Here is a 59,491-nt window from a genome sequence, read left to right as displayed (position 1 = left end):
ATACAAAAGTACCTGCTCAGCTCGCTTGGAATCTCGACGGAGGTGCTACTAAAAAAGTACCAGGTACCAGGTACTTTTTTTGGCAATGGAAACGCAAAAAAAGGCGGGCCAAGTCAAGGCAAGTCAAGGCGAGTCGAGGCGAGGTGAGCCTGTACTGTCGGTGGAAAAGGGGCCCAAGTACTCATTACATTTCCGTGCACAATTTTTCATACCTGGTATGCAGTTTTTGAATGTGACCCTGCACTCTCTAAACCTATCCAGAGTGTACATTTGGTAAAAGTCTGCCCTGTATTCTGCTGAGAACGTGGTCCAGTTTGCAACATCTGTTGGAGACAATTTTGAGAAAAAGACGATTTCTCAAATTGATTTAACATGGAAAACATGCATTATATAACCATAACTGTATAGCTACAGCCATTTTTGCAATCTTACTGTCAAGCCACAGAAAATGCAATTTACTCCTGAAGTATTCCATTTCGACCACTGCTTTGAAGCAGGAACACACCAGGGACAGGGTCATTAAAGCTCTGTCTCCATCATGAAGAACCACCCCAGCAAATATGATCTCCAACAGGCAAGATGGCAACTGAAATAAATAAGATTATTCTATTGAAAGACATAATCTCCAGTTAGTATTAAGCCAAACAGCATTAATAGAAATACTGAATGAGCACTGAATGTATTCAATAAATATTGTATTCCCAAAAATAGAAACACATGCAAACAAACAAAATCAAACAAAACCAAAATAAATTATTAATAAATCAAATACCTGCTCAATAGATGTTACCAACTCCTGCTCCTGCTGTGTTATGGGCTCTATCCGTCTTTCCTATTCTTACGAAGAAATGTCATAGGGCTAACGTTTAGGCTTCAGGACCTGTAACATATACCGTAATAAACCTACAGTTTAGCTTCATAACAACAACAACAATTATCGGCAATAACACTTATTTCACTCCTCAGTACATGTGAATGAGGCTTTGACATTCAACACTCACCGTCGGTGAGTGTCTACAGGATTATTATCTACGGGAATGGCTATGGGATTACAGGGTTATTCTTACACGGCTACTTGCCAAAACGAAAAAATAACTTCACACGGTATGTCTTTTTACAACAGCAGATAAATAGTCCGCCATAGACGTTGACGTTGCTTAGCAACCAAATACGCTGGGGTTGATAAATTACCGGACTACTTGCGGAGTGATACGAGAGAAGTGAATCACAGCCACTTTCCTTGACAGCGGTCATTATATGCAACGGTCAATTATCGAAAAATAATTCACCGCTGGAAGTCGGGAAGGACCATGCAAGTCAACAGCGCATTCCATAGCATTGAGAAGAGCCGTGTAATAATCCATAATAATTAAACTCAAGTTTTTTGTCTTTTTAAGTGGTGGGTACAAAATGAATCTTGACAAAAACTGGTGGGTACTCGTCCCCAGCGTAACTGACGCCTATGGCTGCCAGCCTGGCTTGGACAATGAATGAGGTATTAATAACAATACTCTTTGGCTGGGATGCAATGATGAGGCATCAGACAATCAAGTCATTTTAGCCTGAATACATAGGTAAAAAGCACCAGAGCAGGTTGGTAGTACCATGGACATACAGAGTGATAACCTGTTGAACTAAATGGATGTGGTAGGCTGCACATAAATAAAGGTAAGATGCGATATTTATTGCTTAAGATTTGCTGGTGCTGTGGTGAGGTGTTTTGTGTTTTTTTGCACTCAAGTGGTCGGCTGTTTCAACTCTTGCAATTGATGTTAGCCATAGCCACCAAGTAGCCTAACTTATCCACGGTTTGCGTTCGTACAGCGTTGGGTAGCCTATAGTGGAGAAGACGATAGTGGAGTAATTAGTGGAATAATCGTGGTGGGGAGTGCATGAGTTTTGGTCAGAATGCCTGATGTAGATTGGATGGATGCGTGTTTTTTGAGAACAGCCAGCTCATGATGTGATACAGTGTTCAGCTGTGCAACAAATATTTTTTGCTTTTTCAATCTGTTTCGACATTTGTAGTGCTGTGTGTAGTGTAGCCACACGTTTGCCCCTTCACAACTTAAACACATAGTTAATTTGCTTTCCTAGCTCCTCTTTGTTTGTGTTGGTAGCTAAGTCATGTCATGTCACGTTGTCAACATTGGGTACATGGAGCACAACATAGTGGGTCATCCCTATGTTCCCGGAGAGCGAATGTCTTTTTCGTAGGTGGAATCCGGAAGAATCATGAAGGTTAGGGTTATGGTTAGGGTGAGGGTTATGGTTAGAGTTAGGTTTGGGTTAGGAGTCAGTGTGTGAGTTTGCCTGACAGGCTGCCTGTCCAATCCTAGCGTTTGCCTACGTTTGCCTCCGCCTACGAAAAACACAGTCGCGACCGGGGAACATAGGTACGCTCGTGGTCATAGCCTATGTCCAATGCTTTTTTTTGCTTTTTGGAAACGCATTCTTCATAAAACGTGTCAGACATCAGTTTTTTGTATACCTGTTATTCATTAGTAAGCTACATGGGTATGCCGTCTTTCAGAACCTTTCATTACCTGCACTAAAGAGAGAAAAAAAGATTGCATCCTCATTGTACTCAGCACTTCTGAAAATGCACTTTCGAATGTGTCTCTGTCCCCAGCACATTTCAAACCAAACTGACGCCCATGCTCACCGACATGATGGACTTTCAGTCTTCCTTCTTCTGGAACAGGTATGCTAAAATAGTATTGTGGGCGGGGCTGGACCTTTCTAGGCAGGGCTGGTCATCCAGCCACGCCTTCCCGCCGGCCGCTCTCGCCCCCCCCCCCCGTGACTATTAATGACGTAGTTTCCGTTTCCGCTCTCTTTTTACCTTGCGGTACAGAACTCCATACGGCGTTGTCTCGTGGTGAGCTCCAAATTGATGAAATTCGATCTTAAAATGGTTGTCCGCACTCTCTAAATGCACATTTAGATAGATAATATGTATATCGATACATTGATAATATTCTAGTCCATTTCACGTCTTTCATCGATTGTAGGCTTTAAAGAGAGTCACTCGGATATGGAGGCACACATCGTGTGCTTGGCAATGCGGCGTAATATCCTAATCATGGTGATCGGGCTAATACAGCCTCTCGGTTGACAATTTTAACTTATTGTCAGGAATAGCTTCCTTTTTTACAAACAAATTATAACTGATATACTATTGGTAATCTCTGCTAGAATTGAAGGGTAACCGCACACAATAAAGTCTGACACTGCTTCATCAGTTTTTGGGTGTCGGAAGTATGCCACAGAAACCAGGCAGGGTTTCGCTGACAACCACGAGGGCTGAATGGTCGTTTGATAGTGACCCGAGCCACACCACAACCATCCCATCTAATAACTCATCTTGGTGCAAAGTATACTTTGTAATCCCGAATCATTGGGATGGCGATCGCAAGATTTCGGTTTTGTCATTTTTCTGTTCATTGCTTCCTTTTTTACCAACAAATTACAGCAGATACCAATCAAGAAATGTTTTTGATCAGCTTTTTGTCTTTCCTCTTTGTCCATGTAGTTTTCCCGTTAACCTCGTAACACAGGGAAAGCGGTCACGATGTCCGGAGGTCTGGATGTCCTTCAAATGAAGGAGGAAGATGTGCTTAAGTTCCTGGCTGCAGGAACACATCTGGGAGGAACCAACATGGACTTCCAGATGGAGCACTATGTGTACAAGAGAAAAAGTGATGGTAAATAGGCTTCGCTTAATGTGTATATTTTTGCATGTGACTTATGTCGCTGGGCACGAATGATTAATCAGGTTTCACGGATAAATTGACACGTTTACCTCTTGATCAGTACCAAACTAAGAATATTGGACTTGATATTTTTTATTTTATTTTGACACCCAGGTGTGTACATCATCAACCTGAGGCGTACCTGGGAGAAACTTCTGTTGGCCGCTCGGGCCATCGTGGCCATTGAGAACCCAGCTGACATCTGTGTCATCTCCTCCAGGAACACGGGGCAGGTGGGCTTACTGAGACCACAGCCGGAGACCTGTTGATGGAAGAACCTCTCACAAGCCCTGTAGGTGTAGGTTCATTGCACGATTGGGCTTATCAGATGTTCTGTTAAGGGGCTCCAGCCAAGCCATCCACTGTTCATGGCCGACTTAAAACAAAACCTTAATTTGATCCTGCTTGTCTCCTATTTTTCCATATTATTTATAACCGCACACAATTAAAGCCTGGCACTGATCAATCAGTGTTTTGGTGTCGGAAGTGTGCCACAGAAACCAGGCTGGGTTTCGCTGACAACCATGAGGGATGCGTCCCGCTGAATGGTCGTTTGATAGTGACCCGAGCCACACGTCTTCCGTTGCCTAAAGGGGAAATTCCTAGGATGCGCTTCTATATCAGAATAGTGTAGTGTGTTTATTGCCCTGGTCTTATATTCTCCCCACCTTTTCGCTATAGAGAGCTGTGCTGAAGTTTGCTTCGGCCACTGGTGCAACGACGTTCCACGGCCGCTTCACCCCCGGTACATTCACCAATCAGATCCAGGCTGCCTTCAGGGAGCCCCGCCTCCTGATCGTGACGGATCCCCGGGCCGACCACCAGCCTCTCACTGAGGCCTCCTATGTCAACATCCCGACCATTGCCCTGTGCAACACTGACTCTCCACTTCGCTACGTGGACATCGCTATTCCCTGCAATAACAAGGTGGAGTTTGGGCTCCAGTGACGATTCAGAATCTGTATGAAAATGAATGAGAAAATGTTTGAGTGACTGTTTCAGTTATCTGGACCATTGGTAATCTCTGCTGTTAAGATTGAAGGGCAACCGCACACAATTAAAGCCTGACACTGCTTCATCAGTGATTGGGTGTCGGAAGTGTGCCATAGAAACCAGGCTGGGTTTCGCTGACTACCACGAGGGCTGAATCCCGCTGAATGGTCGTTTGATAGTGACCCGAGCCACACCTCAACCGTCTAATAATGACGCATCTTGGCTAGCACAGTCTCGAATGTATTGGGATTTGAGTGCCCAGTGTTTCATACTATAGAGTTGCTGTACTCCGGGTGATAATGGCTGTGGTTACAGGGTCATCACTCGGTGGGTCTGATGTGGTGGATGCTGACCCGGGAGGTGCTCCGGATGAGGGGAACCATCTCCAGGGAGCACCCTTGGGACGTCATGCCTGACCTCTACTTCTACAGAGACCCAGAGGAGGTGAGGCTTGCTAGGGTCACGCACCGCTACAGTTTCGTCCAGATATCTGGTGCTTAAACAAACTAAGCAGGGTAGGCCCTTGGTAATGCATTTTCTAAGCTGTTCCGTTGTCGTCCATAGATTGAGAAGGAGGAGCAGGCCGCTGCGGAGAAGGCCGTTGGGAAGGAGGAGTTCCAGGGCGAGTGGAGCGCCCCTGCAGTGGACCAGGTCCAGCCTGAGGCGGCGGACTGGTCCGAGGGGGTCCAGGTGCCATCTGTGCCCATCCAGCAGTTCCCCGGGGCTGCAGAAGGTGAGCATCACTGACGGTGCATGTCATTTGAACCAGGTTTGCTGAACCTCAATTTCATTGCTGATATTTCCAGAGCATTGACTACACATTCTATTTTATTCATCCCCTAGCTGCCCCTGCAAAGCTTGCTGCAGAAGGTTTTACCGGTGAGTGTCATTAACGTAGAAGTGGAGCTTTGACTCCATTTTGCATTCAGAACATCCGCTTCTTTCTTATGTCATGACCTAATTCTCCACTCGTCTCTCCAACAGAGGACTGGAGCAACCAGGCTCCCACTGAGGACTGGTCCGCTGCGCCCACTGCCCAGGCATCCGACTGGGGCGGCGCCACCTCGGAGTGGTCTTAACTCCTGTCAATCAAGGCTTGCTCGTGCTTACACTGTAAAGGAATCTGTGCAATAAACATTTTAGACTCTGGCACTTCTCGTCTCACTAGTGTTGATCAGTGTGCTGACCCTCAGCTTTAATAATACAAAGCTTTTGTGTAGTATTCCAATGCTGGGGAAGACTCTGTAAAGGCCCCTTCAGTTCTGTAACTTCTATTACAGTAAGACTAGTAGATTTGTTGCTTAATCATCAGGGGAGAGGTAAGATCAGGATGCATGTGTTTCAAAAGTGAGTCATCAAATGTTTGCATGTGATTTGGGTTTATTTAATACCTGTATTTTGCTTAATATTTCGATTTTATATTTTAAACCAGAGGATTAATGGTAGGGATAATTTCACTATAGAGTCGAGTTTGATATTTAAGTGTGGTTCTAGTCTAGCACATCATCAAAGTATCTAGAGCTTAAAACTCATCACCCCAGATGGGACTCGAACCCACAATCCCTGGCTTAGGAGGCCAGTGCCTTATCCATTAGGCCACTGGGGCAATATAAGACAGTGTCCTTGAACTAAATTTTGCTTTACGTGCCTCTATATGAGCATTGTAATTTCCTAGTTATTTAAATATATAAAAGAGATGAAAGGTCTATGTTCATGCCTTACATAAAGTTTATAGGCATCTTAACAGTGTTGCTAAGCAACTGATGGTGCATCCGCCAAAGATGCCCTGTAAAGCTGATCATATAAGCTTTTTCCCGCCCGGTCAGTTGTAAACTCTTTACAAAATAAACTCTTAAGAGGTCAGATTTTTGGATCCACTTGATTAAGTTAACATTCATTTATCAGCAGTTGCGCACTTTTCTGAGCAGTTCTACATAGAAAACAAACAAATTGGTTACATTTATGAAGGATTCAAAGCAAGTCAACGATTACCTTATTTTATTGTGAAAGATGTGACCGGAAGCGGTATTATGTATTGTGGGTACTTGGAAAGATTGCCTGGAAGACCTGCATATCGTCGCAATACTTTGATCATATTATCATTTTTAGAAACGTGAACCAGTCATGGTTGATATTGTTTGGGGTAGTTTACGTGGATTAAATACTTGCGTAGTGGAAAAAAAGGCAAAAGTTGACTTAGTTGAATACGTAAACGTGAAGCTCGCCTAAACAGAAGCATCCGAACGTGCATCGGTAGAATCAGGCTCGGTGTCCACAGCGTTACCTTGGTTAGAGATCAACAAGCCGCCCCTTATCGCGGGAGCATACACACTCCGTGATGGTGAGTTCAATGAAAGAAAACAGCTTCGATCGGGAAGTGTATACCACTATGCTCATGTTATAAACATACGTGTGAAAGAAAACAATTTTCCGTTGCAAAGGCCGCTTGTCCTCATAACGTTTACTTGTGCCTTTACAATGTGACAGATACTGTCTCGTACCAAACCAGCTGTGGGGGGAGATGCACCCATCGGTTTGAATGAGAAGAAGAACAAAAGTAGGACGAAGAAGATCCCCGACCTTGAAGAATATCTACAGCAGAGAGACTACCTTGGGGCCTTGACACTTTTAGAGGTAGACACACCTGTACAGAATCATACACCAGTGGGTTGCCGCATATTGGACCACTGCCAGTCAAGAAGCTAGGCAACCTGAGTGATGGCATCAAGTGATGCTGATGCAGAATTATTGCTGTGTTGTCCCCCTCCAGTTCCAAAGAGATGTGGGGGAGAGAGAGGAGCATGCAGACCTTTGGATGGGCTACTGTGCGTTTCACCTGGGGGATCACAAGAGAGCAATGGAGGTGTGTGTGTGTGTGTGTGTGTGTGTGTTTATAGAAAATGACAAACCAAATGGTACGTAGTCTAAAATGACTACAATTTTCTTTTTCATTAGTTGTGTAAGATGCTTAAATTTTCTTAAACAAGTTACGTTTTCCTGGTCTATCAGACCGGCCGGGTTAGCTAGTTGGTTGTGGGTCAATCTCTGAGTGTGTCTCTGTCCTGTTTTGACAGGTTTACAAGACTCTGAGCGAGAAAGCAGAGTGTCCAGTGGAGGTGTGGGTCTATCTGGCCTGCACCATGTTTCTGCTGGGCCTTTACAAGGAAGCTGAGGAGGCTGCATCCAAGTGTGAGAACCACACATGGAGACCGGCAAGGACCCGTTAAGGGCTCAGATTATAGCGATACCCTCTGCGACCAAGGGCAACTGACCGTGTTTTGTATTCTCTCACACAGCTCCCACATCCCCACTACAGAATCGACTCCTCTTCCACCTGGCTCACAAGGTTCAAACTTGCATCATCATTTCCTTATATTATATTATTAAAGTATTGTCATCCAATCTACTGTCATCCAAATTCCTGCATGACCTGTTCTTTAAGGCCAAGCCAGTGGGCCATACCTTCTGATTTGTTCCTCTGGTTGTGTGGGCGTTAGTTCAACGATGAGAAGAAACTGATGGGCTTCCACCAGAACCTGGAGGACGTGACGGAGGACCAGCTGAGTCTGGCTTCCATTCACTACATGCGCTCCCACTATCAGGAAGCCATCGACATCTACAAACGCATCCTACTGCAAAACAGGTCTGCTACGCTCGCACACACACACACACACACACACACACACACACACACACACACACACACACACACACACACACACACACACACACACACACACACACGTGACTCTGAAGGTGTATGTGGCCCTGTGTTACTACAAGCTGGACTTCTATACTGGTGGCTTCCTGTTTCTCTGTAGAGACTTCCTGGCCCTGAAGGTGTATGTGGCCCTGTGTTACTACAAGCTGGACTACTACGATGTGTCACAGGAAGTGCTGGCGGTCTATCTGCAGAGCATCCCTGACTCCACCATCGCCCTCAACCTGAAGGCCTGCAACCACTTCAGGCTGTATAACGGCAAAGCAGCCGAGGTGAAACAGAGCCACTAATGCTAGTAGCTAATGGATCCAATTATTACTCCATAATAACAAACGTCTATAACCATAGAAACAACCGCAGCCACAGCTGTAACTATTTAAATAAGCTATTTAACACTCTGTGGCCATTGTAAAGAACTAAATCAATATTGACCCTTTTTCTGTTTTAAGCATTCCATGCTTAATTGTCCCAATTACCTTTTTGGGGTATAGTGATGCGGTTCTGTGGGTAATATTTGCTCTCTCTCCCCCCTAGGCTGAGCTGAAGAACTTAATGGACATCTCTTCATGCTCCTTTGAGTTTGCTAAAGAGCTTATTCGACACAACCTGGTAAGCTCCTTACAGAGATGTGAGGCTTTGCACACGAGTGAGTGCTTGGTTGCATGTCCTATTATCCCTTTACCTTTGTGTGTCGCAGTTCCTACTTTGTTGTATGTGTGTGTCCTATGAATTTAAACTAACATTACCAAGTTTTTATTTAACCACTTAATTGACCTAATTCCTGACCGTGGTGTCATTGGAAATGTGACATCTTCTTGTTTATGTGGATGGTCTACTAAATCAACATGCTTGCACATTTTCAATTCTAAACAAAAATGTAACTCTGTACACGGGATGGTGGTATTTATTTAAGCGTGGAAAAATTTACTTCACACAATAAACAAATGAATAGTGGCTGAAATGGTGAGTTTGACCATGCCGTCTCTCACTGTCGTCTCTCACAACGGTAAAGGTCAAACTTAGGAAATAGTGGGAGAGATTGTGTGCTGATTGTATCGCCAAAGTAACTTTTCTTTAAACACAAAATTGATGGGGCTACTCAACCAATCTTACTACTTAGTAGGAGTTGCATCATCATTTCTGGTCATGTCGTTGAGCCTTAGTTCACATTTTAAGGTATGTGATTGTATTGTTTTTATATTTAGGTGTCACAAACCCGGCTCATCAATTGGACAACAAAGGGGGATTACCACAAAATATTTAAATTAAATTGACATTAAACGTCCCAGAAAGACAGCATCAGATGTGAGAGCCTGTAGTATCAGTGGTGTGTGGAGTGCATTGTTCCATGTAAAATGAGTGTGGGTAGATGTACAATGTACAACCGACCTAAATACTAGCAAACCAAAAAACAACCCAACAACCTATGTTGTCTATCTTTTGAGCAAGCAAGGTAGTGAAAACGAAAACTAGCAAGCATAATTACACAGCAATGGTGAGTCTTATTGGCCTATATAGGTCAAGAAGAAGAATAGCACTGCCTATACAATTTCTTTAGCAACACAGAGAGTATACAATAGGAGTGACTGAAAGGCATTTTCTATTTTCTGTTTGTATGTATATAAGAGGCAGAGGCAGCATTTTGACCGTTGCATCACTAAGATGGAGTGTGTGTGTGTGTGTGTGTGTGTGTGCGTGTGTGTGTGCGCGTGCATGCTCTGCAGGTTGTGTTCCGTGCCGGAGAAGGGGCCTTACAGGTGCTTCCTCCTCTGATCGATGTGATTCCAGAGGCGCGCCTCAACCTGGTCATCTACTACCTCAGACAAGGTGCTGCCGCCTCCCCTCCCATAACAAACCCTCCCGAGCATATAAGCATAGGAGGCAGTTTCACTCAATAGAGTTGGAGAGTAGCTATCTGATAGACATGATCTCATCGCCTAGGTAGATGATCAACCCGGTAACCGTTGAAGGGTCAGCGCCCCGTCATGTCTTATGTTCTTGGTAACGGGACCTCAGAAATATTAGGGTAGCTATTGGCTGGCTATTGGCTGAGGCTGAGGGCTGGAAAACAGCGGCCTCTAGAAAACGGAATCTACGATTTAAGTCTTGCACTAATTTCTAGGTACCCTTCCGATATTCCTTACTACACCAATGTCAACAAATCCAAAACAAAGTCATGGTCATGGCATGCCAAAAGCGACACCTTTGGGTTCCTACCAGCCAGGCGATTTCATGTTCCATTTTAAAAGTTGCTAACTTACCGGCCTTTTATCTGTGCTCTCCAGATGACATCCAAGAGGCGTATAACCTCATCAAGGACCTGGTGCCCACCACTCCACAGGTAATCATGCAGCCCCACAGCTATACTTTGCTCTAACAACCACAAAGAGGGCAATCTGATAAACATTGATAATGATGGTCTCCCAAAGTTTAGCTGGAGACACTCGGTGTAGAATGAGTAATGCAATGGAGCCTGCAAAGGATGAAGTTTGTGGACGGATTTGTCATGTTATGGGTTTCAATTGAATGTGTAGATCTGGGGTGTCAAACGTACGGCCCACGGGCCTAATCCGGGCCGCAGTGTAATTTAATCCGGCCCGCCAGATAATATCTAATGTCTATCAGAACTGGCCCGCTGGCATATCGCATTTCAGCGCCAACGCGTTGACGCGCGTCCCGGCGCGGTAACCCTGGCGCGGTAACCCTGGCGCATCAACTCCGGCAGCCCATAATCCTGTACCCCCCCGGTCAAGAATTCCGCCTGCGGACCCTGTTATAATGTAATGTCTCCAATTAATGGCCCGCAGGTTTATCGCATTCCAGCATTAACGCGTCTCGCCACGTCTCGCCGCGGTAACACTCCCCCCCCCCCCCCCCCCCCACTCAATTCAATTTTGGCCCGCTGTACACTTTGAGTTTGACACCCCTGGTGTAGATGAAGGCCTTTAAAGCTAGGGTAGGCTATTTGGAGAAGCCTGCCAACATTAGCTTGATTTTCGAAAAAATCCCTCCTCTCTAAGGCGTCCCTCCAAAGCGACTCCCCCAAAGAATGTGAAAGAGAAATTAGTGCAAGACTTCAGCAAATGACCTGATTGGACGGTCTTATTACGAGCCTGTGATATGTGGGACCAGAACCTCAGTGGTCCTGGGTTTAGGGAACCAAACCCTGGTTTAGAGACTCAATGTGAGACCAAGCCTGACTAACGCACCTTCATCTTCTCCTGTCGAGGAGTATATCCTGAAAGGAGTGGTCAACGCTGCCCTGGGACAGGAAATTGGTTCGGTAAGTCTGAGAATATATGATTTTAATTTCGAAATCATTAAATGAACCTTGAGAAACTACATCTGGAGAGTGCTGGAGACATTGGCTGGTGTTATGCTGTGTGTGTGTGTGTGTGTGTGTGTGTGTGTGTGTGTGTGTGTGTGTGTGTGTGTGTGTGTGTGTGTGTGTGTGTTTCAGAGGGACCACCTGAAGATTGCTCAACAATTCTTCCAATTGGTTGGGGGGTCGGCTAGTGAATGTGGTATGTTTTTAACTTTTTTTTTTTTTAATCAAATATCCGGAATGGTGTGTTTTGTGTACCTGTGCATTTGTATATGGGTGCTAAAGACCTCTCTGCTGATTCTCAGACACCATCCCCGGCAGGCAGTGCATGGCCTCCTGTTTCTTCCTCCTCAGACAGTTTGAGGACGTCCTCATTTATCTCAACTCTGTCAAGGTTAGGCCCACTGCAGAAAGAAAAGTGCTCCCACATTGTGTTGCATAAGCCAGGCGAGAAATGCGCTTCCATTGTGTTGACTTAAGGGAGACAGGGAGAAATAAAAGAGCATTCACACACCTGTTTAAAATAACCACTTCAGATCAGGTGTGTGTGTGTGTGTGTGTGTGTGTGTGTGTGTGTGTGTGTGTGTGTGTGTGTGTGTGTGTGTGTGTGTGTGTGTGTGTGTGTGTGTCTGTGTGTGTGTGTGTGTGTGTGTGTGTGTGTGTGTTCATTCCGCGTGATTCATGGCTCTCTTTTCTAAACGTTAAAGCTGACGCTTCTGTCTCCACGCTCTCCCCGTGCAGAGTTACTTCTACAACGATGACACCTTCAACTTTAACTACGCCCAGGCCAAAGCAGCCCTGGGAAACTACAGGGACGCAGAGGAGGTACGCTGCTCTTGAAGAACGTTTCAGAAATGTCTTCAAGCATTTGTAATCTCTTGACACGCAGCCAGGGGTGGATGACATGCCAGTGGTTTCTGACCTTGTTTTCCAGGTGTTTCTGCTCATTCAGAGTGAGAAGATCAAGAACGACTATGTGTACCTGAGCTGGCTGGCGCGCTCCTGTACGTTCTTCCAATCCCCCCTTTTCACACATGCTTCCTTACCTCAAGACCAAGGTGTTGAGATTACAATGGGACAATACCAGGAATGCTGAGTTGGCAAAAAGAATAATGAATAATAATAGTACTTAAAAAGTAAAAAATATATATATAGTGTGTGTGTATATATATATATATATATACACACATATATATATATATATATATATATATATTTAGTGTCCTGTGAAAGGTTCTGTGCTTTAAAAAAAAAGAAAAGAAAAACGCTCTAGGGTCTATATTTAGTTGATACTGTTGGATTTTTTCACATTGTGCTTACGTTTGTGCTTCTTGTCTCCCCCCCCCCCCAGACATCATGAACCAGAAGGGCCGGTTGGCCTGGGAGCTGTACCTCAACATGGGCACCTCATCGGACGCCTTCGCTCTGCTGCAGCTCATCGCAAACGACTGCTACAAGGTGATGTCATCCCCCTTGGCTTCTGCCGAGTCACCCATCAGATCACTCCCACACTTACCAACCTCCCACCCCCACCCCCCTTACCCCATCTCTCCCCCCCCCCCCCCCCCCCCACCCCACACACACACACACACACACTCTGAAACACGCCGTACTAGGCAGAATGTTCTCAATGCTGCAAATCACTGCTGCGGTCCAGTGTCAGCTCTGGCTTATTCAATACAGCCCCCCCCCCCCCCCCCATCACTAGAGCGGTCTCCAATGGCTTCCCAGGCGGGTTGGATCTGACAGACCTGGGGAGCCCTATGCACTCCAACAGCCCGGGTATACAAGCAGAGGAGAAACGCTCATTCAAGAATGCCCTTTAATGGCCGCTCTCCATCTGTCCCACTTAATCGTTAAAGTACCCTCAGGCTGTCCACCACTTAGTGAGAAGACAAGTAATGCATAGCTTTGGAACGAGGCCTATAGGTCTTTCTGATGCTTATGATATATTAAGTATTATTGTTCTTTTTGGTCACTCAGAGGCTAGTTTGTTGACTTAACATAATCCTATTTGGGAGGGCTTAAATACTGAATACATTTATTATATGCCATGGTTATTCCACACACAAATATAAGCATTAGCTGAGGATAAAACCAGCAACCCTCCCGACATTTTCCTTACAACCTGTTCTACCTCCTGAGCTGCTCTTGCTTTGCCCTCCCCCCCCCGCCCCCTTAGGGATTTGTCCCTCATTGCTAAGAGAACCGGGAGAGATGGGGGCAAAATTCATGAATATAAAATGAAATTGGCACTGCACAAAGTTTACTCAATACAGAAATGCAAAGATGGTCCTCGGGAAGAGCTTTTCAGATAATCACTTCCTCGAACCAGAATCGGTTGCTTTTCCTTGGGTTTAAATATTCTGAAATCAGGTTCTGTGAATGTTGGCGACACCTGAAGGGGTCTTGAGGCTGCTTGAGCTCATCGCTCCGCTCTCTTGGTGTTTCAGATGGGCCAGTTCTTCTACGCAGCCAAGGCCTTTGACGCTTTGGAGAAACTGGACCCCGACTCCAATTACTGGGAGGGCAAGAGGGGAGCGTGCGTGGGCATCTTCCAGCTCATCCTGGCTGGGAGAGAGTCCAGGTAGGCTGGAAAGAGCACTGGCTCACATGAAGCCGCTTCATGAAGGAATCAGTTTGTTTTTCTATGAGAATCAAATTATTCAAGTGAAGATGCATTGCTTTTCAGGTTTTAAATAAGGGTTGAATAGGGGATTACGATCAAGTGGTATTCTGCATAGTGTGGGTTGTCATTACTTTGGACACCACGTTTTGTTCACCATTTGTGATTAGCATTATTAGGATAGGGTTATTAAGCTAGCCGACTGTTGCCACAACAGTAAGCAAAGCAGGAGGGCTGCTGTACAAAAAACTTCTCACAACATACAATTTCCATGCAGAATAAAGTTATATGTGTGAATGGTCAAACAAAAGGTTAGACTATTTATTCTTCATTGTGCTTAGATTAGAACACCTGTGAAATGCAATGACTTCCTACTCCTGCTCCTTCCTATTCCTACTGCTACCCTACTCTTCAAAATAAAAGTTGAGCATCTTCAGTGTGAGCTCCACATGATGTCACCATCCCTTTTTACCGTCTGTTTCACTGTCCATCCCACAGGGAGATGCTGAAAGACGTGCTGCCCCTGCTACGCAGCTCAGGAAACCCCCAGGTGGAATACATCATCCGAACCCTGAGGAAGTGGGCCAAGGAAAACCGAGTGGCTCTCTCATAACACTTACACAATACAATACTAGGGTCTGGCGTCATTAAAGCACAGCTACATTATGCAACCTTCTGCAGTTACCAATGATTTACCGGGTTATATTTTTCTTGTATATGCTTTTGTTATTATTGTGCTCTTGTGTATAATATGTAATGATGCCATATCCTTTTATGCAGCAGGAATAAAGGAACATGGAGCTATTTATCTGTTATCGGTTATACAGTTTTACAAGTGTCAATTTTATATTGCAATTAAACTATATTTGTACTGAAAATGTGAATCTCAAGACTAAATAAACATTTTCATTTTGTATTACTTTTTGACACGTTGTAGATTTATTGTGCTTTGACTTTGATTATATTTGGATTATAAGCCATTCTTAAACCAAAACACAACCAACAGGTGGTCTTGGTGTTGGTTTAATTATAGTCTGCAGGCTTTGGGTGGGGAGCCGAAAGAGCCAATCATGGCTATCTGCTTCCGCTTGGGATTTGATTCTGCTATTGTGGCAAAACCCACAATTCAGCATTTTTCCTGAATAGAAAGTGGGAGAATGGCATTTCATAAAAGCGTAGCTTCTTTTTTTGCCACCGAAAGGGAATTGTTGTTATGTTCCTAAGTGAACGTCCTGTAGACGCTGCACTTCATAATTGTCCTTCCTCCAGCCATTTCTTTAATAAAGGTCATAATAATAGTACCATCTTATGATTGTCTTATTAACGCCTGTTGTGACAGAGGCGGGTTTAGGAATGGGGCAGACTGTGATTGGACATGCTGACCCCACTTTCTCACGCTGCTTCCGCTCGGGCCGTACGCGCAGGCCCAGTGACCTCCCTCTGATATTTTATTTACTCCCGAAATCCAAGATGGCTCCTGTGAATGCCTCGGTCCCATAGCAATTTGAGGATGCAAGTAGCTACTAAAAAACAACTTTTCCCAGGCCATCACACCTCCTTTAACTCAAATTGCATGGTGTGGGTGAGCTCCTTACGCCTGTACAGACTCTAAGCAGCTGCTGCAGCGTCGTGAAACATTCTTCAAGTCATCAATTTGGAGTAGTTTCGCGAAAAGCTCGCGCTGTCTGTCCGGAGCAAGGTTTAGGCAGGCAGCTCATCCAAATGGCCGAACCGAGAAAAGTACAATTTGTCACCCTCTCGACCTTCGCAGCTGGATTAGCAACGGATTCTAGGAAACGCCGCTTGGAGGATGCGGCCGACATCAACTTTGATGGAGACGGGGAGGTCGACGCGACAGCCACCGGGGCAGATGGTGGCAGTGGTCGTTTCGGCAAAACTGGCAACAGGGACGCGACAGAAGAGAAAAAGATTACAGTGCGATTGGATCTTTCTCTGTCGGAGCCCAATGACCAGTCGTCCGTAGAGTTTAATTACGGGGAACTCGTTAAAAATCTCCAGGTAAGGCTACTGGGGTATAAGACGGGGCGAAATGTGTGTGCGAGTTTATTTTATTGCCCTGTTAACTGCGAAGGACTTGTCATCGCTTACTAAGGGGAAGTCCACCTTGTCCTTCCATGAACTAGCGTGGTGCAAATGACCATTCATGGCATTTTACACAAAAGACCCACGGTTCAGTCATTCGTACGGTCCTACACTCTGCACACTGTTAAGTATCGTAACTTCAGCCCAAAGATTGTTCGCTCGTTAGTTGGGGACCAGCGCTCTCCCAAACGACAAGATAAAGATTATCTTGTGCTGGTACCTGTGTCTTATTCACCGACTTGCCCAGCAACAGCCTAGTCACACAGCCATTACAGCACTTGAAAATGCCACATGCAGTTTGGCCCTCTGGCTGCGGGTGATAGACTGGCGAGCTGGATGGAAATACCAGGATGTAACATGGGAATGAGGCAAATGTCATATCCATAGTATTGCATGATGTCAGATTATGGACTTGTTTTGATGTATATAATATACACATATTATACATAATATACACATATTATATATAATAAGTGTTTATTTACATTTAAGGTCAAGTTTAGAAACACAGAATATCTGCTAAAGTTTTTATTTATTTTTAAGCAGAATGTTTGAAATGTTAAAATAGGCTACTTTTAACATGATTTTAAGTTTTCTGTATTTTATTTGATTGGGGGGTGTGGATTTTTATGAGGCACATTTTTCTGGTGGCATTTGTCCACCCAATAATTGTATTTAAAATAATGTTTCCTAGGTTAAGAGCAAGACCCCCATCAAGGCCCCCACCCCTGTGATCGACCCCAATGACCCCTTCAACGATGACGAGACAGACCGGCTGAAGATGGAGGCAATGGCCCAAAAGTTTGAAAACAAATATGTAGGTATTATTTTTGTAAATGCCCTTTTAACGTTATTGTTTCATAACTTCAAGTGCTCCCCGTTGTTGTGTTTTAATTAACTTGGGCAAACTCATGGTTGGTGATGGTAAATTATTAAATCAACCCATTGTTATTGTTTCATTTGGGTTCTGCAGAAAAGTATGTTTGACAGTTGCAGTTCAGACAAATGTCTGAAATGCAAAAAATGAAGGCGTAAATAAAGAAATTTCCAGTGGCCCAGGTGGAAGGGCAAATAGTGTGGCAAGTAGTGTGGAAGGCCCTGATTATGTGACGCCCTCATCCAAAGGCTGTGTGTTCAGTGCTCATGTGAACCTCTCCTGGCTGATCTCCAGGGCAACACTGGGAAGAAGAGGAAGGATCGGATGCAGGACCTGATCGACATCGGCTTTGGCTACGACGAGACTGACCCCTTCATAGACAACTCGGAGGCTGTGAGTGTAGCTTAGGGCCTCCTTGGCAACATAAGGGTGTATACCCTGGGCACGCACCTACTATACACACATACAAGTGTGTTTATGTGTCTATAACGTGTAATTAAGGCTATTATCTTTGTTTCCCGTGGTATCATCAGCAGTGCATGGTTATGTTTATCCACACTTCCTACTATAGGTCCATATGCTGTTGTTGTTAGGGTTTGTTTTTATTGTTATTCTTATTCTTATGTCCGAGGGTACATGTGTCCGACAGTGTCTTTGGTTCACAGAAGGCTACACATTGTGGTCACCGTAACATGTCTTTTACGCTTGCATGGAACTGGGGGCCCGCTCTCAAAGTACTGACACACGTGGTCAGAGTCTCTCTGACCGTGTAAACATGTCCTACTGCGAGAACCAAAGGTTGGAATGTATCAAGTGAATGCTTGGGGCTGACGTGTTTCTGGAAAGCGTTCAACTGTCCAATGTCTTTCTCCTGTTTAATGTTGGCGTTTTATTTGCGTTCAAAGAATAACTGTAGTGAGCGACCCGCGTTGAGCCTTGTTGTGGTTGTGTGTTCCATGGTTCCAGTATGACGAGCTGGTGCCGGCTTCCCTGACCACCAAGCTGGGCGGGTTCTACATCAACACGGGAACCCTGCAGTTCAGAGCCGCCTCAGAGTCCGAAGGGGAGGAGGGGAACAAGGTGAGGGCCTCGAACACAACAGGGAGGCAGGGCTGGGCCCACAACAGGCTGATGGGCCCCGGGGGGGCCAAAGATGCGGGGGGAGTCGGAGGGATAAACAGGCTTAACCTGATCCCAATGCAAATCCCACTGTTAATGTTAGGTTTATGCTTGAGATGGTTGTCTACAGTGATTACCAACACCAGACAGAGCAAGGCTATAATTAACAATTATTCTCTGAAGTGGTGAATAATTGTTTTAGTATATACAACACATGAACACTCCAAAAATAAACAAGATAACCCTTTTGGCCGGGATTGATTTGTTTTTATCAGCAGTTTATTTGTTTTTATTAGCGTGACGAGGCAACCATCACGCGCAATGAAAACAATATCCCGAGTTTGAGATCTCAATCATGGGATATCGATACCGAGATAGCGAACCAATCAAATTGCGCCATCTTAGGAGGTTCACGTGTAGCATATACTAACAAGTGTTATTAAATGTATTGTGGCCAAGTAAGAAAAAGGTACATCTCAAGCATTAACCTCACATTAACAGTAGGATTAACATAACACAGTGAGCGAGTCACATGTTTTGGGGGAGTGGCTTTGGAGGGCAGCCTGGAGGGAGGGGGTGTGGTTTATATATTTTTTTAAAGAATGTATGCAAGGGCTGGCCAGCCTCCAGTGGCTGCCATGATACCAACACTGCATGGTTCTATATTGGCCCAGTAGTATTAGCCTGGGACCTGTCCTGTTCCACAAAGCAGGTTAGGAGGAGGATCCCAAAGTATACCTCAACCTCAGCTGTAGTTCAAGAAAAGGCGATTATCGCCTTTTGGATATTTTTGTGCTTTTATGTTATCTCAATCACGTGTGGCACTCGACACATACAGGCAGGTATCCAACAAAGGAATTCACGCACACACAATCGCCATGATTGTGTGTGTGTGTGTGTGTGTGTGTGTGTGTCTGCCTGCGTTGCACACCTGTTCTGTAACGTTAGCCGGTCTCTTAAGGCTGCCCCACACTACACGATTTTTTTTATCTTATGCGATTTTTGAGTCGGAGTACACCCCACACTTAACGAGAATCGCAGCCGATTTTTGCTCTCCGATCCGACATAAGATTAGAACACAAGACGGAACACCCCACACTACAGGATAATCTTATCCGATTCTCGGCCGTGTAGGCTACGTCATCCAGCACGAGACAAGAGATCGAGAGACAAGAGATGGTAGATCTAGAGCAGCGGTTCCCAAACTTTTTTTCCTGCGCACCCCCTTTACGTCCCAACCGGGTTGGCGCACCCCCGATCCCCACTTCAAAAAGAAGGAAAAAAAACGCAACAAAGCTTTGTTTTATCGCCATATAAAGACTCATGTTTAATCATGCGCAAATAACCAGAACACGCATGACAATAACAACATCAACAAATATACAACAAATAGGACAGCCAAGGGACACGACTGACGTTGTGTGCAAGATCTGCTCATGTGTGATACGCGCAATAGACGGGCAGACGACCGATCTACATGACCACTTTATGCGCCTCGCAGAAATTAATAGAAATGATGATAAACAAAATATCACAGAGCATAGAGCAGGATTGTGAACGTTTACAATGTATCATGTCAATTTACAATCTGCAAAATGTGTCTGTGTTAGGATATTGATGCTGCGCGCCTCCTATTTGCAACGGAATTTGTTTAAGATATAAAAACATTTAATTTAACACACACGCACTAAAACAGATATTTTCGTTTTTAAATAAATATTTGGAAACGAAAATTGAAAAGTGAGAATTGAATGCGCTTTGGCATTATGGAGCACCTTCGGGTCAGCGTGTGTGTGTGTTTTGCGTGTGTGTTTGTGTGTGCGTGCGTCGCTATTATGTTGACTACACACTCAACATGCCGAAAATATCTAACATGTTGGATAACCCCGATTTTGAGATCGGGAGGTCTTAAGTTTATGAGATTCTATCTTAGAACACTACGGCAGACAGGATAATCTTGGCCGATTTTCGTCCCGATTCGGCTGCCATGGGAACGCCACCCAGATTCTCGTAAGGGGCAAATCGGCCCCGATATCGGGACATTTATCTTGTAGTGTGGGGTCAGCTTTAGCAGACACGCAGGCACGGTGGCGTTTCTTGACGTTACAGCTGGTTTTGCTTCAGAAGGTGAACGATGGCACCGAGCAGGAGATCCAGCGGAGGAAGAAGAAGGCGGGAGACGTGGACGAGGAGAGTAAACCAAGGAAGAACAGGGTGCCCAAACAGGGGTGAGGAAGAGGCCTACTTACTATTTGCCTACGGCCCACAGTGTGTTATTGTTGTGAGCACAGACTGGGATTGCGGGTGGGATGAGCCTTGTTCTGTCGAAGGCACCACTGCGCCAACACTCTCTGCTTTGTTTAACGTTAAGAAAAGGGTGTGTGTGTGTGTGTGTGTGTGTGTGTGTGTGTGTGTGTGTGTGTGTGTGTGTGTGTGTGTGTGTGTGTGTGTGTGTGTGTGTGTGTGTGTGTGTGTGTGTGTGTGTGTGTGTGTGTGTGTGTGTGTGTGTAAACTTGAGCCGAGCTAAGGGTTCTTATAAAGGTTAAATGACATGGAGCTTGATAATGAACAGGATATTTTTATAATCCTCTCCATTCAGATAAGACTATAAGGAAACCCTTTTTCCATGGGGGTTCTGGTTGATACATTGCCTTTTCCCCCAGATAATGTGAAAAGGCATATCTGGCATCTATAATTTGCTCTGAGTTTAACCGGAGATTAGGGTGGGACAAAGCGTAGGAGGCATCTGCTTTGATCATTCATAATTTGATTGGCGGCAGTCGGAGGGAACACACCGTCTGCTGTATCAAAGCATGTGCCAAAGGTGGCTGCTGCCATTGGTTTGAATACCCAGCTCTCCTATTCTGCCCGGTTGACACAGAAAAAAACAACACTTTGAGGGCCTGCATGATCTCATGTGAAAGGTGTCCTCTCTGTATTATAGAGAGGCGCCTGCGTCGATGTGTTGTCACACTATGAGAGCCGACACTGTGTATGAGACAAGGACCCCCTTGGTTCTCTCGTTAGCGTCGGGACTGATGCACCACCTGGTGGTCCCTGGTAGGTCTGGGCCTGGTGGCAGAGGGCTCATATATCTGTCATCCAGGGCAGTCATAAAGACTCCATTAGCCGCGCTCCGATTGGCTGATCGCCCGCTTAATGCCGGTGTACATGCAGAGTTCCTAAAAGAAATGCCCTAAAATAGCATCGGCCCTCATCGTGTGTGTGTGTGTGTGTGTGTGTGTGTGTGTGTGTGTGTGTGTGTGTGTGTGTGTGTGTGTGTGTGTGTGTGTGTGTGTGTGTGTGTGTGTGTGTGTGTGTGTGTGTGTGTGTGTGTGTGTGTGTGTGTGTGTGATGTCAGTCTACTTCCATCAGAGGGGGCTGTCTATGTGTGCATCTTAACATGTCATATGTTAGTGAATGACATCTGTCAGTTGGATCTGCGCCATTTGTCCAGAAACACGGGAGGGCTTTTATTTTGAAGCTCAGGGTTCTCCGGTCACGGCCACGTGTTAAACTGACCTGAGCGTGGTTCTGGTTCTGTGTTGCGCAGGGTGATGACTCTGGGCCTCCACCGGCCCGAAAAGAAGAAGAGGAAGAAGCTGATGAAGGACTCCCTGTGCCTGGCGGCCATGATCCGCCGCTTCAACCGCGAGAAGGACGAGATGAGGAAGAGAAACCCCGCCGCGCACCACACCCCGTCCGCCGCCCACGCCCACCCGCACCTCGCCGCCAAGCCCAACCACTCGCTGGCCTCGGCCGCCGCCGCCGCCGCCTCGGTGAACGCAGCCCATCTCCACGGCAACACAGCCCCCGGCGACCTCTCGCTGGCTGACCTCACCGCCGACCCGGCTGTGATGTCCCTGCTGGGCTCGGCCAACGAGAAGGAGCTGCAGGACCTCCTGGGTGACCTGGACTTCGGCCTCCTGGACGCCGCGCCGCAGCACGCCGGGGCCAGGGAGAACGGCCTCCTGGGAGTGGGAGGCTCCAAGGCGCTGGCGGCGGCGGGGGGAGGGGGGCTGGGAGCAGGCCTGGGCCTGGGGCGGGGGCTGAGTGGCGGGGGGGGCATGTTCTCGCCGCCCCCGCTACCTGAAGGACTTCCGGCTCCGCTCATCAAACGCATTGAGGACCTAAGAGGGGTGAGTGGGCTGTGAGTGAATTGTGTAGGTGAGAATAGAGTGGATGTGAGAGAAGGGAGACAGCGTGTGTGTGTGTGTGTGTGTGTGTGTGTGTGTGTGTGTGTGTGTGTGTGTGTGTGTGTGTGTGTGTGTGTGTGTGTGTGTGTGTGTGTGTGTGTGTGTGTGTGTGTGTGTGTGTGTGTGTGTGTGTGTGTGAAGCATGCTGACTGTGTGTGCTCCGACTGCAGGCTTCTCGTCAGTTCGACCAGGAGGGCAGGAAGAAGTTCTTCACGCTGGACATGAACAACATCCTGCTGGAGTGAGTCAACACCTCAACCAGCTCCTCTTCTCTCCTCCTACTACCTCTGCTCTCCTACCTCCTCCGTCTCTTCGTCTCTCACACTCTCTCTGGCATTAGCTCTGCTGGCTGGCTAGCATTGGCTCCATCGTCTTTCCACAAATGACTTTCTATAGTTTAAATGGTTATTGTCTGTCTGTAGGTGAGTTTTAAGGGATATAATGTGAGTGTAATTTAGTTTGAATTAATGGCGTTGTCACCCGTCCGCTATGAGTGAATGAAAATGTCTGTTGTGGTTGACGGCGCCTGCCTCTGTATGAGACCCTTTAGATTCTAGCCCGCCCCTGGCACCTCTCTGACCCATCTCTTTCCCTGATGGTTCCAGGGAACCCATCCGGCCTGTCAATCATGTGCTCACACAGGGTTCTCATAGCTCAGCAACATTCCTCAGTGGCGGAGAAACTTAGTGAGGGAGCAGAAAAGGAAGGGTTATTGTCTCAAAACCCCTGCACCGTTTTCATTTTCCCCGTCTTCCACCTGATTGATAAGTAATACTTCCCCCCTCCCCTCCCTCTCTGCTCCTCCAGTATTGAGCTCCAGGTGCAGGAGCAGCCTCCAGAGGTGCGCTCCGCTATCTACTCCCACATGGAGGCCTTTGTGCCCTGCAACAAGGAGGCCCTGCTGAAGCGTCTGAAGAAGCTCACACTCAACATCCAGGTGGGTCCGCACACCTGGGGCACACAGGGCGCGGCAGCCTCTGCACGCTGGGAATAGGTTAGAGCAGGCGGTGTCGTGGTATACCCGGGGAGTCTGGAAACCCTGAAGGTCTGCTTCGATACCATGAAACACACAGATGCTCCTCTTTCTACTGAAGGACATCTTATGTATCTAGTTTTTATTATGTTGTGTATAATGTTTTTTTTTGCGAGTTTTGAAACAGGATATAATCCTGAATCCAGAATAGTATGAATTAAAGTATTTTCTGTTGCATTAAATTTGAGACTGAAATAGGTTTGTTCACCCATGTGTAATGGCTGGCAGGTAGGCGGAGTTAACCAGCATTAATCTTTTACAATTAACCAGGAATGCCCAGACGTAAAATGTACAGCAGCACAGCGCTACCCTGGGGCTACATTAAACTCATCCCACATCTCAACAGCAGTTAATGAAGTGTTTTCAAGTTGGAAAGATATGGGATATTGAACAGATTATCACGCTCTGAATAACACCGATGTGAAGCGGGGAACTAAAGACGTGATCACCGGTTTGTGTCCCGTGTGTCTGGCAGTGTATACCTGCCCAGGAGACGTGCAGGCAGCAGCACTCCTCTCTCGCTCTCAAGTTTCAATGTCCCCAATTCATATCACATTCAAATCGCTGTTTAGGAGTAAACCGGCTAGTTTTAGAAAGAGTGAAGACTATATATCACAGATTCAACTGACTTTCTGACGGTGTACATTGGCAGAACCTATCGCAGATAAAAATGAAATGGGTAAAAGAGTGTACTCCGACTGAATCCATGGAAGAAAAGCGCTTATTTCATATTTATTCATATTGATTTGTGCCATAGGTATTCAAACCCAGCAAGTCTCAGTACAAGTAGGCAAACTGTGTATTGTAAACTCAGCCTTATAGGCTAGACAATCTTATAAATGCTACAATCAACATTAGCTCAGCTTTATTTCTATGTTTTTTTAAACATCAATACAGTCATGTATCGTATAGCCATGTGAAATTTCAGGAAGTCTGAAAAAAAGGATACTGCCCAGATTAGGCCCAGACTACTCCTAGATTAGGGCTGTCACTGTGTTTTTTTAATCCTTAAACTGTACCAGACCACTGCTATCTAATTATTAATAAGGATGTTGTTGTTGTTGTCACAAGCCCTTGGAGCAGAGACCAGAGGGATGTTTTCAGATGAGGGAACGATTGATCTTTCTTTCTTTGTCGTTCTTTCATACTTTGTGTCATGCGCTCCTCCTTTCTCTCTTGCTCCATGTTTTTCTTTGTCACTAAATTCATAAGGGGTTTGTTGTTTTCCATGGAATACAAATACAGCCAATGCAAGTGAATGATGAAGCTCAACCTGTCAACTAGTGCCAAGACTGGCACCTTGCGGATAAGCCATAGGGGGTGTGTGTGTATGTGTGTGTCATGGCAGTTGAGTGGGTTCGACAGTGCTATTTCTGGTTCTGAGAGGCTGGTGGTATTGTTGTGTTTCTCCGGAGCTCGCTCCCAGAGGTGCTGCTGATTAATGTGTGTGTGTGTGTGTGTGTGGCTGTGGGTGGCTAACCCCCAGTGGCAAAGCTCCTCTCTATAGGCGCCGTGAGGAGAACACACCTGTGTGTGTGTGTGTGTGTGTGTGTGTGTGTGTGTGTGTGTGTGTGTGTGTGTGTGTGTGTGTGTGTGTGTGTGTGTGTGTGTGTGTGTGTGTGTGTGTGTGTGTGTGTGTGTGTGTGTGTGAGAGATATACTAATGACGAGCCTCGCCATCTCCTCACCCTCTTAGGACGACCGCCTGCGGACGCCTCTGCTAAAGCTGAAGCTGGCCGTGTGCAGCGTGATGCCGGAGCAGATCGCCAGATACAACATGGACTGCATGGCCAAGGTTGCCAAGTAAGACAGACTCACAGAAACAAACAAACAAATCCAGCTTGGTTACTTGCAAAAGACTCAAAACTCACCTGTTCAGAGTTCACCTAGACTCTGCATAGCCATTCAGTCCCCCTACCCACTATTATCTGTTGTATGTCCTGGCACTTAATGAACGCACTTAATGCACATTGTATTCATTCATTGTACTTAATTGTTTAGCATGTACTTAATTGTGTAGCATCTGCAGTAGCTAGCTGTCACTGCCGTATACGGGGAATGGGGTTAGCCTGACGATTGTCAGTACTGCACTTGGTTCTATGAACATCTTTACTGTACCGACAGCGATATATTGTTTCACTTCTTATGACAAATGTACTTATTGTAAGTTGCTTTTGATAAAAGCGTCTGCTAAATGCCCTAAATGTAATGTAAAATGTACTTTGTACCTTGACCGGTTCCTACAACAGGGTTGTAGTTTCTAGTTGTGTTTTTTTTAAGGCAATGATGTATTTCAGGATGTGTGTTTGGCGTGTGCGTTTAGTCATTCCATCGTGCATGTGTGTGTCCTCCAGGCAGCAGTCTGAGGGGGTGGAGAGGAACGGATCGGAGGACGAGGATGAGGAGAAGCCTGGCAAGAGGGTGATGGGACCCCGCAAGAAGTTCATCTGGGATGACAAGCTCAGGTACCAGCCCCATGGAGAATATATCCTCTCTTAAGCCGGTCAATAAACATTGCTTTTAGAAGGGGTCACAAACTCAAAAAGTAAGGTGTGTGTGTGTGTGTGTGTGTGTGTGTGTGTGTGTGTGTGTGTGTGTGTGTGTGTGTGTGTGTGTGTGTGTGTGTGTGTGTGTGTGTGTGTGTGTGTGTGTGTGTGTGTGTGTGTGTGTGCGTAGGAACCTCCTTTGCAGCCTGGTGCGTGTGAAGCTAAGCTGCTACGAGCTGGAGAAGCCCTCCCAGCTCTCTGTAGAGGACTACCTCAAGGCCTTCATGGAGAACGAGGTCAAACCACTGTGGCCTAAGGGCTGGATGCAGGCCAGGTCCGTCCCTCCATCTCACTCTATCTGCCGGGGCATGTCCCTCGTGGTCTTCCTCATTGTCTGTCTGCCGCGTCTCTGTCCCAAGTATGTGTGTGGGAGCAATGAACGCTTATTAGTAGAAGCGCCGTCATAGGACACACACAGGCCTTGCTCATAATGCTCATTAAGGGTCTGCTCCTGGGATGAACCCGGCTAGTAGACTAGTCTAGACGACTAGCCATGCCCTGCTGAGTGAAAGCAGCAAGGCCATCATCATTGTTGTGATGCCTCTGTGTAAAGGGCCTATTGTGCCCATCATAGGATGTAATTGAAAATAAAAATGTGGCCTAAACTGGACAGGAGTGCAGTCTAAACATTAGTCTTGAGACAAATGCTAACAAACATAACCTTTTAAAAGTTCAATTAAAATGTGGCGTATATATGATCGGTGATGATGACTCATCGTGTGGTTAAAAAGAGTTTCAGGGATCTGTCTCTTTCCGTCTCTTTGTAGGATTCTGTTGAAGGAGAGCCGTACAGTGCACAGTCATCTCACTGGAAACCTGTAAGTGTTTAGTAATGAACATAGTGGTAATGAATGCTGTAAATTATGAAGAGTAATCCTCCTTGCAGTCTTCAGGTGCTTGAATACATAATCAATAATAGTGTGTAATGTCTAACTGGCTGTCTTGTGACTGTTTGTCCTTGTAGAGTGAAGAAGAGAGTGCTGTCGGGGCCCAGGGCCAAAGCCAAGGTGAGCTCTCTCTGCTGGTGCTGCTGCTCTGAGCACAGCCGACACTACACTACACAGAGTCTTTGGATCTACAACAAGAACCGGGCCTTTGAGCAGCGCACATTTAAAGAGTAGCCCCTAGTAGTGTCTGTCCAAACCCACACATAGCAGCTGTAGTCTCTGGGTGTGAATCTTAAGATGAGAGAGCAGAGGGAGGGATGACTCACTGGTCCTAACCCACGGTCGCATGCTCCGTCCCGTTTACAGGAGGGCCTTTGGATCCAGAACCCCGCCTTCCCCATGACCTCCACCCCTGGGGCCTCCACCTCGCTGACCCCCCCCGCCGGCCGCCGCCCCCCCCTGCCCTCCTCGGCCGAGCCCATCTGCCTGTCGGACTCCCTGGACGAGGACCTGTCCGCCCCCACCCTGGACTCCATCTCGCACGCGCTGGCCCTGCTCGGCAGCACCTCCAAGGGCCTGGTGGTGTCTCCTCCGCCCCTGCAGCTCCCCACCTCCTCCTACCTCCCCTTCTCCTCCGCCCACGCCGCCGCCGCCGCGCCGCAACATTCCCTGGTCAAGATGGAGTCTGCCGTGCTGGTCAGCGGCCCCTCCGCCGCGGCCCACAACCCTTCCTCCTCCTCGTCTACCTCCTCCTCTTGCTCCTCCCCTTCCTCCTCCACCCTGAGCAGGCTGCAGGCGGTTGGGGCCTCGCTGCCCTCCAAGCCCGGCGACGGCTCCTACGGCACCATGAAGCTACCCTCGGGGGCCCCAGGCCAGAGCCAGCACCAGAGACTCGTCACCGTGGCAACCCCGGTGCACAGCAGGCCCAGTGTGATGATGGGCGGAGTCAACAAGCTCCAACCCCAGCCCTCCCCCTCGCCTCCGAAGCAGAGGCCCCCACCCACCGCATCCCCCCTCCTGCCCCCGCACCAGAAGGGCTTCTCGGGCTCCGTGGGGCCCCTTGGCGGGCCCCAGGGCGTGGCCAAGAGCAGCACTAAACCCCCCACCACCACCACCAGTGTCAGCAGCAGTAGCAACGGGGGCTCCATGGGTGGTGGCATGCTCCCCCCTTCCCGCGCCGGCCCCCTCTCCCTCCCACGGCCCACCCTGCAGTCGTACTGCCCCCCGGTGTCCTCCTCCGCCTCCTCCGCTCACACCCCCAGCCCCTCACTCTCCCCCCACTCTGCCACTCTCGCTAAGCCCCATCCCCAGCCCCAGCACCACCAGTCCAACTTCATCACCCCCATGCAGGCCACGCTCACCAAGTCCTCCCACAGCAGCACCTCCTCCTCCATCATCAAGCTCACCCCGCGGCCGCCAGGGCCCAACCCAGCTCCTCCCCCTTCCTCCTCCTCCTCCTCCTCCTCCTCCCTTTCCCAGCCGCAGATCCTCTCCGCCCAGCAGCACCAGTTCTCCCAGAAAGCTCAGGGATTCCGCCCCCCCTACTGCCTCCCAGTGGGGGTCCAGGCGAAGCTGGGCCAGGCTAGCTACAGCTTCGCTGGGGGCCAGAAGACCCAGGCTGTTAGCATTAGCAGCGGTAGCATCACCACCGCTAGCCCCAGCAACAAGATCAACAACAATAACAGCATGGCAGCTATGACGGCCGGTTCCATTCGCCCCGGCAACAGCCCATCCCCGTCGTCGTCTTCGTCGTCTTCTTCGGTTTCGGCCAATCACGGACAGAGGCAGAGGTCTGGGGGCGGGGCCGGCCAGGGCTCCAAGGCAGGAAATGGACGGGTGGTTTCTGGAACGCCCAGCCCCTCCCACATGGCCCAGGTGAGAACGCAGAGTTGAGACGTTCTCATATTGAGAACAGATTTGCCTGTGATTTAGGTTGACACTGGTAGTATTTTGTGGTATGATTTGATCATATTGGTTTTTTTCTGAACCCACAGATTGAGTCACAGTAAAAAAAAAAAAAGTGGAATGACTATTTAATATTCTTCCTTAGGAACAATCAGTTGATTGTTCAGTAAAATTGGAAATATATTGTCACGTTACGGATCTTGCGAGTTAACATTCTATTTATCGCAAAAGATTGGTCTGGCCAGGACCCATGTGAAAGCCTTTTGCCTTTTCCAAAAACAATGCCCTCGCCAGGGAAAGTGTAGCAATCAAAACGGTTTTATTCTGAAATAGACAAAAAAACTATCCACAAGATTAACAGAAAACATTAGCTTACAATGTTTGAGCTTTACTTCAAACCAGATTCGGCAATTGGCTGAAGATTTTTGAACAACCTAAGGCTGCGTCCATATTGAGAAGTCAATTGCTGCCCCGCAAAGGCCAGATTGATGATCATAGGGAAACAATGTTTCCATATGGATGTGATTATCATTTTGATATTATCATATGCATGTAGTTATTGGTCTGCATGTTTATTCAGGGTTTTTTGTACTGCAAGTAGACTGGCCTTTTTAACACAAAGTATTTCACATTTATACTCTCCAGTATGTCTCAATCCCATTGCCTTCCCTTAACCTGCATCTCAAGTCACCATCTCTGTTTCTCCCCCTCTCCCCCTCCCCCCAGGTGTCGTCGGTGGCTGGTGGCGGCCTGGTGGGCAGCCCCCCCACTCTGCCCCTGGGGTTCGGAATGCTGGGAGGACTGGTCCCAGTGTCGCTGCCCTTCCAGTTCCCCTCTCTGCTCAACTTCAGCGCCCCACCCGGTGTGCCCGGGGGCCTGGGCGGGGCCCCCAACTCAGGATTCTCCCTCACACAGAACGAGCTGCTGGGTAAATAGCTTTCAGGTTGATGTGGCTATTTAAACCTGCACTGTGTAAGCAGCCTCTAGTGGCTAGAGTTGTAGCTACAGGGGGCAGAAGGTAGAGGAAAGTTCAGAGGAAAGGGCAGAGGAAAATTCCCTGGATGGATTGACTCGTGGCGTGGAGCGTTTTTGTCCTTGAGAAATGTTGAAGGTCTGATTTGAAAAAAAATAACAATAATTATGGAGTACTTGGCTGCAGTAAAAAAGGAACATATTGCAGGTTCAACGCTAATGTTGAATTGTTAATGTAGTAGGTTCAGTTATTGTAAACATTAAGTCCTACCAATAGGTTCTGCTGCCATGAAGCGATCCCAGCTTCTTGGTAGAAATAGGGGTTCACGATGGCAATGTAAGATGAGGAATGCACTTAATGATAAACGACCAGTCTAGATCCTCGTCTGTTCATTGTTCTCTAAGGGGCAATGTCGCCTCAGAAAATTGTGAATATGTTCAGGCTAGCAGCACACTCTGTCATTTAACACAGTACCACTGTGAAATGAGGCTATTTTTTGTGTGTTTTTAAATGTAGAGACCATTCACCCCCATCAAATCACAGAGTTGGAATAGGTGTTGAAGGTGTACTCAATTTCTGGTTATTTCATACCCCCCCCCCCACCCTTTTAATGCCGTTTCTCCATTTAAACCTACATCTCAATTCTCTCTCCCTCCCTCTTCTCAGAACTGTATAAGTCTCTCCAGTCGGGCTCACAGGCTGCTCTCCCTCCACACTTGCAACTTGCTTTCTCAGGTAACTTTACTTTGACTTTACTCTGTCTGTCTCTGTCGGTCTTACTGCTGTAGCAGTGTGTGTGTGTTTTAATGTGCCTCAGTAGCAGTCCGTCGCTACATTGTGTCTGTCCGGTGTGCCTGGCCGTATCATGAGAAGGGTTCACGTCCCCTCCAGCGGGTTGCGCTACTCGGCTGAACGGCCCAAAGGAGACAAGGGACATCTGGACACCGTGTTCCACCACTACCTACAAATGTATTAGCATTATGATATTTTCTTCCAACAGATGCAAACCAAAACCAGGGTAGCGACATGAAGAGGAAGTCCCACTGACCACTAGTTCACACAGGATCCAGCCCCCTGCCTGGTGACATCACAGATGTCCACCAATGGGAGCCGGCCATTCGCTGGGATGGACTGATTCATCTAGTTGTACACTGACCCTTCATCTTGGACCTAGGAGCAAGCATCGGTATAATCTCACTATCAAGGACAATGATGGACACAACCTAATTTAAGCCTTTTTTTTATTTTGTTATTATTATCAAGTAGAGCGGCAAGCAAGAAACTAATAATTTGAAAAGAAAAAAAAAGGTCTTGTTCAGCCTTTTTTTTTTTTTTTTCAATTTTATTTTTGTCGACATGTTTACATATGACCGACCTTGATCACTGTGGCATAAGATTGTGAGCTAGGCGGCAGACTAGTCGTACGCTACGTAATATAACTTGTATTTAAGCTTCTGTGGAATTACGGGATTCTTTATGTTCTTGCAGTAAAAGAGAAAAAAAAAAAGAAATGGAGAAAAAATAGACAGATGTTTTTTTTCCCCCCTCATGTCCCTGATGTGGAGCAAACTGTCGAGTTTGTAGAAATGTACTGTTGGATGTCACTTCTGCTCCTACAAATGACTGTTAAGTTGTTATATGATCTTATATATTAATATTATTGATAAATTATTTGTAATTTACACAGGGACATAATATGTGTGTAGCGTGTGTGTGTGAGCGAGATCGTATGAGGTGTGTGTGTACGTGAGATAGATTTGTGTGTGTTTGTGTACATATAGGCAATATGATGTATTTTCTTTCCATTGGAATGGGTGAGAAAGTGTATCCCCTCTCGCTATGGGCGAGTCTGGCCTGGGCCTGAGTCCCGTGCGCCCCCGGTGCTGTTAGTCACACTGGACCCTTCCTGGACACAACCAAGACTTGAATAGAAATGTAGAACCCTGATTTGGACAGATGGGCTCGAGTATTAGGCTGGTATTTTTAGTGTACTTGAATTTATTTTTTTTGGGGGGGGGGGGGTGGGGGTGCGTAATGTTTGATCTTTTCGTTCTCTGCTAATCAAGTTAATCTACTCAAATGTCAATGTAACACGACGCCTTAGTTTGTTCAAATGTTAAACCGTTCAAATACTATGCAGGACTGTAAAACGCTCCTCAATGCAAAAGTGCAAGTTGTTGCTTGGCTCTCAACCTCTCTACTCAACTGTCAGTGTGTTTCTGGGAGTCGTCTGTTCACACCAGACTCCTCACGCCACCGCTAAATACCTCTGTTAACTAAACTGTTCTTCCTGCGTCCATTTCTTACCACACCTGCGTTTTTTTTGCTTACTTTTTTTATTCTTTCAACGAAAATTTTGAAATATCGAGTTCAGAAAGTAAAACAGTCCGGTGTTTGTCCGTTCTCATGAACTTGACAGTTTGTGTGTTTGTTGTACTAATGATCTAATAAGAAAGTCTGTATAGTGGACTGTAAACACCAGGAGGACTTTTACTTTGTGAACCCGAACACTCCACATTAAAAGTGTGTGGTTGACTGACTAACTACTAAGAATGGCGCCAAAGATTGTTCCCTTGCTAGTTTGAATGAAGGGTGTGTCATGGTCAGCTGTGTGTATGTGTGTGTGTACTTAATTTAATGTTGTCAAAATGTAGCCAATGAGTGTTATTGTCTGGTCGGGTCAGGATGTCATGAACAGTTTTATTGGAGTAGCGGGTGATGTCCTTTGTTTTGGGGGGAGGGGGGGATTTCACAGTAACTTAATTTGTTTTTTTGTAGATTATTTTTTTGTGTCAATTATTAAATTAAAAGAAAAACGGGTGTTTTTTAATTGGAAAGAATTTACTATGTGATATTTGCATAATTTGCGTTGTTTCTTGTTTCTGTCAAGGCGCGTTTGTTAGCCACACGTCAAACTGAACAGAGGTTACCAAAGAAACATGAGGTAACGTTAGTTTAATACCATCCTAAGGTCGAATACTCGATCACCTCTCGTAATGATGATCTCTGTAATGATGATACATGTAATGATGAGAGAGCTGAAGAGGGTATTTATTATGGGTGTGCATCTCTCCTTTATAGGACGATCCGATTTATAGGACAAAGTATCTAGATACATGCGGGACGATACGATTCAGGGACGATACATTTTAATATGGAAAGATTAAATGTTTTAACGATCGGGTGTGATTTCATGATTCGTCAAATGTTTACAAAATACTTATTTTTCAACCTATCAAATCGCTCGTAAAATTAATATATTTCGACCACTCAGATCACTCCCAAAAAATAATATTTTGACCAATTAGATCGTTCTAATAGTATATATTTTTCGACCAATCAGATCGCTCAAAATAAAAATGAAAAATTTTGACCAATGAGATTGGTCCAAAAAAAACAAATAAATTGTTTTTTTTCCGACCAATCAGATCGCTTGCAAAATATATATGTGCCACATTTTTTTTCATTTACAAATAGCAAGGCTTTTGTCAATATTCCCCTCCTTATAAAACCCAAAGGACATGTTTGATTTCAGATTCACTGGTGCACTGAAAATCAGTTTTATGTTGTATTCTATTTGTAATATGGCTGTTTTTCGCACGCTCACAACTCTGGACGGTTGTTCCCTGCTCCCGGACACACACACGGAACCCACTTCCTTAAATCAGGCATGCAAACTGGTTTGGGGTGAAAAAGGTGAGAATGATGCGTGAGCCAAGGAAAACACAGACCCACTAGGGCAGGGCTATTCAATTAATTCGAGACTGGGGCCAGTTCATCAAACTAAGGGCCGGAGAATATGGCTAATCACGGTAACAAATAAAGAAATGAACAGGAGGAGTCGTTATATTCAATGTTTTATGCAGAACAACATGCACATTATGATGCATTAAGACACATGGGCCCAAGGCATTGTTACATTCAAATTCAAATGTCACATTCAAACGGTCCCCTTTCTAAAACAGAAATGCAGCTAATTGGTAACTGAATACAACTCATACTTTTTTCCTTCTAAAAAATAAAACAGACTGCCTCATAAATTCACACAACTACTGCTGTTCTCACTTTTGTCTATTTAGAACATAAATCAGACACCAGCAATATCACAGACATTTAAGATTGCACTCATTTGAGTGACAGGAAACAACAAAAACTAAAACCAAAGTGCATGGTGCAAATTACATCACTCAGTTTAGGTGAGCAATATATATATATAATATTTTTTTTGAGGAGAACAACTTGGATTTGGCGCGCGTCAACATGTTGGTGACGGACGCTGCGTGATATAACGAAGCAAGGCACAAGTAACGTCTTTGCATAATACACAGTAGGCCTACAACGACAATGCATCACACAGAACATTATTTATAGGCGTCACCTACTGGCGCATGTAGGCGGCGGGGGGGGGGCAATTACGGGCCGGCGGAATTGTTGACATTCATGTCAGTTTGAATGTGACATTTGAATTTGAATGTAACAATGCCTTGGGCCCATGTGTCTTAATGCATCATAATGTGCATGTTGTTCTGCATAAAAAATTGAACATATCGACTCCTATATGCTGTGTTCATTTCTTTATTTGTTACCGCGATTAGTCATATTCAGGGCAGTTGCTAGGAATTCTGAGCCCCCTGAAAGAATATCGGTGTGGGCCCCTCTAAAAGAGTTGTTCAAAAGTTTCAACCATGCAACCAACTATATCATTCATTTGTTCACTTAATTTGTTATTATCGTTGTGCAACCAGGACTCTCGTATCGCAAGTTGTTTAATGAGAACACAATTCGGTGTTTAGCTAGGCTAGTTGCACACGTCTTTTTAATGTAGACTAGCCTAGTCAAGGCCTGCGGTTCGATGAATACTTTTCTATTAGATGTAGGCACCCAATGTGTTCGCGTTATCCATACAGCATGGCCTTTTCATGCATTGTAATTGCCCATAGATAGGCTACACCAGCGGTCCCCAACCACCGGGCCATTCAGATCTTAGCAGATCTTAGCTAGATTCCTGACCGGGCCTATGGCCGGCGGCGGAACCACCCCCGGCGGCGGAGCTAAGATCTGAATATTAGCCCCAGCTTGATGATTCGGATCTTAGATTATGGTAGGTGAAAATTTTGGACCCCTGGGCTACACTATCCATTGGAAATTGACACAGTTTCTCGTCGGTGAGTTCGCCTTAGCACTACAGGCATCATGCACTTGGCGCGTGATCAGACCACCAGCTCGGTCCTTGGAGTTGTTGGTCGACCGCCTATTTATTTTTGTTCTCCAAACGGCTCACTGTAAGTTCACCTCCGCACAAGTCTGTGCGCTGTGCGCGCCCTGCTGGTTAATCTGCTATCCTCTTTCTTCCCCCCACCGCCTTCACTGCTTTGATATGAAAAATGGCTGAGGCAGGTGAGTGCTCCGAATCAAGTCGAGTATTTCAGGCCAACTGGTAAAGGAGTGTCACGGCTTTCAAACACACAAACCATAAAGCCTATGGACGCCTCAGGACGGACTAGTCAACGCGCTGCGGCATCACTCGGGCAGGTTGCAGCGTGTGCGTGCGTGTGTGTGTGTGTGTGTGTGCGCGATTTCAAAGTAACAAACTCAAAGCCGATGCATGCGTCCAAAACTATTCGTTCAAAACCAAATAAACAACAAAAACAGCGTCCCTTATTCGCTTTAAATACTTTACCGCGCCGTATTAATTCCCAAGTTTTGGAAAAAAAAAAAAAAAAAAAGTATTTGAAGCGAATAAGCGACGCTGTTTTTGATTTTTTTTTTTTTTTGATTTGGTTTTGAATTAATAGTTTTGGATGCATGCATCGGCTTTGAGTTTTTGTTTGTCACTTTGAAATCGCATATGCTCGCAATACACACAAGCACGAACACACGTGCACGCACGTTCATTCACGCAAGCAGGCACCCACTACAACCTGGAGAGGCTGTAAATGCTTTTAAAAATTATAATGGCTATAGATCATTTTTGACCGGTTACAAATTCTCCCAATTTACTTACTATTCCTCTGTACATATTTGCTTTTTCCTGCATTTTACAGATTTGTGAGGAGTTTTTCTGTATTACAAACAAAGATCTACTCGGAACATTCAGAGCTGCTGTAGAAAAATATGCGCCCCTACTGCTGAGTTTGTACCGCGCCCGAAAAACAGAGTTTGGCAAGGACCTGAAGGAGATACTGAGAAAGCTTGATGATGAGGTGTGTGCACAGTACAGTACCAAACAATACTTTTGCCCAGATGAAATTCAATCTGTTGAATTACAATTAGTCTTGCTATTATTAGAGCTATCTTTCTATTTTTTCTTTTTTTCTTTGAGACCACCAACATCGTCAGACACGGCAAGGAAGCAGCCATGAAAGGACTTCCTGTGTTCCTACGTGAAGATCCTATTCTACTTTTCAAGCAGTGTCTTGTAAGTATTAATGGTCATTAATATAAATTTTACAAGCATAGAGATACAATTGTAAAATGAAGATACTGTAATTGAAAATACTACACAAGTAGAAAATCTGAAAGTTTATTTCTGTTTCGCCCTTGGACTGCTTGAGAGAGGGAAGGGAAGTTAATTGCCTGTCTTATATAAAAGCTTATTGGTTGTGAAGTGAGTCCCTCTAGTGCATTTGACAGGGGTTTCAGATTATACCATGAGGAAGATGCTGCTTTGATATACAGGTTGTTGTCGGCAGATGTTAGACCGAGGCTACCTGCTTTGGCTAGAACTAGGGGGCTAGATCACAGCCATATCACTCACCACCTGTCAGGTCATTCTTTTGATACTAGTGATTAGGTCTAGGCCTCTACAGGCTACAAGCTATTATTTTTCTTACAGTCCGAGTCAAATGTTCTGGGCCACATAACTACAAGGGTGATATACTCATCTACATTGGGTTGGAACCATTTGCTTGGTTTTGTGGACATTGCAGGTTATGCTGGTGAGCTGGCACGCATCTCACAGGGGTGAATTATACCATAGATTATAGATAGATAGATTATACCATGAGGGAAGATGCTTTTATTGAGCTGGCTCCTCTCTGCTCTTTTATCTGTTTAAATGTGCGCTATGCATGATGGTGGAAGTTCAGTTTGTATTATTTGTTTAAATTTCTTGGTTGATGCTTTTGCCCAACAGAACGTAGAGTAGGTTTAAAGTTTAGGATCACTTTGAATTTTCTTGTTTTCAATGGAAACACACATGAGTTATCCTGCATAGGAAATATAGGAGACCAAATCCTGTCTTTATTAATTTTTTCCAGATTCATATGGCGGTCTTATCATGGTAAACTAGCTCATTGTCAGGTGTTTAACAGCGACACACACTCAGAGACAGTAAAGAAAGACGGGTCCTAGCTGCTACGCGCGTTTGATGTGCTCTCACCGTTCTCATGCACACAATTGTTTTTTTAATACATAAATTAAAGGCTTGCGGTTTGTCCACGATGCGGCCTATATGTGGGAAATTACGGTAGTGTAGTTTACATAGTTTTCATAGTTATCAGCCTACGTGCTGCTGAGAAGACCAGAGTTTTTTTTACAACACCCTCAGGGGTCGCATAGCTATTGGATCATGAGGAGATATTAGCTGAATGCTAGGAAATGTTATTTGTTTAAAGGTCCCATGGCATGCTATTTTATGGATGCTTTAATAAAGGTGTTAGTGGGCCCCTAATACAGTATTTGAAGACGTTCAAGAAACTCAGCCTTAGTGCAGAGAGTTACAGCCACTACGAGCCAGTCCCACAATGAGCTCTCCACAAACGTGCCGTTTTTAGAGGCGGGTCAAGGTGGAGGGTGGGAGTGTGGCCCTGAGCAGCTTGTGGCCACGGTACCATGCGCTAGTGTTTACAGTGGAACACTGAACACTCCTGGTGCTCCGGCGGGAGTCCTGGAGCTCTATATCTAAATAATATCATATTATATTTAGATATCTATATAATATATATTATCATGGTCAAAAGCTGTTTGCGCCTCCGTATGATATTATGAATCTCAAACGACTGCGACGGGTTCTCAGACGCCTCTGGTTCTTCCACTTCCACGTCAATATTAAGTAGGCTACAGACTCAACGGAGAAATGAAATGGAGAGAAGGGGATTGTTGCCCGCGATTGTTGCCCGGGGTTGTCTGCGTCGGGTTGGTTGAGAAGGAATTGGGAACCGCGACATGGAGGAGAAAAGGATTGTTGCCCAGGATTGTCCGTCAAAGCCCCGCAGAACGCTGGCCGCCCCCGGGGCTGCCCGCCCAGCCCCGCTGCCACGGCAGCGGTCCGTCGGAACCCCACTGCCCGCTGGCCACCCCCGGGGCTACCTGCTGAACGCTGGCAAAGTCCTTCTAGGCAAGTCCTCTCACTCGCGGCCATCTTGGCCACGCCTTTCGGGCAGCTATTTGGTCTTAACAAGACCAGGGCCCTATCTAATGAATAGGGAGAGAGCTGTATCTCCATTTTCCGAGATCTAAGGGGCATAAAAAACACATGTTTGAAATCACGATGAAAAACAGACTAAAATCGCTGAAAGGGTTTGGTGGTTTTGTATTAAATTAACGTTTTAAAAGCCCTTTTTCTTACAGGTAATCTTGGACTGCGCATGTGCAATGCTTCACGACACAGTTTTCATTTACGGCATAACAACACCGGCACTGCACTGACAGCAAGTTAGCTTTAAAAGTTAGCTTTTGCTGCCGAGCCAACAAGATAACAGGTAGTCGAAGTTTTCCAGTCGATGCTGCTTGTGCCGCTCCAGCTGCTGGTTCTTCCCTCCTGATTGAAAATAATAAGTGTCGCAAAAAGCGTGACCGCGTATGACCTGCAAAATGATTGGAGCAACGGCACCGGAAGAGGCGGGACATGTGCAAACAACTGCCATCTTGGCGTTACGAAGTTTCCCCATGCATTTCAATGGGTGATTTTTTCAGTGATGTGTCTCCTCCTTCTATTGTGTCTCCTCCTTCTATAGTGTCTCTGACGCTGGCCAACCCCGGGGCTACCCGCCCAGCCCCGCTGCCCGCTACAGCGGGGCTCCGACAGACAATCCTAGGCAACAATCCTTTTTTTCTCCACGTCGTGGTTCCCAATTCCTTCTCAACCAACCCGACGCAGTCTAGTCTTTTCACCAAATGGGAGCTTTATGCAAGCTTGCGTTATTGTGTTGCATGTTATGCGCCATGAAGGCCGCCTCATACCTCCGGATCCGGACGAAATTCGTCCGTCCGTACTAAACGTTGTCTCCGGGACTACCCTTCATACCTCCGTCCGGTTTCAGTGTTATGGATGTTACGCAAAACAACCTCTAGAGGGCAGTGACTGTCGTGTATAAAATGACCGGCATCGACAATCGCAAACATAGTATCTGTAGAGGAGATGATTTTGCTCTGTGTCATCCGGCACAAAGTGTACGTGGCGGTGGCATGTGGCACCCCTCACCAACCTGCATATTCTCTGCTCAAAATTTAAATTCAAAACAGTTTTATTGGCATAAAAAATATACATTTGCATTGCCAAAGCAGGTGAACAATAAAATTATAAGGTGAAGTACATAGTATAATATAAGTATAAAACGTTAAATACAAAATATATATACATATCAGTTATTATAGGCCTACTACTCTCGTGGTTGGGACTTTTGCCTCTACTGCCGCCTCGATCTCCGGTGGTAGTGCTCCGGTTTGTCCGGAGCACTCCGGATTCGTAAGCTCAGAGGCGACGGACCCACTGACGGACTACCTCCGGGACCAGACAAAAGCGTCCGTATCCGTATTTACCGCAGGGTGTGAATGGGCCTTTACACCAACAGAGGAACGGTTATCCAAATAACAAAGAACACTTGCGTTACAGTGTGTGTATTCACACACACACATGTGGCGCTCGCACGGCCCTAGCTCATTGTCTCATTGGCGGGCCAAATTCTCTGGGCGGGCCAAGCAGAGAAAGGGGAGGTAACATGGCCCCATATGATGTCATATGGGGCCGGAAGCCAAATTGAAGCGTTTCAGCGATCCTTTTTTCAAAGACGCCGCAAGATAGCTACTTCTCGGTTTACACCTAACGCAATTTTTAGCTACTGGGGGACCATAGGGAGGCTAGGGGAACTCAACTTAATGTTAGAAAGTGTAAATTGAAAATTGAAAAGTGAAAATTTCATGCTATGGGACCTTTTAAATGGCTTATTAATTCATAGGGCTCCTTTTAGGTATAGGCCCATTTGATTGTTGTTTCTGCTGATCAGGTGCACCAACCCATTGCAGCAGCAAATTTGATGATGGAGGTGTGATTGCTGCTCTGGGTGCATCACATAGCCCTGGGCAGAGCCGTATATAGAGAGAGTTCTGCCAACTGAAATCATGGGTGCCATCTTGTAGACCCAAGTCAGCTCACTGTACAACGTCTGCCAATGGAACGAAGATGGGATGTTGCAACAAATCGCTCATTATCATCATAAACTGTTTGTCAATGTTAAAAGGTTTCTCATACTTTGCTAAAATATAAACGCTTTTACAAATATATCACGTTGAACGTCTCGAGAAGACAGACAATTATGCCTACATCGCCTACAGAGCTCCAGACTAACCTTTTCACAGGTAGCACTGGTGCCACCTAGCTTTTCATTTAGTAGCACCAAAACAAATTAGGTAGCACCATATTTTTCTTTGTATAGCGTGTTATTAATACATGACCTTATGTTTATGAAAGATTGACAAATAAATAGATAAAGAATAAAAATAAAGATAGATAAACGCCTTAAATTAAGCACATAACATGGAATATTTATATTTACACACACACACACGTTATTCTGTGTGTTTTTATAAGATACCTGGGCATGATGGCATTAAATAATAATTTAATTCTAAAGGAAATTATAATTAACCTATAGAGCATTTTTCCATATAGTTATTATCATTTGGCTATATGAAACAGAAATGAGACACACTCCTTACCTTCTGCATGGGCATGTTCAACCACAATATGGCCAATAAGAATATTGCACGGTTTTCCATCTTCAACGATACGGGCATATAATCTCGCACTCTTTGATGAATTTGTCAGTGGAACCGTCAAGCATGAACGAGAGGTAGGGGGCGGATGCGACTTTGTCAGCGGTCTTTCCCTTGAGTGTGTCTGCTATAACTCCCACAAATTGTGCACACGCAGTGTCGTTGGAATATGTGGGGTTGACGTTCAGTCCGTTCTTCATCATTTTGTGAACGCGAGTTCCTCTTTAGCGATGTTGTAGGCGGTGTTAAATTTGATGATCATTTGTTCATTCTCCGCCGACCGATTGGTCTCATCTATCCGATTAAATGAGGTGGGGAGAGACTGTGATGCAGCGGTCCCTGCACGTCTTGTGCTTTTGGCTTTCATTGTGTAATTTTAATGACTGAACTTTGAATTGTGTAGACCCGTTTACAAAATGTGTTTTGCCTGCAACGGACGGGTCACATGTCCTGCAGTACACACACCATGGTTTGTCCTTCATAACGCAACCACGGGAACTGCGCCAGCCATTTTTGTTGAAAACAATACTTTACTTTATAAAACAATTTTTTCTCCCCACTGCCCCCCGCCTCTTTCGCCAACCTGTCACTGTCCTCTTCAGAAGAAGAATCTGAGATTCTTTTTGCTTCCTCTGCTAACCCTTCTCCAGCACCAACAGGCTCATTTGTTTCCTCCTCCGACACATTTTTCTTCTTAAAATAATATACTATCGACCGCTTCATATCTGCTCGTCCTCCTGCAAGTAGCACCGGAGCGACCTCATTAAATTTTAACTCACACTTTAAGAAATTAGGTCGCATATGCGACCTAATAGGTCGCACTCTGGAGCCCTGATCGCCTATCAGTGGAGCCGCTTTCACCTTACCTTCTCCGATAGCCGTCGCCGTGTAGCCTACGATTACTTATTGAGACATTGGCTAAAAATTACAACTTCTTGGTTATTTATTTTAATCTAGACTATAAATATTTCCCCTAAACATCAAATTAACCCTTCTCGTAGCCTACTTTGTCATGATCAGACTGTGTCTATTGTTAAAAGTCTGACTGATGACTAATGCCCAAGGCAGGGATGCAAACAGACCTATGGTCAAAAAATAGAGAGATTTTCGAAGCCCGCGCCCCCGCAGCAAATATCAAATAATGACATTTCCACCAACCTCTGCCATCCCCGGCCCACCCTATACACAGACAAAGTGCAAACTGAAATTCTTAAAATGAAAATCCACAAAACGTTAATTTTGTTTAACTTGTCTTCAATACACACACACACACACACACACACACACACACACACACACACACACACACACACACACACACACACACACACACACACACACACACACACCTCTCCATTGGCAATCCGATTGCACATTGGAATCGGGAGTACTACACTTTCCCTGATCTTTTCGGCTGCTGAGGCCTGATTCTGGCTGGTAGCTGGTAAAGGATTGTCCTTACAGAGGAGCTGGGCCACACTTTGGGTAGATACGATGGAGGCCACTCTCTGTGTGTGTATTGTGCTCTGGCAGTGTTCCAACAGGGCATGCAGCCCTCTGGAACCATAATTGATCTCTTTAACGCAGAGAGTGCATTTAGCACATCCCTTTTTTTTCAATTTTAAAAAAAAAGTCTGATAGTTTGAAATTGCGTTGACTGCCTTGACCTCAATTGCAGTTTCAACCTTTAGCCAAGGCCACTTCCAACTGGTTTTACATCCTTTATCCACTTGTTGCACAGTAAGTGCCGCACTCTCATCAAATTCTCTCATTCTGCAAATGAAGAGTTGAATATTTTAGCCATACTGTAGCATAACGCGACCAGACGTCTGAAACCAGGACGTCTGATCACCCTAGACTTTCTGTATCATAACGGAGAGCAAAGTAGTTCACTCAGCCCCCTTTCCTCAATGTGCCCTGCGCCACCTTCAGCAATCTATTTGACTCAATTAAAATGTATTAAATGATTTTAGTATCCTTAAAAAAGCAGTGCCGCCTGTTGATAAGATAAGCCCACTCCAGTGTTTCCCACACATAGGCCAATATTGAACAACGAGCGCCACAAATTGATTCCGCTTTTCTTATTATTTTTACTTGAACGCGATTTTTAAATGTAACTCCGCCAGCCCGTAATCGCGCCCCCGGCCGTAATGCTGCCAGTCCGACATGTTCCCATTCCGACAGTCCTGTGCGCGTATGCAAATTAGCCATGTGCGCCAAACAGAAGAAGGGCCCTATCTTGCGCCCGGCGCAATTGACTTTCTACACCGACGCATGTGTCATTGCTAGTTTGCACCCGGCGCAAAGCTGATTTTCCCCCGCAGCAACCAGGCACCACTACACCACTTGCATGTTAAATATTATGATGTCAAAGATTATTCATACGTGTGAAACTGCATAGAAATAGCGTGTGGATTGTGGAAACATTTTTTTCCCTGCATGAATGAACATGAATGAAGTATAGTAGGCTATGCCATCCGTTAAAATAATAATAACAATAATACATTCGAGCAAAGTATATTCCAGGCTTCCAAAACAAAATCTAGTTTTAGGGTAAATGATTGGTTAAGTTATTTGGGAAAGAACAGCTGATACAGCGGTAAGTTGTACTTTTAAATCAATGCATCTGCAAACACCGTACAGCAAACACATATGTTCTTGACCCAGACATCGTGTACAAGCCCATTACTTTTAGGATTGATGAGTATTTGATCGTGGGAAAAAACAGTTTTACCGCGAGTGAGTATTTAATAGAATGAATGAATGCGGGTGATGCTTGGTGCGCGTGTGTGTGCGCGCCCATCTGTCTAAACACACGCAAATTAAACACGTAAGTGTAGAAGGAAATCGAGTCAGTCGACCTGCGATAAGCAGCTGATTCTGAACGGACTCTTCTCTCTTCGAGATGGACGTGTTCTAACGCATTTTTAATCAATGAAATGTTAACACAACAGTATATATCTGACCATTTAATTTTCGAAATTTTAGGTGAAGCCGAGCTTCCCTTGCAGTAGAGAAGTCGCCACTAGGAAAGAATGCAATGTATCCAACTAGCGGGATCTAAACAAACTAAGCTCCAGCGAATTACTACAATGCAGAAGTAGTGGAGAATGGCGAAACACAGCAACTATAGCCTACTCTCAACCAAAATAAAAATAATCGCCGCCCGGTGCAGCAGTGTGAACTGCCCCGTTTTTAGAAAGTCTCAGCCCGTCTCGTCGCAAGGAGTCGCGAGTTGCAAGCAGTTGCGTCGCGAATCTTTGGTCTGAACTGGGCTTTAGCATTATAAGCAGTGGCGGTTTTAGGCACGGGCGAAAAACGAGACACACGAGAAAGAAAATGATCCGCATTTTCTATTATCGATAATAACCCCCCCCCCCCCCCCCGTGATTGGTAGATCATCTACCAAATAAGTAAATGCATAGATACAGTCTATGAGAAAACAGTAAATCAACGCTGCGCACGCGAAGCCAGTTGTTTCGGCAGGGCGCGCGCACCTGTATCTCGCGCTGCAAGGATTTTCACATAGTCTGACCCTGGAGTTTGGCGCCGCGTCTGATTATAATTTCATCAACAGTAATTCTGTATTGCATCTACCGTTGATGCAATACAGAATTACTGTTGATGAAATTATAATCAGACCCTCAGACCCTCCCAGACCCCCCCCCCCCCCAAAAAAAAAAACCTCATCGGATCTACACGATTCACACAAGTCAACCAAACAGCCCTGCAAGGGAAAAAAGACCATACATGTATGATTTTGTTTATCAATTAAAGAGTTTTCTCTTTCATAAAAAATGAATCAGACATTAGCAATATAAAAATAACTTTGGTTACTTCTTAGACTATAACTTATAATACATTCTGAATGTTTGCATTCAAATCCTAGCAGTACGCAATAATTTGTACAACATTTAAACAACAGACTCTCAGGCAGATCCTCCAACAGGAAAATTCATATTCAATATTCATATTAAAATATCAACAGTGAAATCAGGGAAGAGCCATTAAAACATCTCAAATATTACGGTAAAAGTATACATTTTGTATTAGACAATCTTTAATATCTTTACTTCTTACACTATATAGCGTATAATACATTCTGAATACATTCTGAATGTTTGCATTCAGAGATGGTTCATCTTCAGTCCGTTTTCGTTTGGTGGGTCTGCTGGGCGGTGTCGGTGGGGTGAAGACGAACAGTGTTGGGATGGAATTCGGCTTGAGCTTCCTAACACCATCAGCTCTGTGACTCTAACTGTGTCTCATCGAAGTGGTCCTACAAACGGAGTCAGACATTTTAATGCAATTTCAGAGAGAAAGTAAATGATGGTAATGGATTTTCACAGAATGGCATCTAACCAATGCATAGTTATTGCATGGATTACATAAGCGCTTTGGCACCATGCTGTTTGCACTACTCTAGACAAGAGTAACATAAATCTCTCCAGCAAACATGAACTGACCATGTATTATCTGTAACTCGAGAAATAGCTGACCAAGCAATGCTGCAAAAGGGCATTTGTTTGCAATATATCCACATGATTTCCGTGCAAAGTTAATCACAATCTTTCTGACATGCATGAACAGAAACAAAGACAATGCAGCCGGTGTTTTGAAAGAATGCAGGGTAAAATGCGGCGGTGCAGAAAGATAGCACGTCAAGTAGGCTAGCCTTGCAATGATGTAGTATTAATAGTTGTCATTATTCTAAACATTGCATAGATTTTCACAGAATGGCATCTAACCAGTGCATACTTATGCATACTTATGCATAAAAGAGCCTGGTGGAAAAATACAGACGGCAGATGCAGGTTGTTTGTCCCGGAGTTCAGTGCTAGCATTAGCATAAAAAAGGCGCAAAGAGCTAGCGAGCATCGTGTAGCTTAACACTACTAGGCTAAATTCAAATCAAATTCACTTTGGTTATGTAGCCGGTCAAAGTTATACCCTTTGGGGCCACCGTAGGGAATGTGGGCGGTCCCGAATTTCAATGTAGTTTCCGGGGTAGCAGTGGGGTTGCGGCTATTTAGGAGTCCGTGCACCTACCGAGCACTAAACTGCTTTCAGTGCTGGGGAGACCAGGTCAGTAGTTTCCGGATGCATAATACCATCTTTGCTTTGGTTGCGATTCATTTCTTGTTTTTATTGTTTCCTCTTGAAATAACCGACAGTGTTATTATTTAGGGTGACGTGTGGCGAGAGGAGCGGTAAGGGGTATGGCGGTGGGGACTCAAGGTAGGCGTAATATCGCCATGTTTTAAGTGTTGCCTGTGCCTACTTATGAGGCTAAGCATTTGTTTGATACCCCTTCCCCTAGATCTCGCCACTGCTGCTTTGTTTGGGTCGTTTTCATTTGATGTCCCTGTCTTGTACGTATTTTGTCTTGTTTTCTTTATTTCCCTCAAAACACTAACCTGTGTTTTTGTTGTTTGTTGTTAACAACTTGTGGTGCCTCCGGAGTCTGGGAGGGCTGAGTGGGGCATCCAGCCCGCTACAAGGGGGCTAAGTTCAAGGGGTCATCATACCACCCGTTTCTGAGCCGTTCTTATTGTTGCTGTGTTTGTGTGTGTGTGTGTGTGTTTTATAGGCCGGGGTGCACACTTGGTGAGTAGCCTAACGGACTAGCTCCCTACCTGTCAGCGGTTTGTCGCCGCTTGCCATCCATCTCCGTGGAGAACACCCGTTTTATATTGTTTATACCGCCTGCATTGTTAAATAAATATTATTGTTTTGAGGGAAACTCACGTCTCTGTCTCATTGGCGAACCTATGCATTTGGGGAACCCGGTTGTTCATTTATTGCTAAGAATACACTTAGTGGTCCTTGATTAAGAACATCATCAAGGTGGCGTTGTCGACAATTCAGTTAAACTCCTTGCCATGCCTCGGTTACATTTTGGCGTCGTCGGCAGGATTCAATGAGACTTAGAGACGTATAGTTTTGTACATATTTGTGTTGTTTTTGTGGTTGAAGCGACCCAAGTAAAAAAACAAAAAAAACACAAACAAAGCAGCAGTTGGCGCTCCGTGGGATCTACGAAAGTCAGTTGGTGCTCCGTGGGATCTACGAACCTCGTGGCTGACATCTTTCCACCAACTACGGTGGATCACAACACAAGTGCCTGGACTGACTTTCCTTTGTGTTGCCATGGCCAGTGAGCTCCAGGAACTGAGGGACTTGGTGCAGCAACTGTTGGCTGACAAGGAGCAGCTACTGAGGGAACAGGCAGAGGCCCGTTCCTCCCAGTCGGCACCTGGTCCCAGCAGCGCAGTTCCTCTGTGTAATGTCGGCAACATTGACTGTTTACCCACTGAACGTTTGCTTTTTTTTTCCTAGGGAAAGGAAATGGCCACTGTTTAGGGGAACCACAGGGATTCTGGTAGAGGATTGGGTTGAGGAGGTAAGAGCGACAATAAGAGCTAGACATCTGAGGCCCCTTGATCAGGCATATTTGATTTACGATCATTTGGATGGGGAGGCCAAAGACGAAATCAGGTATAGGCCCAGGGCAGATAGGGAAGACCCAGAACGTATCCTAACTATTCTCCAGGACTTGTATGGCTGTGCTAAACCGTATGTCTCTCTTCAACAAAGTTTCTTTTCTAGGAAGCAGCTGGAGGGGGAATCATTACAAGAGTTTTCCCATGCGTTGTACTGTCTAATGGAAAAGGTTGAACGTTGTGCCCCAAATGGGATCCCTAATTCTGCCACCCTGTTGCGTGACCAGTTTGTTGAGCATGTGTGTGCTTCAGACCTTCGCAGGGAGTTGAAGCGTGTTTTCCGCCAACATCCTGACTATTCACTCCTAGAAATAAGGGCTGAAGCTCTGCGCTGGGAACGGGAGGGACGGCCAGAGGAGTACAGAGGTAGGAGCCATTCTCTCCCTGCGTTATGTGCCATGCAGCATGTTGATAAGGTGCTCCCTAGTAGCCCTGCTAGAGCAGAGATGGCAGAGCTTAAAAACATGTTGCAGAAACAACAAGAGCAGCTTAACCAACTTACGCAGGGTCTCCTAGCCCTTCAGACAGCTCCTAGACCTCCCCAATCTAACCATCCAGGCTCAGTCATATGCAGGCGTTGCAAAAGACCAGGGCACTATGCCAGAGAGTGTGATAACAGTAGAGTTGCCTCACCGGGCCAGCGGCCTAGAGTTTACCAGCCCAGGGCAACAGCGGCCTCTGCTTCCCATGAGGCGGAAAACTACCCCCCGCTGCTGTGAAGAGTCATACAGCAGAAGGGGGCTGCATTGGCTCGGATGACCCGGTTGCTATCAACCACCCTGAAGCATCTAATATGTTGGGTTCGTGTCCTAGGGTAGCTATAAGCATGGGAGGTGTAATGGTCAACTGCTTACTAGACACAGGGTCAATGGTAACCACCATCAGGGAAAGTTTCTTTCTCCAGCACTTTAAAGTGGCCCCTCGCTCTTGTCGCTGGCTGCAACTTCGGGCTGCAAATGGTCTGGAGATACCGTATGTAGGCTACGTAGAGCTAGATGTTGAGGTGTTGGGAAAAGTGATACCACAGCGAGCCGTGTTGGTTGTAAAGGACCTCCCAGGCCAGGTATCCTCCCCCGAAGTTCCAGGAGTGTTGGGCATGAACATTATCAGGGAGTGTTACCATCAATTATTTAGCCAATATGGGTTGGCCCTTTTTAATCTCCCTGTTGTCAAGCACCCCTCCTCATTGTGGTTACAGGCTATGCAGCATTGTCATCAAGCCCAGATATGCCCAGAACAAGCCAGGTTAGGGATGGCCAGGGTGCGAGGTAGGAGAACCGTTAGCATACCTGGGGGTACCATGAAGTGGGTAGCCGCGACATGCACTTCACATGTCAGTGGACACTTTGGGGAAGCATTGTTGGAGCCCCTTGATAGTGCCAGTTCCCTCCCTGAAGGAGTGCTGGTATCACCAGCCATGGTAACAGTCAGCCATAACACTGTTTATGTCCCAGTGGTCAACGTAGCAGAGACTAGTGTCACATTGCAACCCCGTCAACCGTTTTAATGCAGGTCCAGATCGTCAGTCTGCCAGCAGGTGTCTCTACGGAGTTAAAAGACCCAGTGGCAGTATCGGCCACAGCCTTCTCACAAGTCTGCCAGGGTAACCCCATTCTCGAACAGATAGAGGGAATGGACCTGTCGGGGCTCCCGGACACAGAGCAAGAGAGGGTAAGGTCACTTTTGATCGAACACAAATCTGTATTTGCAAGTTCTGTAAATGATCTGGGTTGTACAAACCAAATTAGTCATGACATACCATTATTGGATGAAGCACCAATCCGGCAGAGATATCGGCGAATACCCCCTTCAGATTACGATGAGGTTAAAGCCCATATTAATCAGCTGTTAGATGGCCAGGTCATCCGGGAGAGTTGTAGTCCCTATGCTTCCCCTATCGTCCTGATTAGGAAGAAGGATGGGAGCCTTCGCCTCTGTGTGGACTACAGGCTGCTTAATGGGAAGACCCGGAAGGATGCCTTCCCAATTCCCCGGATCGAGGAGTCCCTAGATGCACTATCCGGGGCAAAGTGGTTTTCCACCATGGATCTGGCAAGTGGCTACCATCAAGTCCCGGTTACGGATCAGGACAAAAAGAAGACTGCCTTTTGTACCCCATTTGGCCTCTTTGAATTTAACAGAATGCCCTTTGGATTGTGCAATGCCCCCAGTACGTTCCAACGACTGATGGAGAGGATGTTTGGGGACCAACATTGTCGCTCACTGCTGCTCTATTTGGATGACATTGTTGTTTTCTCCTCTACAGTAGACGAGCACATTAGCCGGTTGGGACTGGTGTTGTGTCGCCTGCAAAGGGAGGGACTCAAAGCCAAACTGGAGAAGTGTCAATTCTTTAAAGAGGAGGTACAGTACCTGGGGCATGTCATCTCTTCCACAGGGGTCTCCACAGATCCAAAGAAAATTGCGGCAGTTGCTGACTGGCCGACCCCATCCAACGTCCTTGAGCTGAGGTCTTTTCTGGGCTTTGCCAGCTATTATAGGCGGTTCGTAGAAGGATTTGCGAAGCTGGCATCACCACTCCATCGGCTGGTAGCAGACCTAACAGGGACCAAAAAGCGGCGGGGCCGTGGGGTTGCCTTGCAAGGGGCATGGACGGAGCAGTGCAAGCAGAGTTTTGAGGGCCTTAAAGCAAAGCTTGTGTCCTCGCCTGTGCTAGCCTATGCTAACTTTCTCCTCCCTTTCATTTTAGAGGTGGATGCCAGTCACGGGGGGTTGGGGGCCATTCTCTCTCAGGAGCAAGAGGGAAAAGTCAGACCAATTGCGTACGCTAGCCGCAGTCTGCCCCTGGCTGAAAAGAACTACAGTTCTATGAAGCTGGAGTTCTTGGGGATGAAATGGGTCATGACCGAAAAATTCCGTGAATACCTGCTAGGCCAGAAGTGCGTCGTCTGGACAGACAACAACCCGTTAAGCCACCTACAAACCGCCAAGCTGGTTGTCACTGAACAACGCTGGGTGTCCCAGTTGGCTGCGTTTGACTACACCATGCGTTACCGCCCGGGACGAACCAACCAGAATGCTGCAGTGGATCTACCTGCACACGCAGGAACCCTGCTTCCTTTGGCTGTACAGCAAGCTGCACGAGAGATGCCAGCTCTCACTGCAACCCAGGCAGCCATTTCTGCCCTTCCAGAACGCTGACAAATGCTGACTTGATGGCCTTACAGGCTGCTGATCCCTCCATTGGTGCTCTCCTTCCTTTCTGGCAGGAACAACGAATGCCAGGACGCATTGAGAAGCATGGCCTTCCCCCTGAAACCCTGGGTCTATTGAGACAATGGGATCGTCTCACCCTGGAGGATGGATTGCTGTACCGGGTATACAGAAGGCCGGATGGAGGGAGTGAAGTCCACCAGCTGCTACTTCCCGGGTCTTAGGGAGGAGTCTTCCACCAACTACACCACAACCATGGCCATCAAGGAACGGAGCGCACCACTGAGCTGATCCGGCAGAGGTGCTACTGGCCGGGTATGGGGCAGACTATCAAACAATGGTGCAAACTGTGTGAGAGATGCAGTCTCTCCAAAGATACCCAGCCACGGGTGAGGGCCCCTATGGGTCATTTATTGGCATCCAAGCCCAACCAGGTCCTGGCCATTGACTTCACCCTCTTAGAACCTGCTAGAGATGGTAAGGAACAAGTGCTTGTTTTAACCGATGTATTCTCAAAGTTTACACAGGCCATCCCCACCCGTGACCAGAGAGCATCAACGGTGGCAGAAATACTTGTCCGGGAATGGTTTTACAAGTATGGAGTTCCAGCCAGAGTCCATTCCGACCAGGGCCGAAACTTTGAGAGTAACCTCATCCAGCAGCTGTGTGCCATGTATGGCATAAAAAAATCCCGTACAACTCCCTACCATCCACAAGGTAATGGACAATGTGAGCGTTTTAACTGGACATTACATAATTTACTCCGTACCTTGCCTGTTGAGCAGAAACCCCGCTGGCCAGATCATCTCCCACAGCTGTTGTTCAGCTACAACACCACTCCCCATCAATCTACTGGTGAGTCCCCCTTCCTTTTGATATTCGGTCGAGAACCTCAGCTCCCTGTAGATTTCCTGCTAGGCCGCGTGGTGGAACCTGCTGCCGGGGAGGTCTGCGAGTGGGTCCGAGAACATCAGCGGCGGCTCCAGGTGGAGGTGGCCCATGAACGGGTTAGGGCAGCAGCAGCTCAGCGGAAATGTAGAGCAGACCAACGATCCCAGGGGGAGGTGTTGCCAGCTGGCCAGCTTGTCTACCTACGGGACCACTCCGTCCGGGGGAGGAACAAAATCCAAGATGCCTGGGCCCCTACAATCCACCAGGTGGTTGGGCCACCCCAGCCAGGAGGCTGTGTTTACGCGGTTGCACCGCAACAGGACTGGCCCAGGTACGCCATGTACATCGTGCTATACTTAAGCCAGTACCTTGTGATCGTTCTGTTTCCCCACCCAGAGGAATTCGAACCCGCCATGGCCCAAGGAATACGGAGGAAGAAGACGGTGAACTCTGCATCGTGGTTGGTCCAACTGGCTCCATGAGGCCATCTACTGGGCGTCCAGATGTCGTACTGGTAACAATCCCAGTTGTGAATGCCCCCTCTGACCTGCCGGCGGGCACAGACATTCCAATTGCTCCCGTCAATCCATCAGCCCTTCCGTTCGAAGGGATTGTACGAAGGTCTACCCGTGAGACAGTTGGTAGACATTCCAATCCCCATTATCTACCAGTGACGATAGGGGGTGTGGCTACGAACTCCCAGGTGCCTGGTTCAAGCTGCTCAGCGTCAGCCATGTTTAGGCCTTGGTGTTAGCTAAGTCAGTTGTCGGGACGACAACTAAAAGAAAACGGGGACGAATTGTAGCCGGTCAAAGTTATACCCTTTGGGGCCACCGTAGGGAATGTGGGTGGTCCCGAATTTCAATGTTGTTTCCGGGGTAGCAGTGGGGTTGCGGCTATTTAGGAGTCTGTGCACCTACCGAGCACTAAGCTGGGTAGCCGTGCCGGATTGGGGCTCGTTTCAGTGCTGGGGAGACCAGGTCAGTAGTTTCCGGATGCATAATACCATCTTTGCTTTGGTTGCGATTCATTTCTTGTTTTTATTATTTCCTCTTGAAATAACCGACAGTGTTATTATTTAGGGTGACGTGTGGTGAGAGGAGCGGTAAGGGGTACGGCGGTGGGGACTCAAGGTAGGCGTAATATCGCCAGGTTTTAAGTGTTGCCTGTGCCTACTTATGAGGCTAAGCATTTGTTTGATACCCCTTCCCCTAGATCTTGCCACTGCTACTTTGTTTGGGTCGTTTTCATTTGATTTCCCTTTCTTGTATGTATGTTCATTTAGTTTTGTTTTCTTTATTTCCCTCAAAACACTAACCTGTGTTATTTTTGTTGTTAACAACTTGTGGTGCCTCCGGAGTCTGGGAGGGCTGAGTGGGGCATCCAGCCCGCTACAAGGGGGCTAAGTTCAAGGGGCCATCATACCACCCGTTTCTGAGCCGTTTGTGTTGTGTGTGTTTTATAGGCCGGGGTGCACACTTGGTGAGTAGCCTAACGGACTAGCTCCCTACCTGTCAGCGGTTTGTCGCCGCTTGCCATCCATCTCCGTGGAGAACACCCGTTTTATATTGTTTATCCCGCCTGCATTGTTAAATAAATATTATTGTTTTGAGGGAAACTCACGTCTCCGTCTCATTGGCGAACCTATGCATTTGGGGAACCCGGTTGTTCATTTATTGCTAAGAATACACTTAGTGGTCCTTGATTAAGAACATCATCAAGGTGGCGTTGTCGACAATTCAGTTAAACTCCTTGCCACGCCTCGGTTACATTTAGTACTTTTTTCAAAGCATGCCATGAATTGATGGGGTACAATAATATTTTCCAAATGTGTTTTCTTTAAAAAGTCCATGATAGAAATGTTCTTACCTCACACAACAAGGAAAAATTATTCGGCTTCCAGTTCATCCTTCTGACCCTCTGCTCCCACAATTTCCTCCTAGTAGGGTCCTGAGGGAAATGATGCAGACGTTTACCACGTCCGGGCCTTAGAGAGCAACCATAGGCTACACAACACAACATTTTCTTTCGAAAAGTAATGATATTACAGATATATATTCCTCTCTTGTAAGTTGTCACACTTGCCTTGATAGCATGGTAATGACGATTGATTAATGTTTGGTCTGTAAGATGGAGTACACAAAACACGTGACTACCTTTGAACCAATCCACGACAGAATTGTCCTGAACGTTCTAAACAGATTTGGCGGAACTCTCTCTATATACGGCTCTGGCCCTGGGAAGCACTTGTGCTGAGGGATAGTGGATGTCACATTTCCTACTCTGGCCACCTGTGATCGGTTCTTTTAAGAAATCTTACACAAGATGGTGTTCTTGAATGTCATTGGTACGCAAAGCACAGCCGTAGGAACGAGGCGCTTGCGCCGAGTTCCGAAGTCCTGTGCTTCAAGTACCAATAATGACATTCAAGAACACCATCGAGTGTAAGATTGCAAATCAATAACACAAACCATCTTCATTATCAACAATATTGTAAAATGTTTTCATATTGTGGGTTAATTTGCCCTCAAATTCAAGCTTTCTGCCCGAGTTCATCTCCATCAGAAAATAGTTCCTATAGTAAAAGCGCCTCGTTCCTACTGCGCAAGTGAAACAATGTAACAGTTGAACGTTGTTATGGAAACTAGGCTCATGAAAGTAGTTTCGGCTAGTTAGTGTAGCGATACTTTCTGTAATTAGGCACATTATTTTTGTCCGTTCTTTCACCAGGCATTTAAACACACTCTAGAATGGGAATTGACCAATCGGAGTGCTTGCTTAAACTTGTGTGTTATTGAATACCACATTAAGTCAGCTTTACAAATTTTCTCATTTTTCCCATGGACAGCACCAGATAGGCTTGAATGACGGGGATATGGATCAGTATACACCGGAATGGTCCTTCAACAACAAAGCTAAAATGACTGACAACTTCATATTGGATATGACAATCCAATTTGAGATGCCTGGCTCCCTACAAGACATGTAGTATGTGATGTGAGTTTGAATTGAAAATCATATTTCTTAATGTCCTAAAACAGGAAACTGATCCAGATGACGTGGCTGCCAAGGGAGTCACTGTGGGAATTCTGTATGTCCTGTGTGGCTGAAGCCTCATCCCCCAAGATCCAAAACATCGCACTCATCTTAGAGGAATCCATAGTAGTAAAGGACCTTCCGGATACTCCCATGGCCTACCTTCTCGGCCTCCTTTATGCACTCAATATTTCCTATCTGGAGGACCTTAAGTACACCTTTGAAACACGTGTTCCTGGATAATGGCCCAAAATGCTCTGTGTGCGATCTCTAAAGAAAAAGCTTTGTCTTGTCTAAACGTTGCAAAAAGGAAAGTGAAATAAAGAAACAGGTTTTCCCTCTTGGAGTCAGCTCTGATTAGCAGCTGTGAAATTTGACAAGTTCACATAATTGTTTTGTGTTGTGTTCTCAGACTAATTGCTGGTTAATAACTCAAAAGTTTGTAAAATGTGTGTTACACCCATCTGTAAGTTATGTAGTTATTGCTAATAAGGCAACGTGAAATTTGACATTGCTTTATTTTATTTATATTTTTCTACATTGTTACATTGCTACATTGATTGTTCTAGCAAAATGTTAATGCAGAATGTATTTTCAAGTTAGACCTGTGAAGCCATACGTGTCAAGACAGCTGTGAATTACATGTTATGTGAATTTTAACAGAACTTTTTCATGTTAATTCTCTTGATGCCCATAGTCATCTCTGACCAGCAGCTGGCAAACTAATGTTTTAAGTGTTTATCACACATTTTATTGTCTTAAATTGTATTTTAGATGCATCTGAGCAGGGATTATTGTTCTAGCATAAGTGTAACTGCAGAATGTTTTTCAAGTTATACCTGAATATTTGGCCATATTGTTGAATTTGAAATTCACACTTTGATCACTGACTAGCAGCTGTGAATGACATGTGACATGTGTCATGTGAAATTTAACACTGAACTTTTTCATGTTAATTCTCTCATGTTAGTCATCTCTGACCAGCAGCTGGCAAACTAATGTTTTAAGTTGTTATCACACATTTTATTGTCTTAAATTGTATTTTAGATGCATCTGAGCAGGGATTATTGTTCTAGCATAAGTGTAACTGCAGAATGTTTTTCAAGTTATACCTGAATATTTGGCCATATTGTTGAATTTGAAATTCACACTTTGATCACTGACTAGCAGCTGTGAATGACATGTGACATGTGTCATGTGAAATTTAACACTGAACTTTTTCATGTTAATTCTCTCATGTTAGTCATCTCTGACCAGCAGCTGGCAAACTAATGTTTTAAGTTGTTATCACACATTTTATTGTCTTAAATTGTATTTTAGATGCATCTGAGCAGGGATTATTGTTCTAGCATAAGTGTAACTGCAGAATGTTTTTCAAGTTATACCTGAATATTTGGCCATATTGTTGAATTTGAAATTCACACTTTGATCACTGACTAGCAGCTGTGAATGACATGTGACATGTGTCATGTGAAATTTAACACTGAACTTTTTCATGTTAATTCTCTCATGTTAGTCATCTCTGACCAGCAGCTGGCAAACTAATGTTTTAAGTGTTTATCAAGTGAAGAATGGGGAGATGGCACACCAGGGCTGAGAAGTTCCAAAAGTATTTTAAAAGCCGAAACAACAATTACAGGACACATAAACAAGGGGAAACGTTTCGGGTCTAGCCCTTCATCCGTGTTCCTTGTACGTGATGCGTCACAGGGCGCAGCGGCCTTTTATAGGCTCGCCTGCCAATCACCCAATCACCCCAAGACACATGAGTGTGTTTGGGGTCACAGTGTATCCAAATCACCAAAGTTACACCACAGGTACTATAATATCATAATTATATACAAACATGTACAGGAGATATAACATTTGTATACAGAAACATATAGTCACATTTTAATAGTGATACCATATTTAAATTTAAAAAAAATATATATATATATATATATATATAAAACATAACAATATTTAGAAAAAGGTACACATCACCCTTATCAAAAGCAATATCATCATAGCACTAGGTTATCTTGCGTCCATGTTGGCCTAGTCCATTATTCAACCAACTATTCTAATTACAACAGTTACAGCGAACATGTTAAGGTAAATTCATCATTGATACCACATAGACGGTCTCCTAAGACCAGTTCAGACCAAAGATTCGCGACGCAACGAGACTCTTTTGGGACGTCGCAGGGGAAAAGTTGCAGCAGTGTGAACTGGTCGTCGCAAGGCGGCTGATGCCGTTGCAAGGAGTCCCCAAAGATTGAACATGTCAAATCGCCAGGTCCAGTTTTAGAACGCAACGATGTGGCTATTTCTCTTCAGCTAATCAGGACACAGCACAACACTTTAGGCTTATTAAATACAAGTTGTAGATGCTAACGGTATTATCTTTGGTTTTACACCGCACTTATTTAACATGCCCAGCAAATGTATAAATCAGTGTTCGAATTACGTGGGAGCCAGAGGGAACCGAGCTTCCAAAAGGACAAAGTCAAAAAACTGAGGGGTCTCATATCTGAAGGTGTCTGCCATATTTGGCATTGTAATTTCATCTTAAACAACACTCATCCATCCCCGTGCAGTCTCTTACCATTAAAGATGTTAGATTAAAATATAGGCTAGCCTACTATACGTCACGTAGACTGACTCATTTCACGGATTCCTGTGAGACCGGGTTGCCTTAATTACATCGGTCGCATTTGTCAGGTGAAAACTAAATGTCAAGGGAAAGAGGCGGTGGTTGAAAAAAGTATTTCGATCGCTTATTAAGTTCACTCGTGGCGTGTAATGATTTATTCGTTTCCCTGTATCATTTCCAGAATTTAGAAGACAGTTAAAAAATAATAATAAAAAAATAATAATTATTTAAAAAAATGATATAAAAAAATGTATATTAAAAAAAATTCTGAAAAGAAAATTATATAAAAAAAAATTTGTATAAAAAAAATTATATAAAAAAAATTATTAAAAAAAAAAATTATTTTAAAAAAATTATTTTAAAAAAATTATAAATTAAAAATAAAAAAAAATAAAAAAATAGGACCTGCGCACAAATGAAGAAGAATTTTTATTTTTTTAATTTATAATTTTATTTAAAATAATTTTTTTATATAATTTTTTTAAAATATTTTTTTTTATATAATTTTTTTTTCATAATTTTTTGATATAATTTTTTTTGATATAATTTTTTTTTCATAATTTTTTTTTTATATAATCTTTTTTAAATAATTTTTTATATATATATTTTTTTTTTATATAATTTTTTTTTTTCAGAATTTTTTTAATATATTTTTTTAAATCTGTTATATATATTTATATATATTTTTATAATTATTATTTTTTTTATTATTTAATAATAGGTAAGACCGCACGGGGATGGATAATGAGCGTTGTTTAAGATAAAATTACAATGCCAAATATGGCAGACACCTTCAGATATATGAGAGACCCCCTCAGTTTTTTGACTTTGTTGCCTTTTTAGGAGCTTGGTTCCCTCTGGCTCCCACGTAATTCGATTTATACATTTCAGAGCTGCCAACTTGCACGGTTTCACCGTGTGACACACGTTTTTGCCTGCTTACACACGCCACACATCCAATTTCTCACGGCCAAAAAAAACAAAAAAACAAAACAAAAAAGAAACATTCGGGAACCATGCCTATGTGACCGGCACTAGGATTACTTGTGTATGACAACGCCACTCTCTTTAAAGGGGAGAGACCCTGGACTACACGCAGTGTGACTAATTTACAGCAACCACTCCCCACTCAGGTTAATACCTATTAGGGCAAGGACAAGCAGAGGCTCTTGAAGTTGTACAAAAATAAAGTTTATTTTAACAATATCCCCTCAACAATAAAATCAATACCTTTGTATTTGATAAGGCTGGTACCTAGAGTTGGACACCCACATAACCAGGTGAATACTGTTATGTATTTAAAGGTTCGAAGGCACTGCACACTTCAAAGACACTGCACACTTAAAGGTTCAAAGGCACTGCACACTTAAACAGCTCAAAACACTGTATACTTAAAGGTTCGAAGGCACTGCACACTTCCAGAGCAAACATTAAATTCTACGACACCATGGAAAGGTGGATGGTCACAACTATCAAGGTAAGCGCAATAAAACAAAAATGGAGACACTAATTATAAGGATTTCTGGGAGGAGAGAACAGTGGCTGCCCTGCCGACGTGTGTCGCCAGTTCAGCCTACAAGACAGAATAAATACATTACAAGAAATTCAACAGTATTATTAAAACTGACCCAGATGATACCCATGCCCAGTCTCTCGTACCTGCTTTGAGCTAAGCTGTAGCGCATCCAGGTAATACAGTAGATTGACTGGGACAGCTAATGCTGCTTGTCATAAAGTGCTGATGATTAATATCTACAAATATAACAGGAAATACAAAGTTAAATAAACCACCGAATGTACAGCAGCCGACGGGTGGCAACATCATATTAGGTGGACATTATTAGTAGCTCCCACCTTAAACTGCTACGAGGTAAGGCCTACAGGTACGAGGTACAATGCAGTTTAACCCTCATGGCACCAACCGACACACTAAGAATGCAAGGAGAGGTAAATAATCTAAACTCAACATTAAACACAAGCATATAGACCCAGAAAAGTGTTTGTACCTCTTTTCTTCTCAGACCTGCGACGCCGGCAACAGGAGCATGGACGAGGGTGAGCTACGAGAACAAACGTGGACTTGCAAAGTCCCGCGAGATCCTAGTCTCATGTACTGTGAGGCTGCTGTTGCTAGGTTCCCCACCTGGTGACCTGGGTCCTAGCGTCCCATATGTTACATACACCCCCACTTTAAAA

The 59,491-nt window shown here is 45.3% G+C and overlaps 2 protein-coding genes and 1 non-coding gene across 5 annotated transcripts; 2 read left to right on the top strand and 1 right to left on the bottom strand.

Annotated features, from left to right (window-relative positions):
- The first annotated feature begins 2,832 nt into the window (after positions 1–2,832).
- On the top strand, positions 2,833–15,339 carry LOC311340693 (small ribosomal subunit protein uS2-like). 2 transcript variants are annotated; one of them, XM_084465568.1, is made up of 22 exons: positions 2,833–2,881; positions 3,536–3,707; positions 3,870–3,988; positions 4,437–4,682; positions 5,064–5,192; positions 7,236–7,382; positions 7,519–7,611; positions 7,823–7,937; positions 8,045–8,094; positions 8,246–8,391; positions 8,570–8,741; positions 9,004–9,078; positions 10,194–10,296; positions 10,755–10,810; positions 11,699–11,752; positions 11,930–11,993; positions 12,100–12,188; positions 12,536–12,619; positions 12,729–12,798; positions 13,146–13,252; positions 14,248–14,381; positions 14,919–15,339. In XM_084465568.1, exons 2-22 carry the CDS (start codon positions 3,575–3,577, stop codon positions 15,031–15,033), a joined length of 2,301 nt encoding a protein of 766 aa, XP_084321694.1. In that variant the 5' UTR covers positions 2,833–2,881; positions 3,536–3,574; the 3' UTR covers positions 15,034–15,339. The 2 variants fall into 2 exon arrangements, with proteins under 2 accessions (XP_084321694.1, XP_084321693.1); XM_084465567.1 differs by lacking the exons at positions 7,236–7,382; positions 7,519–7,611; positions 7,823–7,937; ... (12 more) ...; positions 14,248–14,381; positions 14,919–15,339 and adding exons at positions 5,313–5,481; positions 5,592–5,627; positions 5,733–5,897.
- On the bottom strand, positions 6,282–6,354 carry AC3HAE_011280 (transfer RNA arginine (anticodon CCU)). Its single transcript has one exon. It is a non-coding gene; the product is annotated as a tRNA-Arg (tRNA).
- Positions 15,340–15,912: 573 nt separating the features above from the next.
- Positions 15,913–32,766, top strand: ubn2a (ubinuclein 2a). Of its 2 annotated transcripts, XM_084465197.1 has the most exons (17): positions 15,913–16,439; positions 17,218–17,340; positions 17,695–17,793; positions 18,367–18,480; positions 20,644–20,747; positions 22,073–22,658; positions 22,886–22,956; positions 23,523–23,652; positions 25,444–25,550; positions 26,102–26,212; positions 26,424–26,567; positions 27,061–27,111; positions 27,258–27,300; positions 27,547–29,055; positions 29,812–30,013; positions 30,725–30,793; positions 31,059–32,766. In XM_084465197.1, exons 1-17 carry the CDS (start codon positions 16,143–16,145, stop codon positions 31,103–31,105), a joined length of 3,807 nt encoding a protein of 1,268 aa, XP_084321323.1. In that variant the 5' UTR covers positions 15,913–16,142; the 3' UTR covers positions 31,106–32,766. The 2 variants fall into 2 exon arrangements, with proteins under 2 accessions (XP_084321323.1, XP_084321324.1); XM_084465198.1 differs by lacking the exon at positions 17,695–17,793.
- Positions 32,767–59,491: the final 26,725 nt, after the last annotated feature.

The sequence above is a fragment of the Micromesistius poutassou genome (genome assembly GCF_964030765.1).
Source record: "Micromesistius poutassou genome assembly, chromosome: 3".
In the NCBI taxonomy this organism is placed as follows: Eukaryota; Metazoa; Chordata; class Actinopteri; order Gadiformes; family Gadidae; genus Micromesistius; species Micromesistius poutassou.
The sequence above is the reverse complement of the archived record's forward strand: the minus strand, read 5'-3'. Positions and strand labels throughout refer to the sequence as shown.

Bases quoted from the DNA above. Each gene is read 5' to 3' on its own strand.
- LOC311340693 (XM_084465568.1), top strand. From the start codon at position 3,575: ATGTCCGGAGGTCTGGATGTCCTTCAAATGAAGGAGGAAGATGTGCTT. The intron at 4,683-5,063 runs GTGGAGTTTGGG...CTGTGGTTACAG, and splicing joins CTATTCCCTGCAATAACAAG to GGTCATCACTCGGTGGGTCT. The intron at 5,193-7,235 runs GTGAGGCTTGCT...ACAATGTGACAG, and splicing joins TCTACAGAGACCCAGAGGAG to ATACTGTCTCGTACCAAACC.
- ubn2a (XM_084465197.1), top strand. From the start codon at position 16,143: ATGGCCGAACCGAGAAAAGTACAATTTGTCACCCTCTCGACCTTCGCA. The intron at 22,957-23,522 runs GTGAGTCAACAC...CTGCTCCTCCAG, and splicing joins ATGAACAACATCCTGCTGGA to TATTGAGCTCCAGGTGCAGG. The intron at 26,568-27,060 runs GTCCGTCCCTCC...GTCTCTTTGTAG, and splicing joins AAGGGCTGGATGCAGGCCAG to GATTCTGTTGAAGGAGAGCC.